Here is a 72089-nt window from a genome sequence, read left to right as displayed (position 1 = left end):
GATGCCATGGAAGAAAAGCACAAAGACGATGCAGTGGTTCTTGTAACATTTTATTCTTAAATTCGATCATGGTTACACATATTGTTTTATAAGTATTTATTCATGTGTATTTTGTATGCATCATATGAATCTAGTTTGTAAAAGTTTCCGAATACATAGGTGTACATTAAAACTTTCAACATACAAAAATGTGGAACATATTTGGAAACAGTTACAAATCAGATGTATTTATCAGTTGGAGACACTGATGTGCTGATGGCTGTGCTGATATATCCTAACAAGACCACATCTAGATCTGGAGCTGTGATATTACTCAATACTTCGTTAAGCTTGAAATTTTGTTGGTTCAGAGAACTGTTTATCACCTAACAAGGCAAAGTTCAATAAATGTGTTGGTCTGATTATTTTTTCCTGCGTAGTTCCTGTACGGAATACAGGTCCATTTGGAGAAAGATAGCAAGAATATGCACAGTATATACTTATGTTGTAACTGCAGGGAAATTTGTGTCTTTCCTTCTCCAAAGTGGCATTAAATCAGTGAACTGGCTCAACCAGGAATTGGGTAAGAGCATTTATACCTGTGGTGGCTCAATTTTGGCCTCTCTTTATGTGGGTTTTGTTATGTTAATAAGAATAGACTTCTTGGGCTGGCTAAATACCACCACCCCACCACCCCCACCTCTCATCTGTGAGTTAAGACCCACTGCTTATGATCCTTAAAAATACTGTAAAAATTAAAAGCTCATTTCAATCACAATAATTCCAGCCAGTATCTGGCTCCTGATCATATCCTGTATCAATGTCATTCTTAGAGTCTTGTTAAAGGGAATATCTTCTTGGCCCTTTCAGGGGATATTGTTTACACATGAGTTGGCAAGTTGAAGGTATGATAAATCTACTTCCATATTGCCAGTTTCTCAAGTCATTAGATTCCTTTCCCTGTATTATTATTTAGCATAAGCCACTGTTGAGTCCAACTGTCAGCCAACCAATCAGTAAGAAGAAAGAGTAAGGCTACTGTCGTCTGATGAAACTGGCACGATGGCTGCAGAACTTCTGGAAGGCTCATCATGGTCATTTACCCAGATATTGCAGGGCAGTCTTTTCTCCTCAGTCAAATTCTTTTGGAATTCATGTTCACCTGACTAAAACTAATGCTGATGGTGGTGGACTGGGGAGGGAGAAAGGGCACTTGAGGTGTGTGACTGAGCAAAACTTCCCTCCTCCTAAAAGAGAGGCCTCGTGGATTTCCAAGCAAGGCAAGAACAGCCTCATCAGATGGAGCAGGAGGGCTTGATTCTTCTCAGTAGGGAGGTTCGCTGTGGGATTGGAGATTCAGGCATGACCTCCTCCAAATCCTACCACCAGTTCCCAGTTCATCTCTTAGAGCTCTGTTCTTTCTAGTCATTCCCTAATTTTACATGACAGCACTAGCAAGCAAGGAAGTTCATCTGATATTCTAGCTAAAAATCCACCATCAACATATGTGGGGTTTTGTTTTTGTTTTCCACTATTTCATCCCTGCTCCATGACAAAATAAAGTATTATTTATAATAGAAGGCTACTGGGCTTCAGTATGTTCTTTATTTGAACTGATGCAGATTGGAGATTCTCAGACCCTCCCTGTAAGTTGTCACTTACGTGAGAAATTCCTACCTCCCTCCCAGAGACCTTCCATGGCCCCATCCATAAAGAAACTCAAATGGGAGGCAAAGGGAGCTCTAGAATAGAAAAACAGCCACGTAGGCTCCCTAAACATGGATAAAAGGTCTTTCCTGACATTCCAAGGCCAAGAATCCACATCCGAATTAGAACCAAAGCCCCAGTTAGTAATCAAGTATTCTTTTGCCTGGTATTATTCTAGGTAAATATTTATTCCCATCAGGGATACCACAAAGTTTAAAATCCCTCTATGACAGAGGAATGAGGTGTCTGGAGTCTAAGTTCCTTCCATCTTTCTTTCTACATGTAGAATTCTCTCAGCAGAACCCTAAATCTCACTTAAAATCTATATCATGAGGAAGTATAGAAAACTAGGGAATCGTGTCCTTATACTAAGGGAATGTACTAATCAACTGATGCTGATTTTCTTAAGTGGAGAATGGCTCAGTCAAAAAATAAAGCAATTGCAAAGTTGTGTCTCACAGCATGTTACATTAAAATTACGCACCAACAGTGGTTCAAAGTAAATAATTAAAACATGCTAAGAAACAAAAACTTTTTCAACTAATTTTTATTGATCTATAGTTTGACCAGTACTATTCCAGAACTACACGTTCCTCTCTTCTCACAGATATAGTCCTTATTATATATCTACATAGACTTAGAGGAGATTGTATCTACTACATACACAGTACAATCTTTCACTTATGAACCTATTCTCTTTATTTTATTTTTTCTCTTTTTTTAAGATAGATTTATTTATTTATTTATTTATTTATTTATTTATTTATTTATGATAGACATAGAGAGAGAGAGAGAGAGAGAGAGAGAGAGAGAGAGAGGCAGAGACACAGGCAGAGGGAGAAGCAGGCTCCATGCCGGGAGCCCGACATGGGACTTGATCCCGGGACTCCAGGATTATGCTCTGGGTCAAAGGTAGGCACTAAACCTTTGAGCCACCCAGGGATCCCCTATTTAGAACTGTTTTTTTTTTTCAAGTGTAAAATAGGGGTGTGCTCTAGATCATTTCTCCAAAGGGCCTTCCAGCTCTAAGTGTGTTTCACTTTTAAGGGATTACCAAAATTTCATACTCCATCTACCTTGGTCTCTTATTTGCATATTGGATGATCAAGACATTTCTGCTTGAAACAGTATTGTCTGTCTTAAGAATTTACCCTTTGAATTTGAGTGGAATTCAAAGGGCACTTTTAGGTGATTAGTGTATGGCACTCATGTAGCATCTTCCGCTTTAAAGTTCTTTCAGGGATCCCTGGGTGGCGCAGCGGTTTGGCGCCTGCCTTTGGCCCAGGGCGCGATCCTGGAGACCCAGGATCGAATCCCACATCGGGCTCCCGGTGCATGGAGCCTGCTTCTCCCTCTGCCTTTGTTTCTGGCTCTCTCTGTCTCTCAGTCTTTCATAAATAAATAAAATCTTTAAAAAAAAAAAAAAAGATTTCTTTAAAAAAAAAAATAATAAAATAAAGTTCTTTCATATTCCCTCCCCCACTTTTATGGGATAAACAGATAAGGCAACATTAGCTCCAATTTAGATAGAGGAGTGATCCTCCCTGACTCCTGATCAAATGAATGGTCTTAGCAGGATCCTATGCTTCAGGAACTCTACTAAATAAACTTCCTGGATTTGCCCTAGCTCACATATTGCTGCTAATAAAGCCCACTGCAACTTGTTTTCATGCAAGTTAATTGCCCCTGAAGGATGAAGCAGAAGTGATGTCAGCCTCGGCCCCCACCCCATGGGGACCACAGGAAGGAAGAAGCTACTGGCCAGAAAGTGAGACTCCAGAGCTCAAAGCCCAGAGACATCACTGCCAACACTTTCAAAAAGGCCACAAAGAGGAGGGACATGCTCAGAGAAGTGTACAGAAGGAATACAGTGACAAAATCAAGCTCGGGCATGTCAGAGGAGCCCAAGGACCCTGTCCAACTCAGAAAGGGACTTCCACAAGAAACAGCAAAGAGCAAGGAGCTGAAGCAAGCAGCAGGCCATGGTCTCATGGCAGACTCACAGCCAGGTAGAGGCCCTCAGCAGAGAAGACTCCAGAAGGCAGGCAGGGGTGTAGCGATGGAAGTTCTTCTGACACACATATTTATTAGAAGTATGTGAGAGGTGCTGGGAACAGCCAGGACAGCCAAGATCTCCTAACAGCATATGCTTTACAAATACACAGGGGTGGGGGTGGGGGTGGAGGTAACTTTATGCTCTGCTCACCACCTCTCAGAATTTTCTGAGCTACATGAGTTTCGGGGCCTACCTCAAGCCTAGTTCAGCTCATTCAGGATTTGAAATGGCCAAAGAATGCTAGTATATGGGTACTGGTGTCCTTTATCCCAGGACTGATTGTGGAGACTGCTTCTTTTTCTCAACACAAAGATGAGTATATCATATGTTGATAAGATCGTGTGACCCAGATTAAACTGTATACACCATGCAACTGGAGCAGTTTTAGTTTCTAATGGGTAAAGGAGGGTATTTCTTGGTTCTCCTAGGGGAGAAATTATAATTTCTGTGTAGAGAGAACAAGATATTATAAAAATGAATGAAAATGGAGATGGCAGGGCAGCAGGGAGACAAGAGAAAAAGTACAATACAAAAGAGAATTGGGGCTAGCAGGAAAATTGATCATCTATATGTAGAAACTAAATTTAAAATTGTAATTTATATGGATGCAGGAGAGATTGTGATTTCTTTTTGGGAGGCAGGAGTCACCTCCCCTCTCTCTCTCTCTCTCTCTCTCTCTCTCTCTCTCTCTCTCTCTCCTTTTTAACAAAAGAGAAACTGAGATTAAAAATATTAAGTGATTTGTTCAAAATAATGTAACTAAGAAGTAGGGACACTCGACACTGTAATTCTTATGATCTCAGGATTAAGACCTACCCAATATTATCCTGGATTCAGTATTTAGACAACAGGGACAACCAGACAGAGGAGAATGAATTTATTCAATAGGATTTAAGAATCTCAGTGCAAGGGGTGCATAGGGACTTTAGTCAGTTAAGTGTCCAACTCTTGGTTTTGGCTCAAGTCATGATCTCAGGGTCATGACCAGCAAGGTAGGGCTCTGCATTCTGTGTGGAGTCTGCTTGGGTTTCTCTCTCCCTCCCTCCCTTCTATCCATTCTCTATAAAATAAATAAATAAATGTTAAAAAAAAAAAAAAAGGGAAGAAGAAGAAGAAGAATCTTCCAGTGCAAGATATGCCACAAACATGGGATGAAAAGAAAATGAGACAAAGTCCCTTTGGAGCTCACAGTCTAATAGGGGAATCCAGGCACTCAGAAGGGTAAATTGCAGCATGCTTCGTGAGCCCATAGAAACGTGAAGGATTGTGGAGGCTACATAGATAGAGTGACCATCTGGGGAAAAGGGAAGAAAGGATTTCCTTAGTAGATCACACATGAATGAGACTTGGAAGATTACCAGAAAATGTGGGGGCATCTAGAACAAAGCCTTCTGGATTAAAGAGATTGATGTTTAAGGAAACAGGAAAGAATGTTTGGCTATAGCATAAATTAGCGGGATGGAGCAGAAAAGGGAGGCTAGGGAAGTAAATCAACACCATATCACAAAGCTCCTTGTTCTCTAGGCCATGCTAGTAATTTTGCACTTGCCCTTAGGTGCTTTGGTGCCAGTAAGGCTGGTAAGCAAAGAAGTGTCTAAGAAATCTCTAAGAACTCCCTCTGAAATTCTTTCAGAATAGATTCTCTACCTCTATAGTAAGAGATTATTTAGTTTCTCTGTGATTTAGACCCTTCCTGAGGGTGACCACCTGTCTCAGTTTGTTCTGGACTCTTCTAGGTTTAACAAGGAAATTTTCATGACAGAAAATTTCTCAGCCCGCAGAAACCTGTTTGCACTGTAAGAGTAGTCTCTGTGACACTGAAGAAGATGAGGAGGGCTAAGATTCTGGATACATAATGATTCACATTATAGGAGAGAGGAAGTAGCCAGATGGCAGCCATAGTTACAGTGTTGGGTCTTCTACCCTTTTAGAGTCCAACTGGAAACCAAATTTCATTCCACACCCACTGAAGCCTTCTGAATGATTCTGGAAGGTGCCACATCATTTTGAATGCTTGCCTCCACTTGGTAAACAGATTATTAAAGCAAAACTGCATAGAAAGAAGGTGATACTAGGAAGGATCCCCTCACATAAGCCCTCAGCATCTGAAAGAGCTCTGGTCATATCCCTGATTTCTACCTTTCACTGTTGCTGGTGCCAATCACCAGTAGTCCTAGGATAAAAGGTTCTTTGTCATGCTGCTTCAAATCTGGGGACTCAAATCTGCTATGGGACAACCCACAGGAAGCTACAGGTCCACTTCAGACCTCAGGCACAAATGCAATGACTGAATTTGCCTAATAATGAGGACCATGCCATATAGTGGATGGAAGATAATAGCTAATGTTGATGGAGAGCTGCTATAGATTATGTGATTTTATTTAATCCTTACAACAATCCCATGAAATGAGCACAATGAATGTTCCCACTTATAGAATTAAGCAAGGAAAGGGGAAGTGGCATTTCCAAATTTACCAATATATGAGTATAAGTGGAAGAGCTAGGATTTTTAATTCTGGTCTGACCTCTGAGGGCATGCTCTTCGGATATAAAACATTCTTCCTTAGTGAATGGATGGATGGATGGATGGATGGATGGATGGATGGATGGACTGACAGACTGCATTTATCAAAAAGCAGAGAGAAAAGATGACAATAGGTGTCTTGTGAATGTGATTTTGTATTGCTTCACTATCTTGAAAGATTTAAAATGGCATGTGTGATTTTGAGATGCACTTCATGAAAATGGTAATTTCTACTTACAACTTCATTCAATGTGTAGCCCAAATAATGCATGTTTAAAAGTTTATGCTGATTTTTATTGGGCACACCTACATTAGGAAATATAATACCAACTCTCATGTTGTTAAAAAAAATGAATAAGTTGTTACTTATCTTTCTGCTATATCAATTAGCGATCAAAGTGAAGGAAAACAATGAAATGGCTATTTTTTCATGGATTGATTTAGGTTTTATATGACTGCTTCTTTCTGACGTGAAGACCTCTGTATATGGTCTTTTTTTCAGTGCCCTGAATTACAGACACATAATCTGTTCCATAGGTTTTAATCTTGGACAAAACAATTTCTTCCTGGAATCAAGCAGAATCCCAAAATCAAGGGTTGGGCAGGTGGGTGGGGATGAGGGGTGGTTGGGTGTGAGGGTGGCGGAATGATTAAGGATGAGAGCTAGAGCATGATCTCTCTTTCTGAAACACTTCTGTCCATGTTTGAGGATGACACAGAATATATGTTCTATGCCTAGAGAGTTTAAAGGGCCTTGAGCTTTCCCTTCTGCTACTTCTTCTGGCAGATGTGAACAGCAAGGAAATGCACAGTGGAAACCATACTTCTGTGTCCCATTTCATTTTGGTGGGCCTGCACCACCCGCCACAGCTGGGGGTGCCACTCTTCCTGGCTTTCCTTGTCATCTATGCCCTCACTGTCTCTGGCAATGGGCTCATCATCCTCACCGTCTTGGTGGACACCCGGCTCCACCGCCCCATGTACTGGTTCCTGTGTCACCTCTCTTTCTTGGACATGACCATTTCTTCTGCCATTGTCCCCAAGATGCTAGCTGGCTTTCTCCAGGATAGCAGGGTTATCTCCTTTGGAGGCTGTGTAATCCAACTTTTTTCTTTCCATTTCCTGGGCTGTACTGAATGCTTCCTTTACACACTTATGGCTTATGATCGTTTCCTGGCCATTTGTAAGCCTTTACATTATGCCACTATTATGACCCGTAACATCTGTAACTTCCTGGCTTTGGGTACCTGGCTGGGAGGCACCCTCCACTCACTTTTCCAAACCAGCTTCATATTCCGCCTGCCTTTCTGTGGCCCAAACCGAGTAGACTACTTCTTCTGTGACATTCCTGCCATGCTGCGTCTAGCCTGTGCTGACACCACCATCAATGAGCTGGTCACCTTTGTAGATATTGGATTTCTGGCCCTCACCTGCTTTATGCTTATCCTTACTTCCTATGGTTATATAGTGGCTGCCATTCTGCGAATCCAGTCAGTTGATGGGCGTCGCAATGCCTTCTCCACCTGTGCTGCCCACCTGACCGTTGTCATTGTTTACTATGTGCCCTGCACCTTCATTTACCTCCGTCCTGGCTCTCAGGAACCTCTGGATGGAGTGGTTGCTGTCTTCTACACTGTCATCACTCCCTTGCTTAACCCCATCATCTACACACTCCGCAACAAAGAGATGAAAGCAGCACTGTGGAGGCTGGGAGGCCGCAAGGATGTGCAGCCTCACTGACTCATGTATTGCAGACATGCAGAAGACACTAAAATTTAGGACACCAACTGGGACACGAATAACTGGGGAGATTTAAAACAGAAAGGAAAGAAGGATCCATGCAGACGCTAGAAGACTCCTAGGGGCAGAGATAGATATTCTGGATTATTTCCTGCTTTCAAAACAATTTTTTCCATATTTCTTCCTTGAAATCTAATGAGAATCAAGCAAAGCAGCTTAGCAAGGATGGAAGCTTGCAGAAAATATCCAAGAAAAGTAAACATACACATAAAAAGTCTGTTTCTCTCTGGCATCAATCTACATGTTATTATTGCTTCTAATCCTTGAGCTGATTGCCATGTTGCTTTTTACATGTTATAAATAACCTTCATGCAAAACATGAAGATTGACATTGACATCAATTATATGAGGTAGGTATTATTATTATTCCCATGTAGCTGTGGGAAACTGAAGCCAGGGGATGGAGTGGTTTTTTCATATTTCCTGTTCTCAGCCTTTTACTTTAACAAAAATGGTTGATGAACTTGAACTTGAGGAGGCAATTCCACCACACTGTGAGGGAGCCATTTGTGTGCACTGCATCACTACCTCACCAGTTCTAGCCTTTGTGGGTTGTACAGGGCTCCACTTTGGTAAAACTGAGGGAAGTATGTCAAGGATAAGCTTATCTCTCCACAAACATAGACCAGATCCCCTGGTGTTTCCATGGACAACAGTGAAACAGATCATATGAGGTGGTGTGAGAATGTATGTGCTACCGCATTCCGGCATTTTCCCACAACTGTTGAGCATGAATGAGGAGCAGGATGGCGTGGGGCATAGACCTGGTTGCGAGATGATGATCTGAAGCCAGTCCTGTTGGTTTTCCTTGTGACAATATTGCTAGTATGTAGTGGAAGCCCTTCATTCCTAGGTTATGGGTTACAGGCTGCAAGACATGGTTTCATTGTTTCGGATGTATGTGAGAGAGTGCAACCCAGAAAGGATCACTATAGTCTCTAAAACCAATTCCAATTGTTAAAAAAAAAAAAAAACTATGATAATGAGTAAGAACTATGGAGCAGAAACTCTCAGAGATGAAATTTCTATGGTCAGTGGCTTTTCTTGCTGTCTGCTGTAAGAGCAGGGATGCAAGCTTGCACACCTAACTATGCGTGAGGAGGCAAGCCAGTTCAACTCAACAGGAATGTATTCAGTGTAACTTACAAAATGTGACATTGTCGTCTGTTTCAAATGAGTTTATAGTCTTATGAGAAGGAAATGCATTTGTATCTGAGCATAGAAATAAAATTTATGACAAGAAAATGAATAAGGAACAACTGGTACAGTTCAGGAAAAGGGGGCAGAGATGTACAATAAGTACGTAGTAGTTCAGGAAAAGGGGACAATGAAAGGGCATTGGGTCTAGATTTTGTAAAGCAGGCATTATGGTTTGAAGGTCTTGAAAAATCTACTCAGTTAGAAGAAAAGAATAGATAGAAGTTTTTGTGTGAAGGGAAAAACAAAAATCCCCTAAGGATAATCCTAAGAGAATTGTTCTAGAAAAGTCTAGTTACCTATTTTAGGAGGAGAAGCCCTGGGGCTAGGAAAAGCAGTTACAAATTCTACTTGGCACACAAACAAACTCGGGTGTCATGGGCACCTCAACATCCCACAGTCCAAGAGGAGGCTGAATTGAATAAGCCTCTGGGCCAGAACAGACCACCTAGAAGTTGGATGAAAGCAAACATAAGGACTTCTCTTCCCGTTAAGGCGGATGACACATCATCCACAAAACTGAAGGCTTACATCAAAAATTCCATTTGTTGTTTGACTTTTAACAGAGAAATATATGTTTCTTCAATTTAAAAAAAGACATCTAAAAACATAACACAACAAATTTTACTGTAGCCTCCAACCACAGTTACAGCCGCAGCAGAGCTGATGGGTGAACCTAAGTCTGAGTCTAGAGTTTGAACTCTTCACTAGAAGGAACCACGGGGAGTAATGTTTCCTATGGAACTTCACCTCTTGGGAGGGTGTTTTGTTTTCAAGTTTGTTTTGAGGTTATCTAGGCTTGGGAGTGGGAATAAATAAAGTGGAGGGAAAGTACCGGCCTGAATGTTTCTCCAGCGTTAAAAATGGAAACTCAGAACATACCACTGCTTAGAGTTTGAATATTCAGTATGCCTTGGCTTCCTTCTAAATTTGGCTCATATTTTAAAATTCAAGAAACTCTCTGGCTTCATATTTTAAAGTTTTAGTAATTTATCCACGTAGGGTTTTATATTAGAGAAAGATGCAAATTAGAAAATTGTGTTAGCTTTCATTCCCAAATGACTAGCTAATTGTCACATGACACTTATTAAATATTTGTCACACATACACATATCCTTAATATGCTACCTTTTAAATATACTAGATTCTTACAATTATTTGATCTTATTTCACAATATCCTTTATATATATGTATGCGTACACACACACAAAATGCAGATTCCATTAATATGTCTCTTAGCACAAACTTTTTGAATAGCTGCATTTTAAAAATATTTTGAAATACCCAGTAGGACTACTCTCCCATCTTTTCTATTCATGTTTGGATTATATCCAGCTTATAGTTATTTAGGTGGACTTATACATATTTTATAATTTATATTTTCTGTATTATGGTGTAGTATATATTATATTATTTAGAAATGTCTTGATTTATATGTTTTGCTGTAATGATCTAATAGTCACTCTAGGTTGTGTTTGTATATATCTGTTAAAATCACTTATGTAGCAATTTTTTAATTTAATATTCCACAAGAAATCTGATTGTGCTTACTTTTAAATTCCTAGAGAACATTTCAATTTACCCATTTCACTTCACCTTTCTAGAACTCATTTTCTTCATCATTTAGTTTTAAAATAAAGTTAAGCAACATACAATCTCTAAGCTACCTTCTGTTTTGATATTCAAAAGATCTCTAATTGTCCCATTACCACTGTTACCATGAAATATTTTTAAAGTTGGTGTATGTAGGAAATGTTCTTGAGAGAGAGATAGGAAAAGAAGAATCATAAAGTATCAAAGACTGACAGCCACTGGCCTGATTTTTTTTTCAGTCGTCATTTATATGCCAGAAGTAACAAAATATAGTATGGACAATTTTATCAAAACTTTGTTTCTGTTTTCACTTACTGCATAATTTGACTATTTCATTGCATTCAAAGGGTCAGGGTAGAGCTAACTGATGGAAATGAGGTATCTTAATTTAAACTGCATGTAAAGAATATTCTAATATATATGAACTGTCCAACAGTGTAATGGGCTTTTCTGTGAAGTAGTATATTATCATATGGAAAGGGTCATGGAGATATTGGTGGGTTGGTCCAGTAAAAGTGAGGATGTTGTGCTATGTCACATGTCCCACAGTTAATGGCTACTGTTAACAGAATACTCATTATGTATAAGTATTTTAGAGAAGTGGAGTTGACATACTGAGCGTGAGGTGAGAAACTGAGCCATCTGGCCAGTAAGTGATGTTGATAGATTGTAAACTCAAATCCATGTAACTCCAAAGTTCAGGCTCCTTGTGCTATACTCTCTCAAAGATGCTCACAGGAAGCACAAAAATCCATAGCACAGCACTTCTTCCTAGAGGGCTCTGATGCATGCACAGAGAAGGGTGAAGTAGTCCACTAAGCCAGTTTTAGAATAGGATCCCCAACACAATACACTGTCATTGCACCTGGAGTTCACAGAGGAGCCAGGACACTCTTAGACAGAGTAGGAAAATCTTCTGGAGGAGAAAATCTCGATCTTAAGCTCCAATAGTGGTATAGATTCTTGCTTCTCAAAGTGCAACCAACCCATGGACTAGCAGCATGGGCATCACAGGGGAGGATTAAGAAAGGCAGCATGGGCATCACAGGGGAGGATTAAGGTGTGGGCCCTACTCCACACCTGCTGAATTAGATTCTGTATATGAAGATTCTCAGGGGATTCACATGCACATGTGAAGGTCTAAGGAGCTTTGGAGATATTCTCAGATGAAAATGAGAGTCGATTTCTTCAAGGTGGACTAGAGCAGAGTGAGGAGAACAGGAGGAAATTGTGATTAGGAGACGTGAGGAAATCTACCTGAATAGAGAAGTCTACTGAATAGAGGAAGGGTGGAGGAAAAAAGAATAAAGAGACAATAGTCAGATTTTAGATAGTCTTGAATTGTGAAGTGAAAACATTATGGAGCACAGCAAGGAAGCATGTGGGGGTGTAGTGGTTCACATTTCAAGGGGGAGCAGTGAGATACCCCTGGCTGGGATTTGATCTGGCAGTGACATGCGGGGTGGAGTGACTCATTCAAGGGGAGAGGTGACGATTGAGGAAACCTTGTAGGCGACTATTCTCATCATCCAGTGAGGATGAAATAAAAGAATAACGGTAAATGTTGTAAAAATTAAGAGGCAGATACAGATGGAGAGACATTAGGCTAGTTAGACTGAAATGAAAATAAAAACTCAAAGAGAACTTTGTATTGGGCTTGATCATTGAAGAGACTGACAAGGGGTGTGCAGAAAGACAATTTCTGAAAACCTGAAGAGACAAAATCCATAGAAGAGCATACCATGAACCACGGGAATTGACTCTCTGATCATTCAGTGAATACACAATCCCAAGCTTTGGGAGAGTCTGTACAGCTTGAGCTACAAAGAGCTCACTCTGATTGTGTACAAATTGGGATCATTATGTTTCTCCCAACGTAATAAAATGCAGACTCCAAGCAATAGTTTATACAAGTTTAATAAACTTTTCCATGCCTCTGAGAAATAAGGCCTTAGCCCATCACATCTGCAGTCTAAAAACCTTTTAAAAAGCAAGAGAGGGGTGCCTAGGTGGCTCAGTTGGTTAAGCTTCGAACTCCTGGATTTCAGCTCAGGTCATTATCTCGGGGTCATGAGATCAAACTCTGCCCTGGGCTTGGAGCCTGCTTGAGATTCTTTTTCTCCCTCTGCCCCTTCACCCCCACTCCGCTCTCCTCACATGGACACATACACTCTCTCTAACAATAACAATAAAAAGGCAGGATAGTAAAAGTCTGGAAGAAATCAAGTTTTGCCCCACCTTCAGTAGAAGTTGGATTTTCCAGGCTCTCTTGGAGATAATGCATTTACTCAGATAGGACGTTAGTCCTTTCTCCACCTGGCTATACTCTGTGTGTGGAATGCAATGAGCAATTTCTCTACTGAGGGATTCATACAGACAGGAAGCAGCCAATAATAAAGTTCTCTGACTTTTAAGGACCTGCAGAGTTATATGTTTTTACATGTCCCATGAAGGAAATGGCACTTGGAGGTGACCTCTTTAAAAAAACAAATGTTAAAATGCAAAATTTGGACACAGGTGGGTAAAAAGAGGAGCAAGTAACCAGCTACCCCAAGTGAAAAGATGGTCATGGGGATGAATGGTACAACTACAAGCAGGTGAATCCTTCCTCTTGAGCAGCACATCCAGTGTCACTGTGATTGAGAAGCTCTCATGCTAATGACTGTGGGCTCATTATAAAGCTCACCTTATCCCCTGAATCTCTTCTTGTATCACTGCTGTAAGCATAGCATCTGTTAGGCGTTGCTAAACTATTTTTATCAAGTATCTAAAATATAAAAGACATATATTGCTAGGCCCCTCAGGAGATACACATAGATCCAGATGCAGCATAAAGCACTAACAAGAGGAATTGGCTATTCACACAGAAGGAAAATGCTAGGTTGACAGAGACGGACCTCGGCTGCCTTGAAAAGTGTCGATTGTGCTTCAGATGGTGCAATCTCCACTGTTTAAGTGGAGAATCAAGAATGGTCAGTGCAAAAGCATCATATGGAAATATTGAGAGGAGTGTGAGATACTAAGTGTGACCAATTAGTAGAAATGAAAATATATCAAGTGTGAGTATTTACATTATTAACCGAAGTGTTTTTAGAGAAAATAGAAAGGTACATAGTAGAGCTAATTCAAAGATGGGCATGAAGTCTTAGAATATTAGATGCAGAATTATAAATAGTGACCCATTAGTGAGCAAATTATTCAGCAGTTGCTATAGCACACCTAGAAACCTTGTATAACCTTACGGCTTAAGTATTTTTTTTATCAATTTACATTTGAGGAAACTAAGTTTCAAAAACTTCAAGGGACTTCACAACAAGCTACTCTGCTTGCATGGATTTGAACACAAGTCTATTTCTTTCCAGAACACACACTCATTCACTGCATCCGAGTGCCTTGGGGAGCATCAGCTATAATCCCTTTGTTACATGGGATGCCATCTCATTCAGAAGATTTCATGTCGTGTTCTTCTTTTTTAAAAAGAGATTATTGAGTGAAATTTACTCATTTTAGGCATATAATTCAATTTTTTTAAGTCTACACGAGTTGTGCATTCTAATTTTACAGCGTTTCTATTACTTTATTCCTATTTGCGATGAGTCCGTTCCCACCTGCAGCCTTGAGTTTCCACTAAATCTACTTTCTGCCTTGTTCATTTCACATACATGTCATAATAGAATATGTGATCTTTTGTGTCTGACTTCCTTTTAGTTAGCATGCTTTTGAGGTCCATTCACATTCACAGTCATACTCTTTTTTGGGCTCATTATTTTAACAATAGTTACTATCCACATATGAAGCATATCGGTACTTCATTCCTTTTTATACTGAATAGTATTACATACTGTACATATTTCATGTTTTGTTTATCCAGTCAATGGACTTTTTTTTAAGGCAGGGAATAGTTTATTTAAACCCATCAGAGAAATGGACAGCTTGGGTCTGTAACAAAGCGTTGTGTTTTAAAGCATAGGTCAGTAATTGTATATGAGAGTATACACTGCTACATACAAATTAACTGATCAGAGCACAACTTTTCAATGTTCAAAACAGAATAAGCTTCCCTGTAAAAACAGCACCTTTATGACATTTTTGACTTTAGTATTCCTCTTCTTCTTCTTCACCCTCTCCTTCAACAGAATCCACACCAACCTCTTCATAATCCTTCTCCAGGGCAGCCATGTCCTCACAGGCCTCAGAAAACTCTCCTTCCTCCATGCTCTCACCCACATACCAGTGAACAAAGGCACGCTTGGCATATATCAGATCAAACTTGTGGTCCAGGCGAGCCCAGGCCTCAGCAATGGCTGTGGTGTTGCTCAACATGCACACAGCTCGCTGTACTTTGGCCAGGTCTCCATCGGGTACCACAGTGGGAGGCTGGTAATTAATGCCTACTTTGAAGCCAGTGGGGCTCCAGTCCACAAACTGGGTGGTACGCTTGATCTTAATGGTAGCAATGGCAGCATTGACATCTTTGGGAACCACGTCGCCACGGTACAACAGACAGCAAGCCACGTATTTACCATGGCGAGGGTCACATTTCACCATCTGGTTGGCTGGCTCAAAGCATGCATTGGTGATCTCTGCTACAGAAAGCTGTTCATGGTAGGCTTTCTCAGCAGAGATGACAGGGGCATACGTGGCCAGAGGGAAGTGAATGCGGGGATAGGGCACCAGTTGGTCTGGAACTCCGTCAGATCCACATTCAGGGCTCCATCAAATCTGAGGGAAGCAGTGATGGAAGACACAATTTGACCTATCAACCTGTTTAAATTAGTGTAGGTTGGGGGCTCAATATCGAGGTTTCTACGACAGATGTCATAGATGGCCTCGTTGTCTACCATGAAGGCACAATCAGAGTGCTCCAGGGTGGTGTGGGTGGTGAGGATGGAGTTGTAGGGCTCTACTACAGCTGTGGACACCTTGGGGGCAGGGTAGATGGAGAACTCTAGCTTGGACTTTTTGCCATAATCGACAGAGAGACGTTCCATCAGCAGGGAGGTGAAGCCAGAACCGGTTCCCCCTCCAAAGCTGTGGAAAAACCAAGAAGCCCTGAAGACCCGTGCACTGGTCAGCCAGTTTCCAAATTCGGTCCAAGACAAGGTCAATGATCTCCTTGCCAATGGTGTAGTGCCCTCGGACATAGTTATTGGCAGCATCTTCCTTGCCTGTGATGAGCTGCTCAGGGTGGAAGAGCTGGGGGTAGGTGCAAGTGCGAACTTCATCAATGACTGTGGGCTTCAGGTCTACAAACACTGCTCTGGGCGTATGCTTGCCAGCGCCGGTCTCACTGAAGAAGGTGTTGAAGGAGTCATCTCCTCCCCCAGTGGTCTTGTCACTTGGCATCTGGCCATCGGGCTGAATGCCGTGTTCCAGGCAATAGAACTCCAGCTGGCATTGCCGATCGGACACCTGCCTGGCCAACGTGGATCGAGATACACTCACGCATGGTTGCTGCTTGGCGGCTGCCGGGTGGGTGGCGGAGAAGAGGAGAGGTTGTTGCTTCTTACAGCGTGACTCTTAGGCAGTTGATGTAAGAGAACCTGCCCAGTCAATGGACTTTTGAATTGGGTCTATGTTTCAGCTATTATGAGAAGTGCTGCCAAGAATATTTGTATGTAAGTTTTCATGAGACCATGTTTCAGTTCTCTCAGGTATATAACTAGAAATGGAATCATTGTGTCATATGGTAACTCTCTATATTTTTTTCTCTATGTTTTCCTCTCAATTTTGAGGAAATTGCAAACTATTTTCCATAGTAGCTGCACCAATTTACATTCCCACCAACAATGCATGAGGATTCCAATTTTTCTACCATTCTTGCCAATGTTTGTGCTTCCTTTTTTCTTTTTCTTTTCCTTTCTTTCTTCTCTCTCTCTCTTTCTTTTTTGTGCAAAAGGATCCTGAAACATCTGTTGTGCCAGAAAATAAGGAAGTATATGAAAAAGATGGAGCATGTCAAAAAGACACAGGCGGCAAAGTAAAGAATCTCCAAATAACCAAAGCAACTACAATTTGAATACCAAAATAAGTAACTACTGTATTGGGTTATAGTTAATCTCATAACCAAATATATATCCATGAGTCCCTACCAATATAAATAATTAAATAAATAAATAAGTGGGGAAGAAGAAACAGTTTTTCTTTACAGAAATCCCAAATAATATTGTAAAAGATCAAAGGTGGGTTTTTTAATCACCATTAGACAAACCACAAATAATCATATACATGAATATATTCTAAAATCAGTGAGTAAAAAATTGACAAGAAATAGAATTTAAGCATAGTTTCAAATATCTCCCTCCACCCCAAGACATTTCACATTACCAATAATGAGACATTGATGTCACTTATACCCTGAAATAGTGCCCTGAAAATATACAACATCATTTCTGTGTCATTATTGCCAAAAATGCATAGGCTCAAACTACTCAGGAGAAAGCAATATACATACCCAAAGTGAGAGACATTGTATAAAATAATTGGCAAGTACTCATCAAAATGGTAAAGCTTATCAACTACAATGAAAGAATAAGGACTATATTGGAAAAGACTTGAGAAGATAAAAATCCTGTGCTGGGTCCTGGAGTAGAAAAAGGAAACTGGGGGAAAACTGATGACATTTCAGTATAACCTGAGGTTGAGTTTATAGTATAAGACTGGCAATTTCCTGATTTTTATAATTTTACTACAGCTCATAAATTGTTAACATTAGGGGACATTGGCTCAAAGTATAAGAGAGCTCTATTCTATTTTTTTTTTATTTGAGTATAGCTGATACAATATGTTACATTAGTTTCAGGTGTACAACATAGTGATTCAAGGAGTTGATCTGTTGATTCTATGCTCACAAGTATAGCTACCATCTGTCACCATAAACACTATAAACACTGACTATATTCCCTATGCTGTGCCTTTTATTACTATGTCATCCAGTTTTTTAAACTTTTCTGCAAATTTAACATTTCAAAATAAAGTTTTAAAAATTAGAAAGAATGTAAATATTTTTATGATACTCATCCTTGAGCAAACAGTGTCTCTCCATTTATTTAAATCATGTTTTGACTCAACAAATTTTTCCTTTTTAAAAAATATTTCTTTTTTTCAACAGCTTACTAAAATATATGTTGCAACCATTAAATTAACCTAAGTACACAATTCAATGATGGCTAGTAAATTTACAAAGTTGCACAACTATTACCACAATTCAATTTTAGAACATTTCCATCACTTCAGGAAGAACTTTCTAACCATTTGTAGTCATTCTCTGTCTCAGCTGGGTCCCAGCCACCCACTAATCTATTTTTTTGCTTTATAGACTTGTCTTCACAGGATGTGTCATCAAAATGGAAGCATCTAATATGTGACCTTTTGTGTCTTGCTTCTCTCACTTAGAACACTGGTTTTTGTTTGTTTTGTTTTTTTAGTGAAAGGGAGAGAGGCAAGGGAGGAACAGAGAAAGGGAGAGAGAAGGAGAGAGAGAGAGAGAGAAAGAATCTCTGCCCAGCACAGAGCCTGATGCAGGGCTTGATCTCAGAGCCCTGAGGTTATGACCTGAGCCAAAATCAAGAGTCAGACACTCATCTGACTGAGCTGAACCACCCCTAGCACACTCTTTTTGAGGTCTAACCATTTTATGAACTACATTAGTATTTTGTTCCTTTTTATTGCTGAATTATATTTCATTGTTTGAATATACTCTCTTTTTTTCAATCTATTCATGAGTCATTGAACAACAAACATGATTGTTTCCAAGGCTTTGGCTATTACAAGTAATTCTTCTATAATCATTCACATTGATATGGACATAAGTTTTCATTTCCCCTGTGTAGATTCCTAAAAATGGAAATGCCAAATCTTTAGGTAAATTCATGTTTAACTTTTTCAGTAACTGCCAAACTGTTTTCCAAAGTGACTAGACCACTTTGCATTTTCTCCAGCAATGTATACAGATTTCAGTTTCTCTACATTCAATAATACTTGTTACCATTTGTCTTTTTTTCTTTATATCACATCCATTCAAGTGGGTGTGAAGAGAGAAATTCTAAACTAAATTCACTGAGCTATCAGGGATACACTGATATAAAGGACATTATGGTATATTGATTCACCCAGCATTGAAATGAACTTTCTTGTGAAGTAGGATTAATTACTCCATTACTGAATTTGTCCAAACAGATGCTATATCATTTTTTGTTAGAAGCATCATGGGAAATATTATTGCATTGAATAAATTAGTGCATGTGAAGAAATATAAGGCCATATGTTATGTGTCCTGCTGCATTCTAAGTAAAATAATAATTACCGCAGATGATGATAACCCCATTTTTTAAAATATTTTATTTATTTATTCATGAAAGACACACAGAGAGAGACAGAGACATAGGCAAAGGGAGAAGCAAGCTCCCTGTGGGGAGCCCAATGAGGGATTCGGTCCCTGGACCCCGGGATCACTCCTTGAGCCAAAGGCAGACACTCAACCACTGAGCCACCCGGATGTTCCAATAGTCTCCTTTTTTATTTGACAAATGGAGGAACAGAGAAACAAAGCACCATGATCCCTCTCCTTCAGCTAATAAGTGCCTGACCAGGGATTTAAACTTAAGTTTATAAAAATCGAAATAAACTTGGCTCCTAAATATTTCTACTGTTTCCCAAAATGTTCTTGGGAAACTAGAGAAGGCACAAGATATTTTCCCTGTGTTCTTCTTGGGAAGACATGACATATGCACATGGAACGCTAAAGTAGTCAAGACCTACCTGCTTAGGTATTGGTTCATAATTATCATGAAGACCGTAGGTATTAGAAATGAATAAAGGACTTATGGAGGAATTAATGTTCAAACTTAACTATAGAGAGTAGATTTGTGAGAGATTAAATGAATTTCATTCGTGTTCAATAATGGAATGCAGTGATGAGATCAGGGAGAGATTATGGCAAATTGCAGAGAAGATGAGGCAAAGCCATCCCTAGATAAGAGAGATTTCTTTAGGGGGTTGCAGGAGATAAAGATTTTGTGATAATAATTGAAACAATGTATAGATAATTCTGAATATCAGACAAGAATGCAATTTATGCCTTAGGCAGTGGAGAACCATAAAGTACAGAGATAAGTTAAACAATGTTGCTATAAGAAGATTGACAAAGAAGCTGAATACAGAACCATTTGATACATTCAGGAAGAGAGAGAGAGAGATGGAACATAAAACCATTGTGAAAAGGTAGGTATAAAATATGCAAGTGAAAAAAAATATGCAAGTGCAGGGTTAGGTCCATGGGAATTGAAGATACAATAGAAATCAGGAGGTGTTTGTTTGGTTTTAGTTTATTTATTTATTTATTTATTTATTTGAGAGAGAGAGAGCACAGAGGGAGGGGCAGACTCCACACTGAGCAGGGAGCCGGAAGTGAGGCTTGATCCCAGGACCCCGGGACCATGACCTAAACTGAATGTGGATACTTAACCAACTGAGCCATCCAGAGGCCCCTAGAAATTAGGAGTTTAAGGAAAATTTTCATATAATGCAACATCTAATTAGATTTAGGAGGTAAAGGATGGAAAGAATCAAAGAAAATTCTTAGATTTCAATTCCACCTCAACAATCAAAGCACAGGAAAACATCTCCCAAAAGGTTGAAACAAAGATTTACAGGAAGAGCAAGAAATGTACTTAACAATTTGTCCTTGTAATTATTCAGTCAATTCTCTAAGGCTTCATTGTCATACACCGGAGAGTTGGTTATGGGTAGTTGCTAATTCCAAAGAATTCCCTCTGGGTGAGGGAAGGATGGAACTGCTGGGTTCCCAGCTGACTAAACAGTACCCAAACTCTGGGCAAGCCTCCCCAGAAGATGGGATACAATTCCCTGGTGGCACATGGCAATAAAAGCCTGCTTATTCATATCTGCATTATGGCAGAGTAAATTAGGAGATTGAAGGCATCACAATTCTGGAATATTTGCAAAAAAGAGATGGTCCCTGAGAGTAAGACTCCCAATCCATAGTTCTATTGCTGTTATTTAGGGAATGCATTTCTCCAAACAATTGTTATAGGCCTTTATGTGCTTCTAGAAAGATTGTGGATCCCTCCTATTGAAAGATTTATTTTTGAAACAGTAGTAAGAAAACACTAGAACAGGTCAAAGAGTGAAATGAATCTGTATATCTTTCTCCCATTTATGGGGCAAGACCAAGCTGGCTGGCATAGCCCAGTGACCAATGACATTTCAGCAAAGAGGAATGACTGTTTATTATGTTTGTTGATGTCAGTTTTGCTGCAAAGGGGATAACTAACCGCTCTGGGTGTGAGCAGACGGCCATGGAGACGGAGGACCCCAACCAGACTGTGGTGAGCCACTTCTTCCTGGAGGGGCTGATGTACACAGCTGAACAACCTAGCCTCTTCTTCCTCCTCTTCCTCCTCACCTACAGCATCACCTTGACTGGGAATCTCCTCATCCTCCTGACTGTGGGCTCTGATCCTCACCTCTGCTCCCCTATGTACCACTTCCTGGGGCACCTCTCCTTCCTGGATGCCTGTTTGTCTACAGTGACGGTGCCCAAGGTCATGGCAGGCCTCCTGACCGTGGATGGGAAGGTGATCTCCTTGGAGGGCTGTGCTCTACAGCTTTACTGCTTCCATCTCCTGGCCAGCACTGAGTGCTTCCTATACACGGTCATGGCCTACGACCGCTACCTAGCTATCTGCCAACCCCTGCGCTACCCAGTGGCCATGAACAGCCGGATGTGTGCGGGGCTGGCTGGCACCACCTGGGCCGTAGGTGCTGTGCATTCGGCGATCCACACCTCCCTCACCTTCCACCTGCCCTACTGCGGTCCTCACCACATTGCCTACTTCTTCTGCGACATCCCCCCGGTGCTGAAGCTGGCCTGCGCCGACACCTCCGTTAATGAGCTTGTCATGCTTGCCAACATTGGCGTCGTGGCCGCAGGTTGCTTGATCCTCATCGTCGTATCCTATGTCTTCATCGTGGCGGCGGTGCTGCGGATCCGCACCGCCCGGGGCCGGCGGAGGGCCTTCTCCACCTGCACCTCTCACCTCACCGTGGTGCTGCTGTACTACGTGCCACCTGTCTGCATCTACCTGCAGCCTCGCTCCGGGGGGGCAGGAGCGGGGGTCCCTGCGGTCTTCTACACAATCGTCACTCCCATGCTCAACCCTTTCATCTACACTCTGCGCAACAAGGAGGTCAAGCGGGCTCTGCAAAGACTTTTGAGCCGAGGCCCGCGGGAGTCCCCGGCAGGCAGCCCGCCCCCCTGACCTGCGCTGGGACTCTTGATTTGCCTGCCAAGAAAGCAACCGGTCCCACAGCAAAATGGGGAGAGGGAAATCATTCCAGTGGGAGTCATTGCAACCGAGCTTCAGCTCAGCCAACAACTCTTCCCCTTCCCTTTGGCCAAGTGGCATTTCTCAAGGTCTCAGTCACAAACTCATCTATCAAATGGAAACACTGCTTTGGTGACTTCAAAGAGTAGCTTCAAGATCTAAGTTCTATGGCTCAGAGGTATGTGAAGTGCTGTTCATACCCTCGTTTGTTTTAGTAAATGATTTATTTTCATTTTATATGCAATAATCTGGTTAAGTATAAAGCACATGTTGAAGAATACCGATAAAAGAAATGTAATAAGCAAACAATAAATGAAACTTTACTTGTGTATCACCTAACTTAAGAGAGCAAATCACATTTTTAAGATGATAAAATACAACTACAAAGAGAAAAGTGACTTGCTCAGGGTCACTTAGAAAATGTCATTATCTTTATTCTTGCACTCAAGATGGAATATAATGAAGTAGTAGAAATAAGGTGGATTTTGAAGCCAGTTAGACCTATGTATATTCTAATCTTGACCCCACCAGTCAGTAGATGGAGACTCTTGTGCAAATTTTATAATACTTGGGGTCTCAATGTCTTCTATTAATAATAAGGTTAAAAATAACTACTTTGTAGGATTTTATGAGGGCTAAATGATATAATAATGTTAAATGCCTAGTGCAAAATAAATGTTCCTATTTCTTACCAAGCAGGCCAAGGATAGAGCTTATTATACAAGCTAAGATTCAAAGTATCTCTGAAGAATCGGCAGGGTTTTGACATCTTCGTTGAACACAGAGGAAGCAACCACAAAATATATCTATATTTCTGGACTCCAAGGTAACAGTAAGTCAAGGCTTTAGTTAGAGCACCTTTCCATATAAGTGAGTGGAGCCATGCCGTGTTCAAAAAAGTGTGTAAATGACCTGGAACTACTCTATGGACTGAAAAGGGCCTTGAATGTCAAACTAAAGAGTTTGGATTATACGCCAGTTCTTTATTTCTCCTGTTCTTCTATAGGAAGAAGAAGCAGTCACATTCTTAAATGCTAAAATGTGGGATAAGTGAGAAGAGAGAGGAAAAGAGACAAATGGTAGAATGACCCGTTAATAGCTCATTATAACATCCTAGACATGAGAGAAATGGTATTTAACTTGAGTGTTATCATTGGAGAAGAAGAGGCATTTTACAGAATGATGGTAGAGGTATTGTAAAGGGAACAAACTGAAAGGTGTTAGAATTGGAATGATAACCATAATCATTTCGAGCACATGTATGTACAAGGCACTGTGCCTGTTACTTTATATTATTCCTCCTTAGAATTATATTTTAAGACACTGTTATAGATCACATTATACAGATAAGGAAACTGAAACTGAAGGAGGTGACATAACTTTTCCAAGGTCACAGAACCAATAATAGTTGAGAGAGAGAAAGAAATGATGAGAGAAATGAGAGAAAGAAGATGCAGCACTCAGTCAAAATTCAGAGTTAATCTCCTTTGTTACTAATATATCTGTGGGAAGGCCAAAAGGAGCTCAGATAAATTCATTATTCCCACAGAGTAAGTTTTAAGCATAAGTGGAATAGAGGGAGAGCCAAACATAGAATGGGAGGCAGTGCAAAAAAACAAGCCATGGTCCTGTTCTAAAGCATTCCTCTATCCCTTCAAATGGCTGCTTTGTTGAAGTAGGATAAATCACAGAAGAAGACTGTACCTATGCCATTCCAGTCCCTTCTCAACTTTGGCTCTAACCATGTTATTCCTGTCTACCCGATGAGCATCCTTTACTCTCTCAAACTCTACTCTTCCATCTTCATATCTGACCTGGTCAGCATGGATTCTTCATCACATTGATCTATTATAACTTTCACAATGGCACTAAAGCTATCCTGTCTTACATAGTTATTGAATGTGTCACATGTATAACTAGACTATAAGAACTTTAAGAACATATAAAGTTCTTATACCTCTTATATGTCCCAAAAATCAACTATAAAATATTGGTTCAACTCAATATTCAAGATCTGAAAATCCAAGACACTCTCCGTTCTTCATAATAAATGTGTCAAGTCAGAACATTGGTTTTTTTTCATCCAGTGGGGAAAGGAGACAATTTGTTCCTCCTGATTGTTTTCTCCTTTTAGGTATTTTGATCTTTAGGTTTCATTTTTAGATTTAGGAGACTTGGTGTATTAATAATATCATTTATAATACTACAGGTTCACTTGAAATTTAAGGGAAACAGACTAGAGAATTACTGAGTATTAACGAAAGTGAAAACAATACTTCACAAAAGGAGGACGACTCCATAAGGTTATCATTCTCCCAGGCTCCCTGCAATGCAAATAGGGCACAGACTGATTTTTTTGTTTGTTTTTTAATGAATATGGCAAAGGGACAGGAAACAAAAGCATTATGTAGGCAGGATAATTGACAGAGAAAGACATGCTACAAGAGTGACTAAGAATTCTTATTATTGGTCATCTATGGCATGGAGCTTCTGAGGAAGAAGTTCACCAGTACTCCTGAAGGTAGAACGTGCAAAGGAAATTGTGAACCATGTGATCAGGTGACCTAAGGAGTCCCATAGAATGAAGGGCTTGCACAGCAGCAGTGACATTCAGGTAATGAAAATGCAAGTGATATATGATTTCAATAATGTTGTTTCAATAATGTGAAAATCTGGGGCACATGGGTGGCTCAATTGGTTAAGGGTCTGCCTTTGGCTCTTGTGGTCCTGGGATCAAGCTTCACGTTGTCAGGAGTCTGCTTGTCCCTCTCCCTTTGCCGCTCCCCCTGCTTGTGTTCTCTCTCTCTTTCTCTCTTTCTCTCTCTGTCAAATAAATAAATAAAATCTTTTTTTAAAATAATGTGAAAATATGTAAAACATATAATTGTGTCCCCCTCACCGGCAGTAGTGGAATTGAATAAAATAACATTTCTTTCAAAATAGTTTGTTACTTATTTTATTTTATTTATTGCCAAGTTTAAATTCACTTCCCATTTTAATGATTGCTAAAAGTTCTACTATGTAATAGGGTAAATATCTGAAAATATTAAAACTAGGGGAGCACAGACTTAGAGAAGCTATGACAAGGTAATGTTTGCCCAGAATGTTGTAGAAATGTGTAAGCTTAGGAGTCAGATGTTCAAGAACTGGTTTTACCACTCTTTAATTAAGGGGAGTTCACTTTGAGATAAGGATTACCCAAAGTTTGAGTAGCATTCCTTAAACTTAGATCATTCTCTCTCATTCTTTCTCTCTCTCTCTCTCTCTCTCTCAGCTTCTCTCTCTTTTTCTCCCCCAAACCTTTCAACAAAGGTTTACTAAATTCTAACATATTGGGGCAGACTGTATTTTTCCAAAGATGACCACAACAGCATTATCCATTCCAAATATTCTTCCTGAAAAGAAATGATAACACTTTCCCATCAAGAGGTAGTACGTCCATTCATTCCCCTCCCCTCTGAATTTGGAAGATGCTAGATGACTTCACAGGCTGGATCACTGTAGGCAATGCAATCTCACCCTGGCTTTCGAAGGCATTTACTCTTGGAACTACTCATGGTCCTCTGAGGAAGGGCAGACAGCCATGGACCATGTGGGGAGAGGCCCACATGAAGAGGTGTTAAGCCCTGGGCCCTGGGCAGCTAAGTTCTCAGAGACAGCCATGAGTATGGGCTTACCAGCCGTATGACTGAGCCATCTAACTTCAGGCTGCCCCGGAGAATACCAGTGAAGAAGAGATGAGCCTTTCTCACCATATCTGGCACAAATTCCAGACTTGCGACCAAATCAATGATTGCTGTTTTAAGATACTAAATTTTGTAATGTTTTGTTGCATAGAAAAGAATTAACAGAACACAATCTATATACATGGTTGCTGCCACTAACATGGGTATAGTATCATCCCTAAGTATCCCTCAGGAAACATTACTTCCAAATAATTTACCTATTGTTCTTTATATTCTGTTCCCTCATACATCTAGTAATAATAGAGCAAATAATAGAACAAACGAATTCCAAAGTCAGCAGAAGTAGGGATATAATAAAAATTGGAGTAGAAATAAAAGAAATAGAAAACAGGGAAACAATAGGAAAAAATCTACAAAACTAACAGTTTTTTTGTTTTTTTTGTTTTTTTTGTTTTTTAGATAAACAAAATTGACAAACCTCTAGCTAGACTAAGGGAAAAAAGAGAGAGAATACTCAAAGAAATAGAATCAGAAATAGAATAATAGACTTTAAAACTGATGGCCAGAAATAAGAAAGATCATGAGGAACTATTATGAACAAAATAGATTCGCAAATTTTGCAATGTAGAATAAATGGATAAATTCCAAGAAACATAAAACTTACCAAGACTTAATCATGAAGAAGTAGAAAATCTGAATACATCTATTAATAAATATGCAGATTAAATAAGTACTCAAAATCCTCCCAACAAAGAAAAGCCGGACCAGAAGTCTTTACAGATTAATTCTACCAAACATTTTAAGAAAAATTAATACCAATATTTCTTAAACTCTTGGGTAAATCAATAGCAGATGGTAGGAATCAGGTATCTTGCTATGAAAATTGGCAGCTTACAAACAAGCAAGGAGAGAAAGCAAGTGGTAATGGATTAGAATTGGAGTCATCAGTATGGATTCATGTTTGACTTAATATAGCTACAGATTATTACATATGGAGATATTTATAAATATGTGTATATACATTATTTCCTTGTTCTGTCAGCTTAAAGGGCCCAGAAACAATGATACCCTAGAAGCACCAAATATACTACATGCCCAGATGTTGGTTTCTCATTATGTTATCAATTGAAAGAAGCTAGGAAAAGAACTTGGGCAGGAAAGCTAAGCCTGAAGCATCTTGTGGTGCCAGAGGCAAAGAAGTGCTGAATTACACACACACACACACACACACACACACACACACACAGGGTTATATCAAAAAGACACAAGGGCTGGGGCACCTGGGTGGCTCAGTGGGTTAAGTGTCTGACTCTTGATTTTGGCTCAGGTCATGATCTCAGGGTCATGGAATCGAGCCCTGTGTGGGGCTCCACACCCAGCTGGGAGTCTGCTTGAGATTCTCTCCCTCTGCTCCCTCCCTCTCTTTTCTCAAATAAATAAATATTTAAAAAAGAAAGAAAGAAGAAAAAGAAAGAAAGAAAGAAGAAAGAAAGAAAGAAAGAAAGAAAGAAAGAAAGAAAGAAAGAAAGAAAGAAAGAAAGAAAGAAAGAAAGAAAGAAAGAAAGAAAGAAAGAAAGAAAGAAAGAAAGAAAGAAAGAAAGAAAGAAAGAAAGAAAGAAAGAAAGAAAGAAAGAAACAGAAGAGCCAATTTGAAGGGTTCTCAATGCTGAAACTTGAATAATTTGAGTAACAAAAGAAATAAAGCAGTAATGGATTATAATTTAAAATACAGGGATCCCTGGGTGGCTCAGCGGTTTCACGCCTACCTTTGGCCCAGGGTGTGATCCTGAAGTCTCAGGATCGAGTCCCGCATCGGGCTCCTTGCATGGAGCCTGCTTCTCCCTCTGCCTGTGTCTCTGCCTCTCTCTCTCTCTATGTCTTTCATAAATAAACAAAAATAAATCATTAAAAAAATAAAATAAAATACAAAATAAAAAATATATAAAAATAATAAAAATAATAAAATACAAAATAAATGTCCATCGTCCATCATGATATAAATGAATGATGGAATGAATGAATAAAAAATAAATAAGGAGAATGGACAAATCCTTGTTGCAGAAGTCCAAAGAAAACAGAAAAAAAAAAAAAAAAACCTGCCTCTCTCCTGTGTGTGTGTGTGTGTGTGTGTGTCATGAATAAATAAATAAAATATTTAAAAAAAGAGATGTCTGGGTAGCTCAGTGGTTGAGCATCTGCCTTCAGCTCAGGGCATGATCCAAGAGTACCAGAATCAAGTCCCACATTGGGCTCTCTGCATGGAGTCTGCTTCTCCCTCTGCCTATGTCTCTATCTCTGTCTCTGTGTCTCTCATGAATAAATAAATAAAATCTTAAAAAGAAAAAAAAGGGATGCCTGGGTGGCTCAGCAGTTGAGCATCTGCCTTTGGCTCAGGGCGTGATCCCAGGGATCATGAGTCTCACATCAGTCTCCTTTCAGGAAGCCTGCTTCTCCCTCTGCCTGTGTCTCTGCCTCTCTCTCTGTGTCTCTCATGAATAAATAAATAAAATCTTAAAAAAAAAAAACAGAAAAAAAGAAATAACAAAGATAAGAGCAAAAATATATAAACCATAGACAATATTTGTAATCCACACACCCAACAAAGGACTTCCTGGAATGCATCTAGAATGTATTTTTAAAAAGAGAAAGAGGGACATCTGAGTGGCTTAGTGGTTGAGCATCTGCCTTCGTTCAGTTTAGGGCACGATCCCGACCTGGGGACTGAGTCCCACATCAGACTCCCTGCGAGGAGCCTGCTTCTCCCTCTGTCTGGCTCTCTGCCTCTCTATGTGTCTGAAAGAAAGAAAGAAAGAAAAAGAAGAAAGAAAGAAAGAAAGAAAGAAAGAAAGAAAGAAAGAAAGAAAGAAAGAAAGAAAGAAAGAAAGAAAGAAAGAAAGAAAGAAAGAAAGAAAGAAAGAAAGAAAGAAAGAAAGAAAGAAAACCCAACAGGAAGGAAGGAAGAAAAAGAGAAAGAAGGAAAGAAAAGAAAGAAGAAAGAAAAGAAAAGAAAGAAAGAAAGAAAGAAAGAAAGAAAGAAAGAAAGGAAGAAAGAAAGAAAGAGAAGAAGAAAGAAAGAAAGAAAGAAAGAAAGAAAGAAAGAAAGAAAGAAAGAAAGAAAAAAGAAAGAAAGAAAGAAAGAAAGAAAGAAAGAAAGAAAGAAAGAAAGAAAGAAAGAAAGAATTCTCAAAACTGTGGTCAAAACAGCAACAACAAAACAGTCCTTTTAGAAAATGGGCAAAAGATATGAAGAGGCGGGTCACTGGAGGTATTATGGTCACATGAAAATATGCTCAGTATCATCAGGAATGAAAGTAATAAAAATTAAAACCACAATGAGATATCATTTCACATCCATCAGAATGACCAAAATAATATATAGTGACGAAATGATGGCACAGGTGTGGAAAAACTGGATCATTCATATATTGCTGGAGGGAATGTAAAAATGGTAATTCATTTTCTTTTCTTTTTTTTTAATTGAGATATAGCTAACATATAACATTGTGAAAGTTTTTAAGTGTATAATGTGTTAATTTGGTACATTTATAATTGTGATATGATTACCACCATAGCATTAGCAAACACCTCTGTCATATCACATAATTCTTTTGGTGTGTGTGATGAGATTAATTAAAATCTAATGTCTTGGGCAGCCCGGGTGGCTCAGAGGTGTAGCGCCACCTTCAGCCCAGGGCCTGATCCTGGAGACCCGGGATCGAGTCCCACATCAGGCTCCCTGCATGGAGTCTGTTTCTCCCTCTGCCTGTGTCTTTCCCTCTCTCTCTCTCTCCTCTCTGTGTTTCCCATGAATAAATAAATAAAATTTAAAAAAAAAATCTAACCTCTTAGCAACTTTGGAGTTTATAATAGAATTGCTGACTATAATCACTATGCTGTGCATTAGCTCTCCAAGATTTATTTATTAGTTGGAAGTTTGTACCCTTAAACAATGTCTGCCCAATTCCTCCATCCCTTAGGCCCTGGTAACCACCATTTTACTCTGTTTTTATTAGCTTGGCTTTTTTAGATTCTACATAAAAGTCATGTCACGTGGTGTTTGTCTTTCTCTGATTTGTCTCACTTAGCATGATGCCCTCAAAGTCCATCTATGTCAAAATTGCAAAATTTTTTTTCTTTCTCAAAGTGCTTAAACATGCAACTAACACTCAACCCAGCAATTGCACTCCTGAGCATTTATCCTAGAAATGTCCATACAACAACTGGTGCACAAATGTTATAGCATCTTTTTCCATAACAGCCAAAAACTGGAAACAGCTGGGATTTCCTTTCCAGTGTGAATGGTCAAATTATTGTGTTTACATATTATGGAATACTATCCCGTAATAAAGAGGCAAACTATTAATACTTGCAACAATTTGGATGATATTCAGAAAACTACAAGGAGTGAAAAAAATAATGTTCAAAGGTTACCTACTATATGATTCCACTTATGTGACATTCTGGAAATGACAAAATTGTATAAATAACAACAAATTCATGATTGATAGGTGTCGAGAAAGAGGGGAGATTGAGAGAGAAGTGAGTATAACTATAGAAAGGTAATGTTAAGATCCTAGTTGTGATATGTAATGCTGTTTTGCAGGATGTTACCATGGGGAAGAAACTGGGGAGATGATACATCAGACCTCTCTTTATTACTTCTTACAGTTGCATATGGATTTATAATCATATCAAAATAAAAACTTTAATCAAAAAAGACTGAGGGGGGAAAAAAGGACTGTAATTTCAGTTATGTATCAATATCGTATTTAATATAGTTGATTAGGGCACCTGGGTGGCACAGTTGGTTGAGTGTGAGACTCTTGGTTTCAGTCATACTTTCAGGGTCGTGAGATGGAGGCCCGGTTAGCTCTGCACTCAGCACAGAGTCTGCTTAAGACTCTCTCTCCCTCTGCCCCTCCTTCCCCATGCCTTCTCTCTCTCTAAAATACATAAATAAACTTTTAAAAAATTAAAAAATAAAAGAGTTGATTAAATATGTTAACCTAGGGCAGCCCGGGTGGCTCAGTGGTATAGCACTGCCTTCAGCCTGGGGTGTGATCCTGGAGACCCGGGATCAAGTCCCACATCAGGCTCCCTGTATGGAACCTGCTTCTTCCTCTGCCTGTATCTCTGTCTCTGTCTCTGTCTCTGTCTCTCTCTCTCTCTCTCAAATAAATAAATAAAATCTTAAAAAATATATATCTTAACCTAATAAATGTCAGCTAGTGTCACTAATGTTTTGAACTTGATATATCTGAATTGCTTCTTTAAAAACAAATTATATTTTATTTTAAAAAGATGAGAAATTTTACTAAAATTAACAATAAATGAAATAAAAAACTCACAGAATGGACTTCAGAGTAGATTAAAGCAACAGAGGAAAGAAACAGTGGACTCAAATGTGAATCAAGAGAGATTATATGATGTGAATAACAGAAAAAAAATAGACTAGACAAAAGTAAGCAGAGCCTCAGGGACCTATGGAACAATAACAAATATTGTTGTCTTTGGAGTCACGGAACGAAAAGAAGTGGAGAGTAACACAGAAAACGATATTCAAAGACATAGTGGCTTACCCAAAGGGTACAAGAATATTAATTTGAAAGGGCACATGCACCTCAATGTTTACATATACAATGGAATATTACTCAGCAATCAAAAAGAGTATCTTGCCATTTGCAATGACATGGTTGGAGCTAGAATGTATTATGCTAAGTGAAATAAGTCAGAGAAAGACAAATAGCATGTGATTTCACTCATATGGGCAATTTAAGAATCAAAACAAATGAACATAGGGTGAAAAGAGAGAGGCAAACCGTAAAACATACTCTTAACTAGAGAGAACAAACTAGGGGTTGCTGGAGAAGAAGTGGGGGGCGATGGATTAATGGGTGATGGAGATTACGGAGGGCACTTGTTGTGATGGGCACTAGGTGTTATATGTAAGTGGTGAATCACTAAATTCTACTCCTGAAACCAATTTTACACTATATGTTAACTAACTAGAATTTAAATAAAAACTTGAAACAAATAAACAAAAATTAACAGACATAGTGGCTAAAATTTTCTCAAAATCAACAGAAGTTCAAGAGCTGTGCAAACCTTAGACAGAATAAATCCAAAGAAATCCATGTCATGGCTCATCATAGTCAAATTTTTAAAAACTGAAAACAAAACAAAATCTTCCATGAAGGTAGAGAGAAGTGACAAGTAACCTACAGAGATATAATGATTAAGATGACAGCCAACCGAAATAATGAAGAAGAATGGGGTTTCAGCATAAAGGAACTACCAATTTTGAATTCTTTTTTTTTCAAGTTTCTATTTAAATTCCAGTTAGCATACAGTGTAATATTATTTTCGGGTGCAGAATTTAGTGATTCAACACTTACATACAACACTAAGTGCTCATTACAAGTGCCCTTCTTACTCCCCATCACCCATTTCACCTATTCCACCATTCATCTCCCCTCCAGAAACTCTCAGTTTATTCTCTATAGTTTAGAGTCTGTTTTCTGATTTGCCTCTCTTTTTTTTCCCCACTATGTTCATTGTTTTGTATCTACAATGAGTTCCACATATGAGTGAGATCATATGGCTTTTGTCTTTCTCTGATTTATTTTGTTTCACATAGTATACTCTAGCTTACCCACATCACTGCAAATGGCAAGAATTTATTCTTTTTATGGCTGAGTAATATTTCACTATATTTCACTATATATAGTGAATATATAGAGAGTAATATTTCACTATATATATATATTAATTACATATTCTTTATTCATTCATCAGTTGATGGGCATTTAAGCTCTTTCCATAATTTGGCTATTGTTGATAATGCTGCTATAAATATCAGGGTGTGTGTATATCCCTTTAAATCAGTGTTTTTGTATCTTTTAGGTAAATACCTATTAGTGCAATTGCTGTATTGTAGGGTAGTCTATTTTTATCTTTTTGAGGAACCTCCATACTCTTTTCCAGACTGTCTGTACCCATTTGCATTTCCAACCAACAGTGCAAGAGGGTTCCCCTTCCTCCACATCCTTGTCAACATCCGTTGTTTCCTGTGTTGTTAATTTTAGCTATTCTGACTGGCATGAGGTAATATTTCACTCTAGTTTTGACTTACATTTCCCAGATGATAAATGATGTTGAGCGTCTTTAATGTGTCTGTTAGTCATCTGTATGTCCTCTTTAGAGAAATGTTTATTCATGTCTTCTGCCCATTTTTAAACTGGATTGTTTTTTGGTGTTGAGTTTTTGTTTTTGTTTTGAGAGAGAGAGATAGCGTGTACGTTTGAGCAGAGGTAGGTGCAGAGGGAGAAAGAAAATCCCAAGCAGGCTCCACACCCAGCTCAGACCCCAAGGCCAGGCTAGATCTCAGGACCCTGAGATTCTGACCTGAGCCAAAATCAAGTGTTGGAAATGGTTAACTGATTGAGCCACCCAGGCACCCCAAGTGTTGAGCTTTATAAGTTTTATAAGTTGAGTTTTATAAAAGAATATTCAATGAAAAAAAGACAGTCTCTTCAACAAACAATGTTGGGAAAACTGCACAGCAATATGCAAAAGAATGAAATTGGACCACTTTCTTATACCACACACAAAAACAAATTCAAAATGGATGAAAGACCTAAATGTGAGGCAGGAAATTATCAAAATCCTAGAGGATAACACAGGCAGCAACTTCTTGATCTCAGCCAGAGCAACTTCTTACTAGATATATATCCTGAGGCAGGGAAAACAAGCAAAAATGAGCTATTGGGACTTCATCAAGATAAAAAGCTTCTGCACAGTGAAGGAAACAACCAACATAGCCTAAAGACAACTTTTGGAATGGGAGAAGATATTTGCAAATGACCTAATAAAAGGTTAGTATCCAAAATCTATAAAGAATTTCTCAAACTCAACATCAATATTGAATTCTATATCCACTAACAATATCCTTCAGGAATAAAGGGGAAATAAATACCTATGCAGATGAAGGAAATGTAACATAATTTGTCAAGATACTGACCCTTTCAGAATGGTTCAAAAGTATATGAAACAGAAAGGAATGATCTCAGGATGAAGCCTGAAACTCCAGGAAGGAAGAACTATTGACTATGGAAAAATAGAGATAAATAAGACTATCTTCATGATTTTTTAGAACAATTTTTTGACATTTGAAGCTAAAGTAATTACACCATCTGACGTGACACTCTATGTAGAAAAAAATACTAAAGACAATTTTTTTTAAAGATTTATTTATTTATTTATTTATTTATTTATTTATTTATTTATTCAGAGGGAGAGAAAGAGGCAGAGACACAGGCAGAGGGACTCGATCCGGGCTCCCAGGATCACACCCCAGGCTGCAGGGAGCGCTAAACCGCTGCACCACCAGGGCTGCCCTAAAGACAGTTTTTTTTTTTTTTTTTTAATGGAAAAGAGTAAAGGGAAGTAAATAGAAGCAAGTTTTCTACACTTTATTCCAGGTCATAAAATGTCAATACCACTAGACCATATAAGTTACATATATGTACTATATGTAACATAGTATACTGTGCTATCTAGAGTATATAGACAGAGATATTTCCTCCAATCACTAAGTATAAATCAAAGTTGAATTCTGAGAGAGGTCAAATAATTGATAGGAAGGCAAGAAAAGCGGAGAAACAAGAAACAGTGGAAACAAAGAGAAAATAACGCAATATTAGAGTCAGCCCTCAGACATCAAGAGATCAGTAATAGTCTAAACAAATTACATGGAGAGGCCAATTAAAAAGCAGAGATTTTCAAGGTTCATTTAAAAACTCAACTACATGCTACCTAAAAGAAACTTGCTTCAAATATAACAATGAAAGTAGGTTGAAAGTAAAAGAATGAAAAATAATAAACCATAGAACTAATAAGAGTTGTTTATATTTTCTTAACACAAGTCAATTATCAAATATATACATCCTTGGTTTATGATTTGACTTTTCATTTTCTTAACTGTGTCTTACAGTTTAATATTGAATAGAGAAATAACCTAATCAGAAAAACTCACAGACATGAAAAGAATAGCATAGGGGATATAGTCAATAATATTGTTAACAACATTGTATGGTTCCAGATGGTACCTATATTTACCATGATGATCATTTCATCATACATAGAATTATCAATTCATTACATTGTACACCTAAAATTAATATAAAACTCTATATCACCTACATTTCAATTAGAAAAAAGAAAATAGACACAATATTTAAACTGATATTTCAAAGAAGGTATACAATTGGCTAATAAGCATATGAAAAAATGCTCAGTGTTATTCATTAAGGATGTGCAAATTAAAACCAAAATGAGGGCAGCCCGGGTGGCTGAGCAGTTTAGCGCCGCCTTCAGCCCTGGGTGTGATCCCGAAGACTCAGGATCCAGTACTGCGACAGGTTGCCAGCATGGAGCCTTCTTCTCCCTCTGCCTGTGGCTCTGCCTCTCTCTCTCTCCCTCTCTCTCTCTCTCTCTCTCTGTCTCTCATGAATAAATAAATAATATTTTTTAAAAAATGAAATACTACTGCACCACCTGGACGGCTATGATTAAGAAGACAGACATTACCAAGTGTTGGCAAAAAATATGGAAAAAATTGTCAAATATTGCTAGTGGGAATATAATAATAGTAGAGTCTCTTTTGAAAACAATTGAGCAGTTTCATAAAAAGTTAAACATAGACTTTCCATTCGCCCAGTAATTCCCTTCCCAAACTTTTATTTAATGCACTCAGAAGCACAAAGGCATTCATCAGTACCTAGCAGCGCCAGAGCCACACATTTCCCCTTCTCCACTACTACCTCTGGATCCAAATATCTTTGTTGACTTGAGTCTGAACTATTTTTCAACTAAGGATGCTGGGATAATTAGATATCCATATGCAAAAACATTTACTCCGATCAACAGCCCACACCATATAGAAAAAGTAATTCAAAACAGATCATGGACTTAAATGCCATACTACTTAGAGAAGTAAACATAACAGAGAAATCCTTGGAACTCTAGGATAAGCAAAAGACCTGTTAAATATGACCCCAAACGTTCAAGCCATAATAAAAATTGAGACATTAGAATTCATCAAAATTAAGATTTTCTGCTTTTTGAAAGATAATATTAAGAGAATGAAAAGAGGAACACCTGGGTGACTCAGTGGTTGAGCACCTGCTTTCAGCTCAGGTCAAGATCCCGGGGTCCTGGAATCTAGTCTCACATCAGGTTCCCCACAGGGAGCCTGCTTCTCCCTCTGCCAATGTCTCTGCCCCTCTCTCATGTCTCTCATGAATAAATAAACAAAATCTTTTTAAAAAAAAAGAGAATGAAAAGACAAGATAAGTTAGGAGAAAATATTTAAACCACATGTCTGATATACTTTGCATTCAGAATATATCAAGAAATCTCAAAACTCAAGACTGAGAAAACAACTCTATCTGCCCTGTGAGAGCACAGACATTGCATGTCTTACTTACCACTATATCCACGATGTTTAACAACAGAGCTTGTCTAGGATAGGTGCTCAGAATCTATTTGTTGATGAAATTACTGTATTGTTTGTGCCATTAAACTTCTGAGACAAAAGGGACAGTGGAAATAATAAAGGGAAAATGCTGATTGCTAAAAGGATTTAAGATTTTTAGGACTATTTGCGAAAAGGACAAAAATTCTTCTACTAATACAGCCTCTCCCATTATCTATATTTCCTGCCCTGAAATCCCAAGAGGCAAAACCCAGTGTTCCTTTTATTCCTGATAGCTCTAAAAAGTTACCTTAATTTCTTGTCCTTAGGATCTAGGATCAGAAGGAAATCTCCCTTTACCACACTCCCTTGAGACCAGAGACCAGAGGGAAAAGGGAATCTTTCTATTTTTATCTTCTTTGGGGAAACAAAAGAATCTCCCTAAACAAAATGTCCTACAGCAGTCTAATAGACAACTCTCACTCCCCCACAGCCTTTTTTTTCACCCCCAATGAAGGTTTATTAAATGAATGAATAAAAACCAAATCTCAAGTCCACCAAAGTCTATATATCCATGACAAAGCTTCACAGGAATTCCAAGCATGCCTCAGCCAAAAATCTCAGAATTTACCATTTCTGGATTTACCAACGTACAACCCTTTATACTTAAAACTTAATGACTTCTGAAAATAAGCAGAAGAATGACAAGTGAACTCCTTTTTACCTTCTATGAAAAGATAAAGGACTGATCCCTCTTCTTTATATTGTTTGTGTGCAGTGATTTATAAATAATTAATTTACCCTATTATTTGAATCATTTGCATTTCTACTTTGACTTCTTACTGTTCCCTCCATAGCTTCATACACTGTATGCCCTTGCTAGGATTTGGAATCTGGAACTAAGACAGTTTCCATTTATGAGAACACCCTTTTCTTCAAAGTCTTACTCAGTGCAATTTTAACATCTTTGTTCCTTAGACTGTAAATAAAAGGATTCATCATTGGCCCCACGATGGTATAAAAAACTGTGGATACTTTATCTCGATCCAGAGACCCAGCAGGAGAGGGCTTAAGGTACATGAATGCCGATGCTCCAAAGAAGAGAGAAACAGTAACTATGTGAGAGCTACAGGTACTGAAGGCTTTGGACCTGCCCTCTGTAGAACGGATATGGAATATGTTGGAGAGGATCAAGGTGTAAGAAATGGAGATAGTGAGACTGGGCACTATTACATTGATGCCCACCACAATGAAAACCATAACCTCATTGATATACGTGCTTGTGCAAGAGAGCTGGAGAAGAGGAGGTATGTCACACATGTAATGATTGACGATGTTGCCATCACAGAAGCTGAGTCTCAGCATACAACCGGTGTGGGCAATGGCACCCACAAACCCCATCACATATGTTCCCACCATCAGCATGAGGCAGACCTGATGGGACATGGTGACCTTGTAGAGCAGGGGCTTACAGATGGCCACATACCGGTCATAAGCCATTGATGTCAAAACATAGCACTCATCGATAACAAAGAAAGAGAAGAAACAGAGCTGTGTCATGCACTCTGCATAAGAGATGATGTTCTCCTTTACAAAACTCATCAGCATTCTAGGGATTATGACAGACGAGTAGCAGAAATCAATGAAGGAAAGGTTGAAGAGAAAGTAGTACATGGGAGTGTGCAGGTGAGGGTTCAGACCAATCAGAAAAATCAAGCCCATGTTCCCCACCATGGTGACCACATAGAATCCTAAGAAAATGAAGAAGAGAGGCAGCTGGAGTTCTGGCTGTTGTGTTAAACCCAGCAGGATAAACTCGGTCACTGAAGAGTCATTTCCTATGGCCATTCTTCCCGAGGGCGTATCTGTGAGAACAGGACAAACGGTGACATTAAAATGAGTACCCGGCTGTCTCTCCCTAATTCCTCCATAATGAGACTGAGACCCAGAATGAAAGAATGAACTCAAACCCACCCTGCTGTGTGCCTTGGTCGTCTCCACTGTATAAAGGCTGAGCGACTGTTTAAAGATGTATATCAAAAACACTAACAGGCTAGTGCTGTAGGGGTAAGACTGAGTTATCCTGTGGCCAATCAAGACGACATTATTTCTGCTCCACTTCTGCTTTGACAGTCTACCAGCCCCATTTGATGACCAATGGCTGTCTCAGCAGAGAGGAGATAATAATGCCACTCCAGATCTTCAGCTTCCTCAGGGTTGGGAGGAAGAAGAACAGGACAGATAAAATTCAATACTCACCCTTCTGCCCTGGGACTTCAATACTGGGCCTTGCTCATTTTTCTCCCTTCTCAAAGAGGCACAAGTGGCTGTGATGAATTTTAGAGGGGAGCAGCCAAGAACAGATATTCTTCATTACAGTTTTTGTTTTGAGTGAGTTTTGGACCAAGGGAACCAGAGCACAGACCTCTGAGGAGCCACGACTTGCAGAACATGATTTCTGATAGTGGCTTTGCCAAAAGTGTTTTTCTCCAGACTAGGGGGTAGGTAGTAAATATCATCTTCTGGTGCCAAAAGAGCCCCCATGCTAATATGATCCCAGGGGTTTTCATGAGTTAGGAAATACTAGGGACCTGATTAAAAACTGGAAGACCTGTTCTCCCAGTGTTTTCCCCAGAGATCAGGCTTTATAGCAAAAATAAATTACCTACTCTGCATTTATAGCCTAGTTCATTATAGTAACAGTGACATATTGGAAAATACCATTATAACACCTTTTGGTGTGTTGTCAAATAAGGCAACATCCCCAAACAGAAAAGCAGATGATCTTTCCTGCATCCATAGCACCCACTGCCATACGAAATACTATACATTGTTTGTTCACTGTGTCTTCCTACAACACATACACACACATTAATACACTCACGTACATTTGAATTTAAGTTCTAAAGGGACACGGATTATGTCTGTTTTCTTCAGCACTATTTCTGTAGCAGCTTCGTAATTTGACACATATACAGTCAGTACTGACTAGATATTTTTTTAATTAGATAAATGAATGAGAATCCTTTTTCCATCTTTCCTGGGAACTATACTAGTTACTAAATGCAACAGAGGTCTTGTTCTATAGGCAAAGCCTTGCGTAATGTCAATGTTTTTCTTCACACCCTGAGTGTGGAACAAAAAAAAATACCAGTGAAGTATGTGAAGGCCACTGCTGAACTCCTGGTGGTCATGGAGGAGCACTTCAGATCAAAGTTACTGAACTCAGAGAAAGAATATCATTTTCCTCCTCTTAGTGTCACATTGAGGACTTCCACAGGCACTCAGAGGGCCCAAAGTCTCCCTCCAGGGACTGCAGCACAGACTCAGATCAAAAGACAGATTTGGATCTAGTTTAGGAAGCACTAAAATGCCCAACTCCAGGTCAGCTCACCATGGGAGGCCAATGGGAACTGTTCAGGGTTTTTATTGCTTTTTTGGCACAGGATTGAAATAATCAAAATGCGGACTCAGGAATATTAACATGGTGCACACCAGCAAGATGGACTGGTATAAGATGGAGTGAAGGCAGGGTCAAGCTTTGGGAGGCAATCACAACATCCACTGACTGTGGATAATTTTTAAATGCCCTGAAATAATAGTGCTGCTGTGAGTAATTCCAAGAAACAAATATATTCAAGAGACATTGCAAAGGAAGAGTCAGCAGTTCTTCTAACAAAGAAGATAGAAAGAAATAGACAAAAAAAAAAAATCCAAAGGACACCAGCTTAGGTGTTTTGCTAACTTATGCTGTTACTACAAACAGAAGGAACTCAAAAAGATTGGAAATATTTATGAGAAGTATACATTCAGTGTTGAACATGGTGAGATTGTTGCAGGACATCCAAGCAGAAGTACGCATTAGGAAAATGTCCAATGAAGGCTAAATAAATATAAGGAGGAAGGTCAGTACATGCGAAAGAGATTTGGGCATCGTTTCCTTTGAGGCTAAAGCCATGGGATTAGGTAAACTCAGGGAGAGAAAAGAAAGAGAAAAAAAGAGCAGAAGGGCAAGAAAAGAATTTGAGAAATCTTCCAATTGTGGATTTTATATTTAAGAAAATTTTAAACCAAACCATTACTGAAATGAATCCCAATTATTTTTCTCAGACCCCTCAAAATTACTAGGCAGCTAAGAATGCCTCAGGCCAAATTTGAATAGTGTCCCAACTGGATAGACATTCCTTAGGCTACAACAGTGATGAGTACCTGGGAGGGTCCATAAAATGTGTTTTCTTTTTCTGATTTGTTTTTTTTGTTTGTTTTTTGTTTTTTTTTGGAGAGACAGAGCACAATGTGGGACTAGAGCTCATGACCCTGAGATCATGACCTGAGATGAAATCAAGAGTCAGGTGCTTAACTGACCAAGCCAACCACCCAGGCGACCCCAGAAAAGGTGTTCTCTATGAAAAGTTACAAACTCTTACTTAGCTGATACAATAACTAGAAATACTCCCTCTAAACATATCAAATCACATTGCAAGAAGGATCTTATGCTAAGGCTCTAAGCTACAGCTGAAAGTCATTCTTTCATCTTTAATATAAACCGCATAAATATGGGCAAATGTGGAATGAAGATAGGGAGGTTCTGGCTTATCCTTACATTGCAAAACCCTCATTCCCTCCCTTCCTTTCTCCCATTCTACATAATGGTCACCTTAGCCTAATTCAGTTATAACATTAAATGGTCTTGTTTTCTCTGACATACATCAGCACTTCTTGCTCATACCTGACTCCTTTTTATTTTTTTAAGATTTTATTTATATATTCATGAAGACACAGAGAGAGGCAGAAACAGGCAGAGGGAGAAGCAGGCTGTGGGACATGATCCCAGGACCCCGGGAATCAGGACATGAGCCAAATGCAGATGCTCAACCACTGAGCCCCCCCAGGTACCCCACCTCACTCCTTTTTAAGTAACTCAAGTTCAATATATTCTAACTTGTCAAAGTCAGTGGTAATTAAAGCTTTATGTGATGCTATATTTTCTAAAGATGCAAGAAATCATGTATTTTAACCCGGGGCCTGATGTTTTGATATATGCATACATTGTAAAATGATCATCACATTCAAGCTATTTAACATATTCATTACCTCACATAATTATGAATTCTCTGTGATGAGAACACTTACAATCAACTGTTACCAAATTTCAAGGATATATTAAAGTATTATTAATTATAGTTACAATGTTGTACATCAAATTTCCATAACTTATGCATCTTGCAGAACTGTAACATTTTTCCCTTTAGAGAGTATCTCCTTTTGCTCACTCCCCAGCCCTTGACAACTATCATTCTACTCTAGGCTTTCATGAGTTTGACATGTTTAGATTACATATATAAGTGAAATCATGCAGTATTGGTCTTTTTATGTCTGCCCTATTTCACTTAGCATACTGTCCTCCAAGTCCACCTAGGTTGTCCCAAATGCAGAATTTTCTTTTTTTAAAGGCTGACTAAAAATCTTAAGCAATTTTTTTAGAAGTTGTTAGTTCATCTTAAGATTAATTCTTCTTCTCTAAGTTCTAATCAGTAAAGAATATGCACAAAGGCCTCTGGTCAAATAAGATACAAACCAGCTGTAGCAATGGCAAGGGGGTCATTATCTGTAGAAAGCAGAACTCTCTAGTAAATATTAGATTGGAAAAATCTTTAATCTTAAAGCCAAATGAGGCTTCCTACTTATTCTCTCTGGCCCTAAATCAACAAAAGGAAAATTGTGGACATTCCTCACCAGCAGAAAAGCGATTCTATGTATCAGTCTATTTACTTTGCAGGAGTAAGGGTGACGAGATGATGCCAAAAAGAGTCATTTTTCTATTAATAAATGAACTGGTCCAAAGAAAAGGATGGAGTTGCCTTCTTGCTTTTGAAGCATGATAGCTCCACCTACTGGTAAAGGTATGGCCCAAAGAATTTTAGACTCCAGATGAAAGGCTCCTCTTCTGTTAGGAAATCAGGTAAAACGGGAAAAATCCAAGATTTCCAGAATGTGGAGAAGAAAGGAAGTCCTTTCCTCCATGGAAATGTGAGAGGAAAGAATAAATATTTCTGAAGTGGTAGGAAACAGGGTCTGGCACAAACTGGGTGCTCCATAAATATCAGTGACGGATGCTGCCATCAGATTATATTCGTCTGGTATTTGTGAAATAATCACACATGTGTAATAAAGTGGGTAGGAGCCTGGATCCTGGGGCAAATGACCATATTTAAATCTTCTGTCGTCTTGTTAGCTGGCTGACCTTAGGCAAGCAGATTTCTCTACAACTCAATTTCCTAATCTATAAAATAGAGACAAAGTAGTTCCTGCCTCATAGCAGTGTTGAGGATTAAAGAAGATTCTGCTGGCACAAGTAGTTGGTTTACAAAGAAAGGACTCCTCAAATGTCATTATTACTGTATTGAGCTGTTGGGAGATTGGAGTATGTTAATGAATATAAATAATTTAGTATACTTACTGAAACTTAGATAAATATGCACTGGCATAATAATGATGTTATTACTATTATATTAATAATAATAGGTTAACAATTAATATCAATATTCCTAATATTATTGTTATTAAATTATTATTCTATGTATTACCTTCCTGTTTTCCTCAAAATATAAAAGCACAATTCATCTCTAGATGACATATTCTCCCTGAATTCAAATTAAGTCTCTCTCAGTTTCTACTTGTAATTAAATTAAAATTTTATTAATAAGTTAAAATATTTATCATTTGAGTTGTTGGTTTTGAGGCACAACCCAGTCACCACACAGATATCCCCACAGTGTAGGATGTTCTTTCATTCATTTTTGAAGCTGCCTGAAACTTCACCAATCTGGTACTCTTTTAGGCTAATCTCTGAATTTTTTTTTATGCTAGTAACTCTGGAATTGAAATAGCGCAGTCAGTAATCCACTGCTCTTGTGTACATATATATATATATATATCTTTCTCGCATACGCTTTACTAAGATAACAAGTGAGGGTGAATTTGTATGGCAAAGGACAAAAAGTACCCCTACAAGAGTATTCAAATAGCCAATAAAAGATTTTGTTGAGGAGGAAGACGATCAGATTCCAGAAAAGGATTTGGAAAGTATCAAAGACAACCTTCACATACTTCACACATATTTTCAACTTGGGCAATTTCTCATATAATTTAATGTTATTATGGAGTAGTTTCTGAGCTAACTCAGCCAATAGACATTTCAATTTTCCCTAATCATTTGCATTGATTCACCAGAGTAAGCAGGTATAAGGGAGAAAAAAAAGAAAAGAGAAGAGGACATGCCCATTTTTGGGGAAAAGATAGCAGTTATGTAATCTCCCCTCAGAATAATATTCCATCTTTATTCTAAGATGAAATATTATCATAAGGACCTTTTTTTCTCAGAATGAACATAGATATCACCAGGTGTGTTATTGAACAACCCACTTGGATTCATTTCTTGTTTCTTGGCCTGTTCTTATGACACTTGGCTTTGGGGTCAAGTAGGGCACAAAACACCCTTGGAGGAAGGTGATTATCTGCCAAGCTTTATAGAAGTCCCACTCTAACTAGAATTTCTAACAGTTAAGTTTCAGTGAAGGAAACAAACTATTCAAGGATTTTTAAGCAAAGAGGATTAAAGGGAATTAAGTGCTTACAAAATCATCAGCTGTGCTTAGGAAATGGATCCTAGACTGGGATTCCAGGATGGACTCCTAGTTCTCTGCAGGTCCAGATCCAACCCACTGAGGAGATTAGAATGAAGGTGGGAACAGCTCACCCACAGTAACCACCATAGCATTCAACACTCAAGCACACTTCCTCTGATTCTTGAAAATCAAAGCAAGCCTGGCTCCTCACTTTCCCATAACAAAACTAGATGGCTTTATAGGGGCACCTGGTGCCTCCGTCAGTTAAGTGTCTGCTTTTGCCTCTGGTCATGATCTTGAGATCCTGGGATCCAGCCCTGCTTCAGGCTTCCTGGTCAGTGGGAAGTCTACTTCTCTCTCTCTCTGTCCCTCCCCCTGCTTGTGCTCTATCCCTCTTCTCTAGACAGACAACTATGATCAGTGCCAAATTATCTTTTATCCATTGTATATTTTAAACTATATTTTATTTAGCCTGTGAATCCCTAAGAGTATCATAGAATATCTTCCCATTTTCAAGAAGAGAGGAAAAAAAAAAAACCACAATTAGCTACAAATAAAAATCCCGAGGGGATCCCTGGGTGGCTCAGCAGTTTAGCGCCTGCCTTCGGCCCAGGGCATGATCCTGGAGACCCGGGATAAAGTCCCACATCGGGCTCCCTGCATGGAGCCTGCTTCTCCCTCTGCCTGTGTCTCTGCCTCTTTCTCTGTGCATTTCTCATGAATAAATAAATAAAATCTTAAAAAAAAATCCCAATGCACAGTCTGACATGACTATATTTCCTAATTCCAACCAAGGTTGGACAACCATCATAGAATTTTTAAATATGTTCTTTTGATTTTATCATATCTCTGCTAAACCAATAGTATTCACAATTCACTTCGTGCTCCAGAGTATGCAAAATTTTTCAGTAGAACAACATCTAAAAAGAGGCAGGCTCTTGATGACAGTTCACAGTCATTTTAAGGGACTTGAAGTTCAACATTCATTCAGGGGATGGGGGTAGAGTAAGCAGAGAAAAATGGATACTCTGAGCTTATAGAAATTATATAAATGAGAAGAGAATTTTTATTCTGCTGGATAATGAGATAAAAATTCAAGTGATTTGGGCAGGCCCAGGGGCTCAGCAGTTTAGCGCCGCCTTCAACCCAGGGCATAATTCTGGAGACCTGGGATCGAGTCCCACGTCAGGCTCCCTGCTTGGAGCCTGCTTCTCCCTCTGCCTGGGTCTCTGCCTCTCTCTCTCTCTCTCTCTCTCTGTCTCTCGTAAATAAAATAACTGAAATCTTTAAAAAAAATTTAAGTGATTTTTCTAATCTTTATTGATTATCTTAGTGCAAATTATATACAACCCATTCCCTTGAAAGTCCTGTGCAACTCATTTTCCAGGTGAGGAAACGGACACTCAGAGAATTTAATAACATATTCAAGTTCATGCCACAAATTGTGTCACAACTAGTATGTGAGTCAATATCTAGTATTTATTAAAAATAGTTTTATTTTGTTATTAGTGCTGATAATATATAGATATTTAATTTTTATAATTTCATTACATTATTAAGATAGCCAAGACCTCACTGAGTCACTACCAAGTTCAAAAGTATTTCCTGAAGTTTGAATATAGTGGCAAATTTTCTTCTACCCTGTACTCAAGAAATAGCTTTATTTTTCTTTTTAAAGAAGTATGCAGCCACTCTATGACAAAACTCAAACAACTTACTTCCCGTAGCCTCAAAGGACTAATTACATTGTTTATTTTTAACAAGTTGGGTCAAAGTTGTTCCCTTTTGGGGTTTCAAAGCAAGTTTAAAGCAAGTTAAAGTAAATTTTAATTGATCAGTTATGGCAAGAATTAATCATGCGAAGTTAAAGGAACTTTTCTTTCAACACCACAGTGGAGTTTTGCTTAGTATCACTGGGAGCAAACAGGTGTCAATACAAGAAGCCTTCTGTGTGTTTCAATGACCATGAACAGGAGGAGCCCTATAGATCCTCTGACTTTACATTCTTCAAATTGGCCAGGAGAAGAAGCCTAAGAAGTGCAGTACTAGAACAGGTACAAGCCAATTTATATCAGCCTCTTCTCTCAGGCAACTTTGTATGCTCAGAATTTATTCTTACTCTGACTTAGAAAGGAGCTTGTTAGAATTAAGTCTTGTGTATACAGAAGTTAAGGCTTATAGTTTTAGAGTACTACAAATATGGCATATTTCATTGCACACAGTAAAACAATTTGTTTCTCTGAAGGAAGAGAGGAATGAGAACTCTCCATTGCTACTTTTGGCTGTTGAGTTCTACACACATAGCCAATAAAGTAAGGTACTATGGGAAGCTTTGATATTTGTGTTTTGAATAACGAGTTAATTAGACTAACAACTTTCTCTTTTATTAAGGCCTCAAACACCATACCTCCAGCTTTTGGAAAACTTTGTCCTTATTCTTACTGAAGTCTCATGTAAAGATCAAGTTTTGCATGTAGAGAAGTAATGGGTAACCTATCGTATGTAGGATAGCACAAGACAAAGTACCCTGCCCAACATAGCATAATTTCCGGGAAATTTTTCATTCAACAGTTACTGTGTTAGTCATTCTAACTTCAAACCTTTGAGAACTAAATTATTTCTATCAAGAAGTAACTGAGGACACCTGGATGGGTCAGTGGTTGAGCATCTGTCTTCAACTCAAGGCATGATCCTGGGGTCCTGGGATCAAGTTCCAAGATGGGCTCCCCACAGGGAGCCTGCTTCTCCCTCTGCCTGTCTTTGCCTCTCTTCTGTGTGTCTCTCATGAATAAATAAATAAAATCTTTTTTTAAAAAAAGAAGTAACCCAAAATAGTCACATTTCTTTTTAAATTAACACATTAATGATTATTTGATAATTACCTAAAAGCAAGAATACTGTGTAATAAGTATATAAAGGCCTACTAGCAGAGATGGGAAGGATCCAATTAAATTTCATCTGTCTCAAGAGCCAGTTTATGTTCCTAGAGCCTTTAAGTCCATCAGGTTTGAGTCATTCTTCATCCAAGAAATAGTATGCCCTGGTCTTGCTATTTTTAAGAAGAAATATACTTACATAATAATTATAAGTGTATTTTAAACCGTAGTTTGATAATAAAAAAAAATGAATAATCTTTATAATCTCATTTTCCTATTGAAAAACTCAAAAGTTGGTATTTTGGGTTACTTTAAACCTGGAAGACTCATATCCTTTCTGGATCTACAATTCCTCCTTAAGTGTTTGGTTAAATGTTATTAACCTTTTAAGTATTCCATGCTGCTCCATACACAAAATTTGTTCCTTTCTTTTCTCCGCCCCTACATGACTTTGATTTTACTTTTATCACAGCCTTAAATGAATTCTAATGCAATTTACAATTTGCAATCAATATATCTAACCCTTACTACACTATGGCTCCGTAGCAATTCAACTTTTATCTCCAGTACCTGATAAAATACCTGGCACAAAGTGTTCAAGGTTGTATCTAGTCTCATATGTATGGGGGTACTCGCATGGGGTACTTGGTTAGCCCAGGCCTGAAAGGAATAATCCCCTCATATTTGTGGGCACACTGGGGCATGGGTTAGCCATCTGAAGTGTTGTAAGAATTAATAGCCTGGATTTATGGCTTCTCTGGGTCATCTGTAAAGTTAGCTTTCCACCACATTGGTGATGGTTTTAGTTTAGAAAACTATGCCTGTCATTTCTGGGCTCTTCTATTCCATACCTACTACTTAGTCTCCTCTTAATATCTCAGCCCTTTTTCCTAACCTTGCTCAAAAAGCCCAACTCTCTTCTTTCTCTCTAAATCCAGCATTTAGTCTCCTCTTAATATCTCAGCCCTTTTTCCTAACCTTGCTCAAAAAGCCCAACTCTCTTCTTTCTCTCTAAATCCAGCATTTCTCAAACTCTAAGGTAAATAAGAATAACCCAGATAAATTGTTAAAAATCTGTATTCCTCGGCCCTATCCCCAGAGGATGATTGCATTTTTACAGGTAGAGCCTAGAAATCAGTATTTTTAATCAACAAACTAGATGATTCTGGCGCAAGTTTTCCATGCTCAGAGGAAATAATTCAATAAACCTAGATTCTCCCTTGACTAATAAAGTATAAAATGTATTCAAACCTCAAGATACCAGGAGTATACCTAAAGAGGAAAAAAAGAGAAACTAGCTATGCAAATGTGTTGCCAGTGGAAATGAGAAGGATTTGGCTAAGGGAAACAGGAGAGGAGCTCTGAATGGATTGCCGGAGGACTAAACAGAGACGTGGACATACATCCTGGAAATGGGAAATTTGCAAGACCAAATGGTCCATGTGGGTGAAAGGATTGAGAAAGGATCTCAGGGACACCAGGGTGGTTCAAGCATTTAACTCTTGATTTCAGCTCACATCATGATCTCAGGCTCATAAGATACAGCCTCAATTTGGGCTCCACACTGAGTGTGGATCCTGCTTAAGATTCTCTCTGCCCCTCTCTCTCTGCCCCTACCCACCCCCTCCAGCTCACATGCTTTCTCTCTCTAAAGACAAAGAGAAAAAAAAAAAGAAAGAAAAGGTCTCATAGCCTAAGTTTATGGTAAATTCTGGCAGGAGGGTCCTATATTTCAGAAGGGAGATGGGAGAGTTTTGATGATTCCAACCAGATTTAGAATAATAAGCCATATAATAAATGTGTAATGCCATGAAGGAGTCCTTATTGGGAATGGGAAAGTAGCTAAGTACCTGTATGTGATTCTAGATCTATAAGCAACCCAAGCAGAATGCTCTGCTTTCTACATGATATAGATCCAGCATACCCTGTAATAGAACTTGAAAGACAAGGAGGACAAGTTTCTAGGATATACTCAGGTAAGGGAGTCCTTCTGGGGATGGAGAGTAGTGATTGGGGCCAGAACACCCAATCTCACTTCTCTGTAGAAGCTGAAAGCCTCCGAGATAAGGCTCAGTCTAGCACACATTCTGAGGGATAGTTTTATTTTTTTAGGACCAAAGCTTTAAACTACAATAACTAATTTCCATATGCACAATTCTTATCATTAACCCACAAATGAAGCAAGGAGACAATTGGAAGTTGACGTCAAATCAAATTTATAGTCACGAACTCTCTCCCGCCTAAGATATTATGGCTGAGCAGTTACAAGTGCAGTCTCTAAAGTCAAACTTCCTAAAATTCCAGTCCCTAACTTTTCTACTCGCTAGATACGGGTCCTTACTTTCTACATAATTCCTTTGCCTGTAGAATGGAAGTAATGCTTAGCTTGCCTGGTTGCTGAAACATTGAACAATGAAATGAATGAAAAATTCCTTTCCTAATATATTACAGCTACTCAGTAAATGCTGTTATTATTATGAGGCATTATTATATTGCAGCACTTCAAATCAATGTCCTTTTTCCCTCTGGCAGGTTCAAATTTCAAGTAAAAATAGTTATATTTAGTAGTGCCATGGTCTGACATCAGGGTTGGATCATCTTAAATGTTCATCTTAGCTCTACCTCTGAAGTTTTTTTAACCTGATGTGCTCCAATTTGCTCAGTTATAAAGTGGACAACAACAGTAGCTACCTAATTGTGTAGATTAAGTTATAGTGCAGATAGAATTGAAAATGTGTGTACATGTGTGTCCTTCATAGCTCTAATTCCCTCCATTGGCTCTCACCTTGCCAAACACTATTTTTAGTGTGAAGTAGATGGGAACAAGAAATCATTTCCAATAATGTTAACAACTTCTAACTATGAGTTTATGCAAGACTTCTTAGACATTAGGCTAACTAACCAACAACATTATTTGGAGGTTCAAAATGAGAAAAAAAAATTTAAGATTTTATTTATTTATTTGAGACAGACAGAGAGCATGAGTGGTGGGGAGGGGGAGAGAGAGAGGGAGAAGCAGACTCCCAGCTGAGTGCAGAGCCTGAAATGGGGCTGGATACCAAGACCCTGGGAACACGACCTGAGCCAAAGTCAGACACAACTGACTGAGTCACCCAGCATCCCCCAAATGACAAAATTTTAAACACATATATATAGGGATTATATTTTTATTATGTGGAATAATAAGAACGACAGCCAGCCAACTGGAAATTACTCAGAAACTTGCAAGTAGCCAGTAGGTTAACTGCCAATGGAATGCTGTATAATAGACTTTAGTATATGTGTTTTATAATAGTAGATAAAAGCTAATATTAAAAATTTGCCAGCTAGGCTTTATAAGCTATTTTTAAACACAATATTTACCCAATACTTTGGGAAAATCCATAGTTAACATATTTTCCTTATCTGAAATGATTATGTCATCCCTAAATACTCTAACATCCTTTTCTGAGCTTTATTGAGGTATTTAATTGACTTTGGAGGTATAAAGCTTTACTATTAGCTAGCTACTTAATCCCAGGATTTACTTCTTACTGACATAACCAGAACTTGCCCTGAAGGTCTTTCTTTCAGCCTTGGAACCAAGATTCTCTGCCTCTGCTGATAATTTTTCTTAAGACTTCTCCAGACAGACTTGAGAAAATATTTATGTTCCCCATCTTTAATGCTGGAAGTCTGGAGTAATAGATGTTCCTGGATTAAACTTTGCAAAAGCTCTCAACACTTCATTCTTCGTCAATTAAACAACTTGATGGTAATTTGCATTCTTTCTGTCTTAGAATGTTTTCCAACATTTTCAGACAATGAAATTGACAGGCAAAATCTATGAAATTCTGCATATTTGGTGCTGGATGTGACAAAAGGATCCTAGAACCAAGATGTCTAGTGAAACTGAACCGTGCAAAACTTATGGATAAATTTCATAAGTTCGAAAGTTCTAAAGACAAGATGAACATATCTCCAAATGAAGGTAATAGTTGAAGAGGCAAATTGCTACAACCTATCTCCTTGGGTAAGCTTCCTTCCCCCTCTTCACCTTATGCCACAAACACGTTGGGAGAGCTGAGGATGAGAGGAAGCTAGTCACCTGGAAGAGGGATTTCCCATAACCCAGAGAAGGAAGAGTTGGTAAAAACAACAAACCAGAAAGGACTTGGACTCTCCACAGTTTCATCACCTGTGACACTCTGGCTGATTAAGAAAAATAAAATCTCTAAAGACACTGAAAGCCGTGATTTTTATTGTTATCTTGTGTTAAGCCAGGACATAGAAGGACCACAAGCACTGAGAGTTCTTGATCCCAATATGATTTTGCTCATAGTTCATTTATTCTGTAAAGTCTTCTCTGACCCCTCCACTCTTCTGGACCCCACTCATGTGATACCCAGCCTAAGTGAAACAGAAAGAAGTATGTGCATGGGAGCCCCAGAAATCTGGTTTGAAATCCTGCCTCTACCACCTGCTCCCTATTTGATCATTGAAAAGTTCCTTGAACTTCTTCAGTCATCCTTTCTTTACCTAGAAGAGAGAATAGTTATATTTATCTTTAAGAGCCACTGTGAGAGGAGATACTGCATCCAAATTTCCTAATACATAATTAATGTTCAATATCATAATATCATCCATGTTATTGCTGATATACAGCTTGCTATCATATCTTATTTCTCTTTTTTTGTAAGTCACTCCTAAGCAGAAAGATGAATATAATCTCAGGATGTAAGGAAGCACCAGGTGCTTATTATTCTGTTGATCCATTAAATGATAATTTATGGCTATGGAACCAGTTACAAAATTCTGTTTCATTTCTCCTCCAGGTCACTGGAGATGAGTCTGGAAAACTGGACTCAGGTGACAGAGTTTGTCCTTTTGGGTTTCCCCAGAAGCCACATCCTACAGTCTCTGCTGTTCCTGGGGTTGATGGTGACCTACATTGTAACGGCCTCAGGCAACCTACTCATTATTGGGCTCAGCTGGGTGAGCAGACGCCTACACACACAGATGTACTTCTTCCTGAGGAACCTGTCCTTTCTGGAGCTGTTGCTTGTGTCTGTTGTGGTTCCAAAAATGCTTGTCATCATTCTCACAGGGGATCACTCCATCTCATTTGCCAGTTGCATCCTCCAATCCTACCTCTACTTCCTCCTTGACACCACCGACTTCTTCCTCTTAGCTGTCATGTCTCTGGATCGTTACTTGGCAATCTGCCGCCCCCTCCATTATGAGACTCTGATGAGCGGTCGTGTCTGTTCCCAATTAGTTCTGGCCTCCTGGCTAGCTGGATTCCTCTGGGTGCTCTGTCCCACCATCCTCATGGCCAGCCTACCTTTCTGTGGCCCCCGTGGTATTGACCACTTTTTCTGTGACAGCTGGCCTTTGCTGAGGCTCTCTTGTGGAGACACCCGCCTACTGGAGCTGGTGGCATTTGTGCTCTCCACGGCAGTGTTACTGGGGTCACTGGCGGTGACCTTGGTTTCCTATGCCTGCATTCTTGCCACAGTTTTCAGGGCCCCCACAGCTGCCGAGCGGAAGAAGGCATTCTCCACTTGTGTCTCACATCTTACTGTGGTGGTCATCGTCTATGGCAGCTCCATTTTTCTCTACATCCGTGTGTCGGAGGCTCAGTCCTCACTGCTCAACAAAGGTGCCTCAGTCCTGAGCTGTATCATCACACCCCTCCTGAACCCATTCATCTTCAGTCTCCGCAATGATAAGGTGAAGCAGGCCCTGAGAGATGCCCTGAGGTGGCACTGAATCATGGCAATGAGAGACTATGAGGATCACAAGTAAAATATATATATATATATATATTAGATTAGGAGATTAAAAATTTATGCAATTTTTTTTAAGATTTTGTGTATTTATTCAAGAGAGACACACAGAGAGAGGAGCAGAGACACAGACAGAGGGAGAAGCAGGCTTCATGCAGGGAGCCCGATGTGGACCTCGATCTTGGGTCTCCAGGATCACACCCTGGGCTGAATGCAGGTGTTAAACCACTGAGCCACACAGATGTCCCAATTTATGCAATTTTTAAGACTGGGTTTGAAGTTCAAATCACTCAAGCAACACCCTGCACTTTTGTCAGACAATTAAAAAATAGTCTTCATATGGAGCACCCCAGTGGCTCAGTCAGTTAGGCATCTGACTCTTGATTTCAGCTCAGGTCATGATCTTGGGATGGTGGGATTGAGCCCCAAGTCAGGCTGTGCAAGGAGTCTGCTCAGAATTCTCTCTCTTTCTTCTGCCCCTCCTGCATACATGCACGTGTGCTCTCTCTCTCTAAAACAAATAAAATCTAAAAAAAGTCTTCATAAATATACAATATAAAATAGGGAGCAAGCCTTCATTTTCCTTTCTCCTATCTTCCTGATGCCTCCCCTTCTCGATCCCTCCTAGAGAAGGCTGATCCAATTGGTCAAGTTTCAAAATTCTGGTTAGGACACATTTACTTTGGGGCAGGTAAGGATGTGGCCTTCATGCAGGGAGACCGCTACTCTTCTTCCTCACCTGTGTTCAGCACACTTATTACAGCTTCAGGATCCTATATCATGAAGCCAACCAGCAGATGCTAAGACATGGAGATTCAGATAAGGAGCTTATAGGGGAAGGAGTAAGAAGCTTTCTGCAGCCTTCCACCTAGACTGAGTATTACAAACAAGATTAACCAGAACCTGTATACAGAAAATTAAATTTTGGCTGTGGTAATAAATGGTTCTTGGATTTTCAATTGCTATTGCTCTTTATGTGACTTGCAGCTCCAATAGGGATCGCATAAAGGAAGAATGCTGTGACCATCAAATTATTTGGATATCCCAAATTCCCAAGTCTAAATACAAGGACAATTATTCAATCATTCCTTTAAGAAATATTATTAAATACCTAGTATGTTTAAGGCACTGAGCCAGGCAGGGATGAGACTAGGGTAATGTCTTGGGCCAATGGAGATGTGTGGGGCACAAATTTTAAAGAGACGTACACCAAAAAAATAAAAAATAAAAATAAAATAAAAAAAAATAAAGAGACGTACACCCTCTTGGTCACGCTGTTGGTCATGCAAGAGCAGGGTAGGGCTATGCACAAACCTGGGAGTGAATGCCTCCTCAATTCTACACCCGAGGCTGCTTTTTTGTTGCTTGTGAATCTACTAGTCTAGTAGTAAACAAAGTAGACATAGCCCTCACTTTTACAATATCCTACTTATAGTATAGTTGGGATTTGTGCCCCAAAAAAACAAACCAACAAAAAAACAAACAAGAAAACCTAAATACACATCTTAGTATGTAGCTGCAATTTGTGATAAATGTTTTTGAGAAAAGAGTTGAGTTTTGTTAGAGGAGCTAATAAGGAAAAATAATTTAGATTAAAGACTCAGGAACATACCTCTGGAGAAATGAGCTTTAAATCGAGGCCTCGGACTGAGGAGCAGTTATCCAGGCAAAAAGTAGAGGAGGAGCATTCCAGAAAGAGCAAGTAGCATTTGCCAGGTCCCAGAGTAAGACAAGATGGACTGGGAGAAACAAATGTACAAGAGGCCTCGAAGTGGAGAGGTGGGCTGAGGTCGGTTCAGACAGGACCTTATCTATAAGCTTTATGTGGATCTTTCTTCCTTTGTAAAGGCAATGTAAAGATTTTGAAGGGTTTTAAGTGAGGAAATGATCTAATTGTATTTTTAAAAATCAATCAGCTGTTGTGGGGACAACTGGTTAGAAAGAAGAGTGGATTTTAAAGGATCAAGTAGGAAGCTACTGCATGGCCTAGGGGACAGATGTGCTAGTTATGACTTTACAATTGGCAGTGGAGGCTGAGAAAAATGGACAATATGTAGTTTGGAAACAAGCTTGATAAGACGAACCCTCTACCTACCTACATAGATCTTACAGCCTAGGAAAGAGCCAGGCTAGTAAAGGGTCAAGAGGGAAACAGCAGACTCCTAAGGGAGACTGTGGTATTTTCTGAAGGGAATGACGACCTACATAAGGGGACTATGTGCATTTTTCTGCATAGAAGTAAGTGTACTAGGGGTATCTGGGTGGCTTAGTGGTTGAGCATCTGCCTTTGACTCAGGACATGATCCCAGGGTCCTGGGATCGAGTCCCACATCAGGCTCCCTGCATGGAGCCTGCTTCTCCCTCTGCCTGTGTCTCTGCCTCTCTCTGTGTGTCTCTCATGAATAAATAAATAAAAATCTTAAAAAAAAAAAAAAAGTAAGTGTACTAGATCTGCCTAAACTTGAGCTCTTTTCTCTTCCTATCCAGCAATATGGCAATTAGAAGGAAAATCATTTTGGTTATTGAAAAATAAAGAAGCTGCATATTATTTGCACATATATGTCCTCTTCAGTGTATTTGCACTATGACTTGTATAAATAAACATGCTACCCTTCTACAAGTCCAAAGTATAGTGGCTAGAGAATTACACTCTTGCTACTAAACCAAACCACATGGAAAGAGAACCCCGACTTAATTCTTCTGATTCCAAAATTATCTTCCCACTAAAATATACTCTTTTCAAATAACTTACATGTTTCCTCTATGCTGTCCTATCTGCTCTTCCAAAACCTTCCAGCTCCCTTTTCCTTAAACCTAAGCCTTTCCTCTTTCCAGTTTGACCCATGCTCTAAGCCCTGTATACTACACATTCCCTCTCAACCGGCTACTATTATGGAAAGGAACTTCACTTATACTAACTTACTTACTAAGATATAAGTGATGAGTAATGACTTAATGCTAAGATTGCAAATACATTTGTTAAATATCATCCTCTTTCCATCCCACATCCATGGTAGGGATCACCGATTGATTAAATAACATTTAACATAAATAAACAAAACATTGTTTTTATTTTAAAATAGATTCTTAGGTATGAGAGTGAAGATAAAAAAAGGTGCAGGTCCTATGATAAAAATAAGAAGCCAAATGGTTGACTTGGTGGTAGGAGACGCAAGAATGTGGATCAGAGAGTTAAACTGTGAGGGAGTATTAGAGAGATGATGTAAGAAAAGACCATGAGCATCTCTCCATTCCCTCTTAAATTGCAGTAGAGCTTCTAGGGGTACTGGTGTTACCACTTTAGGTATTTGTGGCAGTTGTACCACTCCTTATTTAGGGGCCAGCAAGTAATCTATTTTTCCACATTAAACCCAATTCTGGGGGGATCCCTGTATGGCTCAGCGGTTTAATGCCTGCCTTCAGCCCAGGGTGTGCTCCTGGAGTCCTGGGATCGAGTCCTGGGATTGAGTCCTGAATCGGGCTCTCTGTCTCTGCCTCTCTCTCTCTCTCTGTAGATCTCTCATGAATAAATAAATAAAATCTTAAAAAAAAATTATGCCTTTTCCATTGGGTTCAGTTGTCAACAAATTATCTTTTTACTCCATCTCCCCACATTCCAAAATCCAGTCCATTTCACTCCCTCGTCTACACTAGACCAAGACCAAGTTAGAATGTATTATCTCTACCCATAATGCCAGTTTAACTTGCACAAACTCACAAAAACAGAGTGACCCTTAGTAGGAATTTGAGATATGACCAAGAATTTGCCTTCTAAAGTTAAACAGATCTGGGTTGGATTCCAGAAACAAGCTCTAAAGACTTAAATAATTTAATGTCTCTCAGTTGCCACTGATTCATCATTAAAATGAAGATGATACCTACCTTGTAAGAATGTTGAGAGAATTAAAATAAATAGTAAATGTAAATGACTTGGGACCATGCCTGGTACATGGTAAGCTCTTAACAAATTATTATTTAGATCATGATGATGGTGGGATGCCAGGGTGGCTCAGTGGTTGAGTGTCTGCCTTTGGCTCAGGACATGCCCCCTAGGTCCTGGGATCAAATTCTGCATCAGGCTCTCAACAGGGAGTCTGCTTCTCCCTCTGCCTCTGTCTCTGTCTCTCTCTCTGTGTCTCTCATGAATAAATAAATAAAATCTTAAAAAAAAAAAAAAAGATCATGATGATGGTGAGTGCCTTAAGAAATTACAAGAAGGAAGTAATTTTCCCAAAACAAGTCCATTTCTCTTTGTTGACATTAAATTCAATCAGCCTTTCAAAATCAGAACTTAGTGTCCCACATTTAGATTAACCTCTAGATCACTCCTATCTCCAGGAAGTTTATAGTTGTTTTGAGCTCGTCATATATATTTTGTGTCCAAGAAGAAATATCAGAAAAGAAACACCAGATGTACCATCTCCATGCATACTGCAGCTGGAACTTTCTTAGTAGAGCCAACATCATCACATAGGCAAGGACTACCTAAGCCAAAAACCATTTCTGCATAGCACCTAAGACCTTTTCTCTAAGAAACACTTGGGAGAAGTTCTAGGATACTCATTTCATTTTCTTTTTATTTTTTTTAATATTTTATTTATTCATTCATAAGAGAGACATGGAAAGAGGGAGAGGCAGAGACACAGGCAGAGGGAGAAGCAGGCTCCATGCAGGGAGCCAGATGTGGGACTCGATCCTGGGTCTCCAGGAGCATGCCCTGGGCTGAAGGCAGGTGCTAAACCACTGAGCCACCCAGGAATCCCCTGCTCATTTCATTTTCTGTGTTAAAAGTTCAGGTCACCAGAACTTGACTGAGGCTAAGAACAATAGAGAAGCAAGTAGTAGAGCAAGTATTAGAATAGACAAGTAGTTTGGGCTACTTTGTAGGTCTTCTCAATCAGGCTGCTACACTGAAGCAGCTCTCAGATTCTCAGGCTCTGCCCCTGCTAATCTGGGGGGGCAGGGAGGTCAGTGCTCCAGGGGACCCAGAAGGTCTTTTTGCCTTCTCCACAGCTTCTTCATGGCCATGATCGCTTCCTTGTTTCTCAGGGTATAGATGGCAGGATTCAGCATGGGAGTGACCATCGTGTACAGCACAGAGACCACCTTGTCCATAGGGAAGGTGCGAAATGGCCTTGCATAGATGTAGACACAAGGTACAAAGATTAAGGTCACTACGGCAATATGAGAAGCACAAGTGGATAGGGCTTTGCTGCGGCCCTCCCTGGAGCGGCCTCGGAGCATGACCAGCAGTGCCGTGTAGGATCCCAGGAGCACCAGAAAACACATCAGGGTCACCAGGCCGTTGTTAGACACCATCAGAAGCTCTAAGACAAAGGTATCTGTGCAGGCCAATTTGATCAGCTGAGGCACATCACAGTAAAAGTTGTCCAGCTTGTCAGGCCCACAGAATGGCAGCTGGATAGTCAGTCCAACCTGTACAATGGAGTGGATGAAGCCCCCCACCCAGGAGGCTACCACGAGGAGCCCACAGACTGTTCTATTCATAATAATCCTGTAGCGCAAGGGCTGGGAGATGGCAATATAGCGGTCAAACGCCATCACAGTCAGCAGGAAGATCTTGATGCCTCCAATGAAATGGAAGAAAAAGAGCTGAGTCAGGCAGCTACCAAAGGAAATGATGGGGTTGCCTGAGAGCAAGTCAACCAGCATCCTAGGTGCCGTGATGGTAGAGTAGCAAAAGTCTAGGAAAGAAAGATTGCCTAAGAGAAAATACATGGTTGTGTGGAGGCGTGGGTCAGAGGTCACTATGGCCACAATAAGGAGATTTCCCATTACAGTCATAAGATACACAGCTGAGAAGACAATGAAGAAGAAGAACCGGAGCTCCCATACCTGAGAGAGCCCCAGGAGGACAAAGCCTGTCACCTGGGTATGATTTGTTGGATTCATCTGCTTGATATGACCTGGTAAGTGAACCTGCTGAGGAAAGCGGACATATTCATCATGGGATCCATCAGCTTCTCTGCAATAATTTCCCCTACCCTGTCTGGGAAATTCTCCCCATCTCATTTAGTATAAGACAAATGTTTTAAGTAGTTCTATAGGAAACCAAGTACTTGGACATCATATACTGGTGCAATCAAAGTCCAAGAATATAAAACTCAGAGTAACACTGATACTATTTATAATTCATGAAAATCAAAAATAGTCCTCAAAAGTGGAGAACTGATATGCAGAGAAAAAAAAAACAAAACAAAACTTCTACCCTGGGAGTGACTCTCACTTCTCCCAGTAGCCAGCTAGCTGCACAAACAGGGACAATCTTTGAAAATTCTCTAAGACTCATACTCATTTCCCTCATCTAGGATGTACACTAGCCAAAATGCCTGCAAGGTCTCCTGTAGTCTAATATTTTATAACTATAGGTGACCTTTATTAAGAAAACACAAAAAAATCCCACTGGCCAAATATTTGGACATAATAAGGGTTGTGAACTACTGTTTCTCTAAAGCCAGATAAGAAAACATGTGGTACAAGGAGCTTCGTATCCAGTGGCTGCAAGAAACCCAAAGAAACTACAGTCCCCGGGGAAATACAGGGAATGGCAACTAAAATATTGAAACCCCCCCCCTGAGAAGTTTGCATGTCACTGCTAATTTGGGGGATATCATCCAAAGACTAATTTCTTATTCATATGAGAAGCAGCAAGAGAAGGCCATAAATATTAACTGAAGGTAAAAAAAATCACTAGTTAAATGCAAAACCTGCCTCAACCTTTGAAAACCTTAAAAATAGAAAGGATGTTTTTATAGAGTTAAGTATTTTTCAAAGATACTGAGAAAGCTGGCTATTTGTAAGAATTCTATAATTAATCTCTTCATACTGTTTAAGAGAAATGTGAAGTATCATTCCACACTTAATTTTAAGTATGACTTTTCAATTATATTTTCCTTCCTTAGTTCTTTCTTCATTCAATATGCTTTTATTAAGCATCTTCTGTTTACTAAGCACTACATTAAACACTAAGGATCTTAAAAAATAAGACACAAGTGATCTAATGTGTCATACTCTGCATAGGACCTTCACCCTGACACCTGCCCACCCTCCCCCCGTTTTGTCATTTTGTATGTAGCACCCCCACACACACACTATGATCTAGCATACCGAGCTACTTCAAGTTACTCAAACTTGCCAGGTTCACCCCATGCTTCCCTGATTTTCTTTATTAATCTCCATTTTATCTTATTTTAATGAGATCTTTTTATTTTATCTTAATTGTAATGATTTTATCTTATCTTATTTTTATGGATTTTATCATCATTTTATCTCATCCTCATGTTAATCAAATGTCTCAAATACACAAAGTTGGGATTTCCGGTTGTACCTAAAACATATGAAGAACTTGGAAATCAATATTCTTACCCTTGAAGCAAGAAAAAGCCAAGCAAAATGAAAGGCGATGACTCTTCTCGGAGCCATTAGAGAACAGAAGGTCACAAGGCAAAACACTCCCTCAAAACCTGGAGACACAAGGGAAGCAAGGGAGAATCATAGCAAAGACTTGCCTACCTGACGCAGGACTGCTGGAGTCAAACACTGGCAAGAGCCCTTAAATAGCAATTTTGACAAATTGCTGGAATCTGAGTGTAGACTAGCATGGTAGCCCAAGACTCCTGGGAGCTGCATTCCTAGGGAAACCTCACACTTTCAAGGGCTCTATCTCCACAGTGAAGAGTGAAAAGAGATACTCTCCTGGCACTAGCAGTGTGGAACTGGCCTAGGTGATTTTCCATAAAAAATTCTTATTCTTGGGGTGCCTAGGTTGCACAATTGCTCAAAGCGTCTGCCTTTGGCTCCAGTCATGATCCTAGGGTCCTGGGATGGAGCCCCAGGTCCAGCTCCCTGCTCAGCGGGGAGTCTGCTTCTCCCTCTCCCTCTGCTGCTCCCCCTGCTTGTTCTCTCTCTCTCTCTCTCTCTGTCAAATAAATAAATAAAATCTTTTTTAAAAATACCTATTCTCTAGGATAGTAGATATTACTAGAACCATCTCCCACTTGGGAAAAGGACATTTCTCCCACTTTAGCACCCTATAGCCTTGCTGTGTTGAGTAAGTGACAGGCGGGGCTAGGTAGGGAGAGATAGATAGGGGCTATGTGGTCAAGCTCACAGAAATTCCCAAAATGAGGAGGTGAAGGAAACCAGAGATGAGGGAACACACCAGACCACCTTGGCCTAGGTGTGTGTGGGAGGAGGAAGGTGTCTTTTTTTATGACAGTCCCCTGTGACCAACAAAGGATAACCAGACTCCAAAAAGAAGTAGGCCATTAAAGATGTTATCACCTAGTCATTACTCAAACCAAGATTATCACAAGAATGATAAGGCCACAAGCTCCCTGGTCAGTTCTAAATAAAAGACTGCCAGTGGAGCTCCTGTAGGCAATGCTGTCGGGACCCTTCTCACTTCTGAGAGCTTTTCTTGTATCCTGGCTTAATAATCTTCCATCACTTTACTCTCATTTGTCTACAAGATTCATTCTTCAACTCCATGAAACAAGAACCTAGCTCTCTCGCTTCAGTGTCAACCTAAGGGTGTGAGTGTAGGACACAAGCCCACTAAAGACTAAAGTTTAATCACAAGATTATAGAATGCTTCCCTCCCTCTGGGACCTCACCTCCACTGTCAACCGGGCTCCAGTGTTGATGAGGGAGCAGAAGGCAAGCTGAAGACAAAGCACAGGCTGACACCTGCAACCTTCACCCCCACCCCAATTCCTGGATGGGATAGTGAGGTGGCATTCCTCCAGGAAGCTCCCAACTGTCTTAATGTTAATGCCTTGCTAGAGGACAAAACAACCTTAATTTGACAATGGCAAGGCTGGTCTCCTGTGAGTCTTCTTTAACATATGAAAATCCTTCTGAAACCTCTGTTTTTGTTACCTCCTCCAAATATATAATCAGTCACCCCCACAACACTAGCACAGCAACCCTTCTGCCCACAGGTCCTGTCTCTGTGCTTTAATAAAACCATCTCTTTGTGCCAAAGACATCTCAAGAAGTCTTTCTTGGTCATGGACCCCGGACCTTATCCCACCAAATCTCACCTGCGTTCCAAAACGACATCAGTGTGATAACAGTGGGTTACAGCTAACGCAGCCACAAGGTACAGACTCTCTAAGAACAAGTACTTAAGGATGCCTAAAGGCAATGTGGGAGACCACAGGGTAACTTGAAATCTTGACTCCTGCAACCACTAGCCAGATTCACATAAATTCTCATATTAAGATTTCTTTACCTCAGTTCCTATTATTATTATTATTATTCCTATATTCTATGCTTGGTTTTCAACAAAAAAGTCACAAGGATGTAAAATCAAGCAAAAGCACAGTCTGAAGAGACAAAGTAAGCACTAGACTCCCCTGTCACACAGATAGTAGAATAACTGAGTAAAGAAGTTGAAACAGCTATGATTAATATGTTACAGGCCCCAACAGAGAGAGTGAGCTACCTGCAAGAACATGTTGGTTATGTAAGGAGAGCGATGGAAATTTTATAAAATTATGAAAGTGAAATGCTGGAAGTCCAAAACACTGTAACAGAAATAAAGAAAGGCTGTGATGGGCTCATCAGTAGGAGGGACACAGCCAAGGAAAATACAAGCAAGCTTAAAGATAGGTCAGCTGAAATGCAAGCAGAAATGCAAACGATTGAAATGGCAGAGATAAACAGAACAGAGCATCCAAAAACTTTGGGATATAGTTCTAAATGGTGCAATATACACACAATTAAAATACCACAAGGAGCAACAAAATGAAGTATAAGAAGTCCCCGAAATAAAAATGGGTGAGAATATTCTAAAAATCATGATATATACGAAGCCAAAGATCCAGGGAGGTCACAGCACACCAAACAGAATACCAAAAATGTTTAAAACTATACCTACGTATGATGTAGGAAAGATATTAGGGTTTGAAGCCAATGGCCCAGAAAGAATTCTTGAAATGTCTCTGGTGCAAAAAGGTGGTTTTACTAAAGCACGGGGATGGACCGGAGGGCAGAAAGAGCTGCACCAGGGTCATGAGGAGTGGCCCATTATATACTTTCAAGTTGGGAGGGGGTTAGGGAGAGCATAAGTCTCTAAAAAATTTTGGAAGCAAGGTGTCCAGGACCATAAGGGGACTAGCTGTTGTTGGGAAGAGGTCATTTATTACTGTCTCATCAAATTTTAGTATGAAAACTTTCATATGCATATCAGTGGGTCATATGCTTGGGGAATGATTGCCAACATGTATCTTGAGAGGGTAGAGATAAAGGAAGTTTCCAAAGGAATTTTTATATGTTAAAGTAGACAGACTCACAAGATCCTGGGGGTTGGGCTAAGATTGTCTTTTGCCCTTAGCAAAGTATGAACATCAAGCAGTTGAGTCCCTAGAGGAAGGTCACTCTGCCTGTTTCAAGGACTTATAATTGACTTATAATTGACTATAGGTTGTAAGGAAATTTAATTTTTCTTTTGCCTTTGTTTCCCACATCAGGTACATCATAGTCAACAACAGAAAACCAAAGACAAGGAGAAAAATCTTGAAAGCAGTCAGAAGGAAAAATTTCTCAACAAGACAGGAACAAAAATTAAGAATTAGAGTGCAAGCCTTGTCAGAAACCAAGAAAGCAGGAAATAAGTAGGCTGATTGATACATCTAAACAAGTATTGAAAGAGACAAAAAGAGCACGAGCCTAGAATTCTAAATCCAGCAAAATTATCCGTTAAGCATTAAAGAAATACAGACGTTCCTCCAGCAAATTCCAGCTGAAAGAATTCATCATTAGCAGACCTGCCTGACAAGAAATGTTAAAAAGAAGTTCTTTAGGGAGAATGAAAATGATGTTGATCGGAAACTTGCATAGACATAAAAAAAAAAAAAAAAAGGAAGAGTGTTAGAGAAAGAATAAATGAAGATAAAATAACTTTTTAAAATGTTTCTTATTCTTAAGGGAAAACTAATAATGCATTGGGTGATGGATAACTAAAGTTAGGAGTCAGTAAAAGGAATGGTATCAATGTCATAAGAGATGGGATTGTGTTCACTCGCTAGGGCTGCCTTAACAAAGCACCCCAAATTAAGTGTCTTAAACAGCAAAAATGTATTGTCTCAGTTCTGGAGGATGAAGTTTCAAGATCAAGGTATTGGCAGGATTGGTTCATTCTGAAAGACGTGAGGAAGAATTTGTTTCTTGCTTCTCACCTCACTTCTGGTGGATTGCTGCCAATCTTTGGTGTACCTTAGCTTGTAGAACCATCACCTACATCCCTGCCTTCATCTTCACACTCCATTTTCTGCATGTGTGTGCTTCAGATTTTCCCTTTTGTAAAGACACCAGTCATTGCCATAAGGTCAATCCTAAAGATCTCATTTCAGGTTAATTTCCTCTGTAAAGGAGCTGTGTTAAAATACAGTCACATCTGAGACATTAAGGGTTAGAACTTTAACATAGGATGGGGAGAAGGGGTTAAAAATACAATCCAAACCAAGAGAGAAGAATTGGGAATACTCTTGATGAGAAGGACAAAGGCAAAAGAAATGTAGATAACATTGAATTTCCTCAAACCCTGCATCCCACTGATAAATTCCCGAGATATGCAGAGTGTGATATTCCTCCAGAAACTCATTGCTGCCTTAATGGTAATACCTTGCTAGAGGGACAAAGCAACCTTAGTTTGACAATAGCCAAATCTCCAGGATCCTGTAAATCCTTTTTTAGCATGTGAAAATCCCTTTAGAGGGCACCCAGGTGGCTCAGTGGTTGAGTGTCGGCCTTTGGCTCAGGTCACAATGGGGGTGGGGTGGGGGCCTGGGATCAAGTTCCGCATAAGGCTCCCTGCAGGGAGCCTGCTTCTGCCTCTGCCTATGTCTCTACCTCTCTCTGTGTCTCTCATGAATAAATAAATAAAAGCTTTTTTTAAAAAAAGAAAAGAAAATCCCTTTAAAAACTTTCTTATCTAAATAAATAAATAAATAAATAAATAAATAAATAAATAAATAAAATAAAATAAAAACTTCCTTATCTCTACTACCACTACCACCACCCGCAACATAAAAATATATAATCAATCACTACTCACAATCACAGTGCAGCTGTTTCTGCCCCCTGGTCCTGTCCTTGTGCTTTAATAAAAACACCCTTTTGCATTGAAAAGGTCTCAGGAATTCTTTCTTGACCATTTCCACCGTGGCGCCACAGCACTCTGACCTAAAGATGCAATACAATCTCAACCAACATCCTGGCAAGCTATTTTATAGATATCAACAAGCTGATCCTAAAATTTATGTGAAAAGCAAAAAGCTTAGAACAACCAACAGAATATTGAAGAAAAACAATGTTGCATGACTGACACTAACTGATCTCGATACTTACTATAAAGTTACCATAATCTGGGATCCCTGGGTGGCGCAGCCGTTTGGCGCCTGCCTTTGGCCCAGGGCGCGATCCTGGAGACCCGGGATCGAATCCCACGTCGGGCTCCCGGTGCATGGAGCCTGCTTCTCCTTCTGCCTATGTCTCTGCCTCTCTCTCTCTCTGTGTGTGACTATCATAAATAAATAAAAATTAAAAAAAAAAGTTACCATAATCAAGGCAGCATGATATTAAATATAGAGAAAAATAGAAATATAGGTCAATAGATTATGATTGTCCAGAAAAAAATAGACAACTGATATTTGTCAAAGAAGCAAAGGAAACTCAGTGGGGAAAAGGTTGTCTTTGCAATAAATGATGCTGGAACAATTGTATATCCATATGCACAATGAAATTGTACACAGATTTCATACCTTTCATGAAAATTAACTCAAAATGAGACATAGGCCTAAATGTAAAATTCACGCTGTAATATTTCTACCCTCAAAAAAAGGAAATTTACTTAATTTTGAGTTTGGTGATCAGTTTTTACATGCAACAGCAAAAATATAATCCATAAAAGAAAAAAGTTATAAATTAGACTTTCTTAAAATTAAAGACTTCTGCTCTACAAAAGACACTGTGAAGAAAATCAGAAGACAAGCTCTAGCTGGAATAAAATATTTGCAAAACATGTATATGGTAAAAGATTCGAACCCAAAATATACACAGAGCTCATATAGTCAACAATAGGAAAGTAAACAATCCAATGAAATGGGCAAAAGATCTGAACAGCTGTCTCACCAAAGAAGATATACAGGTTGCATAAAAGCATATTAAAAGATGCTAACCATGATTTGTCATTAGGAAATTAAAAATTAAAACAATAACCAAAAAATACACCTACACACATCTACTAAAATCACTAATATTTTTTTAAGTTGATAATATCAAATGCTGTTTATGATGCAGAACAACAGGAAACCCCATTTGTCGCTGGTAGGAATGCAAAAGGACACAGCTACTTAGGAAGGTAGTTTGGCATTTTCTTCCAAAGCTAAACATTGTCTTGCCATACAATTCAAGGGTTGAACTCTTTGGTATTTATCCAACTGATTAGAAAATTTATGTACACACATAAATATCTATAGCGGCTGTATTCAAAATCACCAAAATCTGGAAGCAAAGGAGCTCTCCTTCAAGGAATGAATAGATAAACAAACCAAGTTGCATCTGTATAATGAAATATTATTATTCATTGATAAGAGGAAAGGAGCTGTCAAACCACCCAAAAAAAAGAAAGGATGAATCCGAAGTGCATGTTACTAAGTGAAAAAATCTGGTCTGAAAAAGCCAGAGATTGTGATTCCAATTATATAATAATCTGGAAAAGGTAAAACTATAGATAGAGATGATAAAACGCTCAGTAGTTGCCATGCTTGTGGGGAGAGGATGTTGAATAGGTGAAGTACAGGGGGGCATTTAGGACAGTGAATCCACTGTTTGATATGTGTTAGTGGATACAGAATACTCTGCATTTGTTAAAACCCATAAACCTTTAGATTATAAAAAATGAACCTTAATGTATGCGAATATTTTTTTAAAAAATTTTAGGAGGTCATGGGATCCCAGGGTGAAAAGCACAATGTTACAAGACAATCTAATTGTATTGCAAATGTATGAAACAATCTCACTGAGGAGGGTGAGAGGAAAAAGTACTGATCTAAGTGATTTTGGAAATAGGTACAGTCAGTAGGGCTAAAGAGCATTGTACTCTAGGTGATAAGAGTAGTTTTCCATGGAGATAAGGATGACACTTCTGGTAGCACTATACATGTATATAGGAGCTGAACAACTAAGCAAATGAATGACAATGCAAAGAGCCAAGTTTCTCACTGTTGGTGTATAAACTTACAGATAGGCAAGAAAAAAAAAAGCCTAGAATGATCCATGTTATAATGGACTAGAGTTGGAGGCATCAGGCATCAGTGTAACTCATGCTTATCTAATAAAGATTAAGATGGTTACATATCAAAATATTTATACACACACACACACACACACACACACATATACACGGGTAAGTAAACACATATATATATATCCTTGGTCTGTCAGCATAAAATACCTGAAAGGGATGACATCCCATTACGAAAGCACGCATAGCACTCACATCTTGGTTTCTATTGCAGTCACTATTAAAATGAACCAGGACTTCTTAGAGAAATAGTGGATTCTGGGACTAGAGGAGGAAAATGCAAGAGGAGCCTGGAACACTAGTAAAAGAAAGTATGGAAGCACTCAAAAAAATCGATGAGAGAAAAAAAAAAAATCGATGAGATATGTGAAAAGGACACAGGAGTAAAATAAACAAGCTCTCGGTGGCCAAAGCTGAAACAATTCCTGCAACAAAATAAAGTAGCATTGGATTATAATCTAAGGCATAAGATAAATATCCATGCTATAAATATATGATTGAATAAATAAATGAGGAAGAATAAACACACCTGCCTGAGAGAAGAATTCTAAATAATTTAGGTAGATTCTTTATCCTCAAGGAGGTAAACTCCTTAAGTGTAAATTATACACAGTGAGTCACTATCAAGGTATGAAAGTGAGAAAGAAATAATTTCAAATGGAGAAAAGCTGAAAAACACTTTTATAGTGACATCAACAGTGAAGTTATGTTGATATGTTTTCTTAATATATGTGACATTTATATCACATACATGATAGGATGTCATAACAAAGTAGGGTCTATTTCAGAAAAGTAAGGATGGTTTAACATTTACAAAGCAGACACTGTAAATTATCATATTAATAGGATAAAAGAAAAAATGATATGATCATTTCAACTGATATGGAAAAAAGCATTTGGCAAACTTTGACATCTGTTCATAACTATTAGAAACAGACATATTTTCAACCTCATAAAAGATTCTTACAAACAATCTATGCTGAAATCTTGACTACTTTCATCTAGGTCAAGAACAAAGGAAAGTTGGCCCCACTTATCAGTATAAAACAAATGAAAGACATAAAGAGTGGAAGGGGGCAGCCCTGGTGACTCAGTGGTTTAGCGCCAACTTTGGCCCAGGGTATGATCCTGGGGTTCCAGGGTCAAGTCCCACGTCGGGCTCCCTGCATGGAGCCTGCTTCTCCCTCTGCCTGTGTCTCTGTCTCTGTCTCTGTCTCTGTCTCTCTCTCTCTCTCTGTGTCTCTTGTGAATAAAAAAGACTGGAAGGAAAGAAGTCAAATTGTCCCCGTTCACAAACAACATAATTGTTCTTGGAGAAAATCCTAAAAAAAATTACAAATTTTAAAAAACCATTATAAGAAAAATGCTTTAAAAATATACTTAAAAAAAAACCAAAAAAAATAAATAAATAAACAAAAAATAAAATAAAATAAATAAAATAAAATAAAATAAAAAAAAACACTTTGGGATTTATTCATCTAGCAATATAGTTTCAAAATATCAAAGAAAAACATGTTATAATTACAAAAAAAAAAAAAAAAGTAAATAGTAAGTCCAGATGTGAGAAACTGCAAAATTATGTAAGCAAAATATATATAATGCTACAGAGAATTTGAATGACACACCTAATCAGCTTAAACTAATAAATTTATAAAGCAGTGTACTCCCCAAGAGAGAAAGTGACATTCTTTTCAAATACCTATGTGTTTTCCCCCAAATTGCCTAAATATTACATCATAGAAAAAAATTCAAGAAATCAATAAATTCTTAATGACAGAATTTATGCTATATTATTAGAAATTAGTGGAAAGGGGATCCCTGGGTGGCTCAGCGGTTTGGCGCCTGCCTTTGGCCCAGGGCGCAATCCTGGAGTCTCGGGATCGAGTCCCGCATCGGGCTCCCGGCATGGAGCCTGCTTCTCCCTCTGCCTCTCTCTCTCTCTCTCTCCTCTGTGTCTATCATAAATAAATAAATAAATCTTTAAAAAAAAAAAAAAAGAAAGAAAGAAATTAGTGGAAAAGTAGGCAAAACAAATAATCCCCTAAGAAATTTTAAAATATCTTGTAAATTGGGATCCCTGGGTGGCGCAGTGGTTTAGCGCCTGCCTTTGGCCCAGGGCGCGATCCTGGAGACCCTGGATCGAATCCCATGTCGGGCTCCCGGTGCATGGAGCCTGCTTCTCCCTCTGCCTATGTCTCTGCCTCTGTGTGTGTGTGTGTGTGAGACTGTCATAAATAAATAAAAATAAAATAAGATATCTTGTAAATTATATGTATATGTATTTTTAATATTAATAATAATTAATATTTTATTTTTTTTAAGATTTTATTTATTTATTTGAGAGAGCAAGAAAAGATATCACAGAGGAAGACAGAGAGGGAGAAGCAGGCTTGCCACTGAGCAGGAAGCCCAATGATAGGCTGGATCCCAGGACCCTGAGATTATGACCTGAGCCAAAGGTAGATGCTTAACAGACTGAGCCATCCAGGGGCCCCTATACTATATCTTTTCATTAAATCTTTCATTTAAGAATTCAAATGTAAACTAAATATATTTAGAAAATAATAATGAGAGTACTATAAAAAATTTGTAGATGGTTGACAAAGTAGTAAGAAGAAAAATTATAACCATAATTTTCTATATTTGAATATTAAAAATAAGAAAACATATGAACTAAAAATCTAACAGAAGACTCTATAAAAAGGAAAAATATTGAGAATCAAAAAGGAAGGATATCCCTCCTACTCCAGCACCACCCTGAAAGAAAACTATAGGCATAATAATAAAATCAAAAGCTTTCTTTGAATAAAATAATAAGCTAGAGACAAAACTATGGAAAGTTTGAACAAGTCCAAAAAGAAAACACTACTTATACATACACAGCAGTAAGAACTGCCAAATTATGTCTATGTGAAATTATACAAATAAATTTTAAAATCTAGTGAAATGAATTAAAAAATATAAATAAATTAACCAATTTATTTAAAGGGGAAACATGACTGTGTAAATAATAATAAAATAAATTGTAAGGTTAGTCAAAGATTCTTCCTGAAAGGCAAAATCTTTTGTAGAGAGGATCTACCAAACCATCAAGATACAGATTATCCCACATGCTACTATATGTCCAGAACTTAAAACAATTTCAGGCACATGATAATCCAGAAGCTCAATCCATCATTGCTGAATGAATAAAAGTTCTATTAACTGTTAGTAACCACAAAAACGATGACCCTCCTTATTCTTTCGATAATGCTAATGTAATTCTATTCCCACACTCAGAAAAAACTCATATAGCCAACAAAGAGGTAACTATAAATTAACCTAAACACAACATAGGTTTAAATTCAGAGTATCAGGGCAGCCCAGGTGGCTCAGTGGTTCTGCGCCTGCCTTTGGCCCAGGCTGTGATCCTGGAGACCTGGGATCGAGTCCCACGTCGGGCTCCCTGCGTGGAGCCTGCTTCTCCCTCTTCCTGTGTCTCTGCCTCTCTCTCTGTGTCTCTCATGAATAAATAAATAAAATCTTTAAAAATAAAAAAAATAATAAATTCTGAATATCATAGTAGAAAGTTAAATTCTAAAGACAATGACATTTTTTGTCTTCCTGAAACAGTTCTGGAGAAAAAAAAGAAAAATAGATTATACTCTCATTTCCAATAAGCCCAAATGCTACAAAACTACCTAAATTAAGCTTTATGAGACATATGTATGACCCATATAAAAAAAATCTAAAATCTGACTGATTTATTTATTGACTAACCTTAAACGTATGCCATGTTTGAAGGATAAGAAGCTACAATATATTTTAAATTTTTAACATTTCCCCTTCAAATTTATAATATTAAGTAATTTTAGCCAAAATGTCACCAGAAATTTTTAAGGAATTTAACAGGATACTTTGAAATTCATCTATGAAAGGAATGTGCTGGAGATACTGGGTGGCTCAGTCAGTTGAGCTTCTGACCCTTTATTTCGGCTCTGGTCATGGACTCAGGGTTGTGAGATCGAGCCCCACCTAGTATAAAATATTTTATCTTTTGTTCTGCTTGCTTTGCTTCCTACCAGTCTCTGCATATGCCCAAATGAAATTCCTCTGTTCATGGCTTCAGCAGATATCTTACTCTAGGACCAATCTTCATTTCCGATCACCTCTGATTTACTGCCTTTTTTTTTTTTTTTTAATCTCAGGTGTCCAGTCTAACTTTCCCTCTCTCCCTAAGGAGCATATCATGGAAAGGTTTTGCCCAACATATCTGCCAAGTAAATTTCAGTTTCTTTTTTTTTTTTTTAAGATTTTAAAAATTTATTTATTTGACAGAGAGAGCACAAGCGGGGGGGGGGGGATGGTGGTAAGGGGACAGGCAAAGGTAGAGGGAGAAGCAGACTCCCAGCTGAGCAGGGAGTCTGATGCAGGGCTCGATCCCAGGACCCTAAGATCATGATCTGAGCCAAGGGCAGAGGCTTAACTGACTGAGCCACCCAGGCACCCCAAATTCTAGAGTCTTCATGCATGACTTTTTGACCCCAGGAAGCACAGCCTTTCTTGGCTAAATATTCAGCCCTATAAACTTAGCCTAAATGGAGTCAGATCAGAGTAAAGGTCAAGTACAGGCAGTGTATTTTATATGCACCATATCCCCTCTCCAATTGCCTACACAATTCATAACTGCAATGGCTACTAATTCAAACTGGTGCATGAACCATTACCACATAATATCTCTGTATAGCTTCATTCTGTATGAAATCATTATCCAAGCACCTGCCTCTCCTATGAGCCTATAAGACCATAAAGACAGAGACTGTGCCTTATGGATCTTCCTAACCTAGAATATTAATGGGGCTTGATACCTAATAGAAAATCAACGTATATTTGTTAAAGGAAGAAGAAAAGGAAGGAAGAAAGGGAGGGTGGGAGAGATTGAAGGAAGGAGGGAAGAAAAGAGGGGAAGGTAGAATGACTGGTGACTGGCCACCAGGAAGCATTTTGGGGGTATTCTCTTCAGGTGACCCCTGACATCACAGTACCTGTTTAGATAGTAGGGTTAAATAATAGAGAGCACCATCTTGTATAAAGTAGAAACTATTTGTTAGATGCAGCATTACCTTTAGATCCAGGCTAAA

General features: G+C 38.9%; 5 protein-coding genes and 1 pseudogene across 6 annotated transcripts; 3 read left to right on the top strand and 3 right to left on the bottom strand.

Annotated features, from left to right (window-relative positions):
• The first annotated feature begins 7055 nt into the window (after positions 1-7055).
• On the top strand, positions 7056-13743 carry OR10G6 (olfactory receptor family 10 subfamily G member 6). Of its 2 annotated transcripts, XM_072812639.1 has the most exons (2): positions 7071-7966; positions 13725-13743. In XM_072812639.1, exons 1-2 carry the CDS (start codon positions 7071-7073, stop codon positions 13741-13743), a joined length of 915 nt encoding a protein of 304 aa, XP_072668740.1. The 2 variants fall into 2 exon arrangements, with proteins under 2 accessions (XP_072668741.1, XP_072668740.1); XM_072812640.1 differs by lacking the exon at positions 13725-13743 and having other exon boundaries at positions 7056-8006.
• Positions 13744-14773: 1030 nt separating this feature from the next.
• On the bottom strand, positions 14774-16389 carry LOC140625345 (tubulin alpha-1A chain-like; annotated as a pseudogene).
• A 4721-nt stretch (positions 16390-21110) lies between these two features.
• OR10S1 (olfactory receptor family 10 subfamily S member 1) lies at positions 21111-22139 on the top strand. Its single transcript, XM_072813663.1, has one exon. The coding sequence runs from the start codon at positions 21111-21113 to the stop codon at positions 22137-22139; it is 1029 nt and encodes a 342-aa protein (XP_072669764.1).
• A 15141-nt stretch (positions 22140-37280) lies between these two features.
• LOC140625334 (olfactory receptor 8B3-like) lies at positions 37281-38213 on the bottom strand. The gene has a single exon (XM_072812622.1). The coding sequence runs from the start codon at positions 38211-38213 to the stop codon at positions 37281-37283; it is 933 nt and encodes a 310-aa protein (XP_072668723.1).
• A 13480-nt stretch (positions 38214-51693) lies between these two features.
• OR6T1 (olfactory receptor family 6 subfamily T member 1) lies at positions 51694-52620 on the top strand. The gene has a single exon (XM_072813657.1). The coding sequence runs from the start codon at positions 51694-51696 to the stop codon at positions 52618-52620; it is 927 nt and encodes a 308-aa protein (XP_072669758.1).
• Positions 52621-57605: 4985 nt separating this feature from the next.
• Positions 57606-58550, bottom strand: OR4D5 (olfactory receptor family 4 subfamily D member 5). Its single transcript, XM_072812613.1, has one exon. It carries the CDS (start codon positions 58548-58550, stop codon positions 57606-57608), a length of 945 nt encoding a protein of 314 aa, XP_072668714.1.
• Between the last annotated feature and the right edge of the window lie 13539 nt (positions 58551-72089).

The sequence above is a fragment of the Canis lupus genome, chromosome 3 (assembly GCF_048164855.1).
Source record: "Canis lupus baileyi chromosome 3, mCanLup2.hap1, whole genome shotgun sequence".
In the NCBI taxonomy this organism is placed as follows: Eukaryota; Metazoa; Chordata; class Mammalia; order Carnivora; family Canidae; genus Canis; species Canis lupus.
Note: the sequence above shows the minus strand (reverse complement) of the source record. Positions and strands in the feature narration are given on the sequence as shown.

Excerpts from the sequence above, each read along its gene's own strand:
- OR10G6 (XM_072812640.1), top strand. The coding sequence starts at position 7,071 with ATGCACAGTGGAAACCATACTTCTGTGTCCCATTTCATTTTGGTGGGC.
- OR4D5 (XM_072812613.1), bottom strand. The coding sequence starts at position 58,550 with ATGAATCCAACAAATCATACCCAGGTGACAGGCTTTGTCCTCCTGGGG.
- LOC140625334 (XM_072812622.1), bottom strand. The coding sequence starts at position 38,213 with ATGGCCATAGGAAATGACTCTTCAGTGACCGAGTTTATCCTGCTGGGT.
- OR10S1 (XM_072813663.1), top strand. The coding sequence starts at position 21,111 with ATGTTTGTTGATGTCAGTTTTGCTGCAAAGGGGATAACTAACCGCTCT.
- OR6T1 (XM_072813657.1), top strand. The coding sequence starts at position 51,694 with ATGAGTCTGGAAAACTGGACTCAGGTGACAGAGTTTGTCCTTTTGGGT.